The 72089-nt window shown below is 40.6% G+C and overlaps 1 protein-coding gene across 1 annotated transcript; it reads left to right on the top strand.

Annotated features, from left to right (window-relative positions):
* Positions 1-1430: 1430 nt before the first annotated feature.
* On the top strand, positions 1431-26317 carry SLC5A3 (solute carrier family 5 member 3). Its single transcript, NM_001195140.1, has 2 exons — positions 1431-1569; positions 23602-26317. The coding sequence occupies exon 2, from the start codon at positions 23940-23942 to the stop codon at positions 26094-26096; it is 2157 nt and encodes a 718-aa protein (NP_001182069.1). The 5' UTR covers positions 1431-1569; positions 23602-23939; the 3' UTR covers positions 26097-26317.
* Positions 26318-72089: the final 45772 nt, after the last annotated feature.

Below are 72089 nucleotides of genomic sequence, written 5' to 3' on the forward strand. Positions count from 1 at the left end.
CCTTAAAGTGGGGGGTTAATAATAGTATGTGCCTCACAAAGTAAGAATTTTAGGAGGGGCATGTGAAAACCTTAGTGCAGTGCCTGATACACAAGTCTAAGTGCTCAGTAAGTTTTACCTATTAGCATCAAAGCACTTTAAATACAGACATTTCACCTACAGCCCTTTCTAATGGGGGCAAGCACAGTATTCGGGGGCGACAGCTGCAAGGGGCTCAGTCTCTAAGCAGTGGAACTGGGGGAAGAAAAAATGCATTTTGTTCAACGCCTGCCAGGAAAAGTAGAGCCAATGGCTGGAGGGAAAGGTGAGCCCTGTGTGCCTCTTTGGGGGGTAAAGGGAACGTACCACGAGACTCTCCTCCCTCCAGGGCACGCTCAAGCTCCCAGACGGTTACTAAAAGGGCTTTCCAAGTTCGCAGCTGGTCCTCTAAATGAACGCTGAGCAAACATTTAAAGAATATCGGTTTGAGCCAAAGTATTAGCCTGCCCTTGGCAACTACACGTGGGGCAGGCCGGGCTCACACAACAACAGATGCCTGTGTCGCGCCCGGGTCTGTGCAGGCATCGTTCTCCGCAGCTTACGTGCATCAGCTCACTCAAAGGCATCGCGGCCCTGGGAAGTAGGTGCCCTTCACCTCCCCTTTCTGCAGGAGCCCGCCAAGGTCAGGCGGCCGGCGAGCGACGGGGGCTGACCCGACCTCGCGCCCTGCGCCCGCCTCGCCGGGGAAGGGGCCCCGGGAATCCGCGTCTGCGGCCGCCCGTGCACGGCGGTGGGCAGGGGGCGCGGAGGGGCAAGGTAGCCCGGAGCATCCCTCCGCGCGCGGAAGCGCAGTCCCCGGCCGGAACGTTCTGGAACTCCCCTGCGCAACGGCGGGCGGGGAGAGCCCAGGCCCGGCCGCGACCCCGCCCGGAGCAGCGGCGGCCGCCTTCCAGGGTCCCCCCGCGCGGGGAAGCCGCGGGCGAGGGGCGCGCGCACGGACCAGACCGCACCGTTCGGCGCACGCGCACACGCACACGCACACGCACACGAGGGCGCCCGCTAGCCCGCCGCCCGGGAGGAGACGGAAGGCGTGGAAAGTTCCAGCTGGTTCGAGAACCGTAGGTAGCTGGAACGGCGGCGGCGGCAGGGTCGGAGGCGGAGTGCGGCCCGCGCTGGCCCCCTCCCGGCCGAGCCCGCGGCGCCGCCGCCGCCCCGCCCGCGCCCGCGCCCGCGCCCGCGCCCGCGCGGCGGCTGCGGGGCCAGGGGTGCCCCCCGCGGAGGGGGAAGCGGACTGCCGAGGGGGCGCGGCGCGGCCGCCTTAAGGAGGGGGCGGGGCGCGGCGCGAGGGGGCGGGGCGCGCAGGGGGGCGTGGCCGGGCGTCTGCGCAGCTGCCAGAGCCTTAAAGCCCGGGCTCGCTCGGCCGGAGCGTGCTTTCGCCGCCCGGGAGCCTTCCGGCCCAGCAGCGCGTCAGGCCCCCCGCGGTCCCCGCCCCTCCTGCGTCCCGGGAGCCGGCTCGGTCCGGAGCCGCGCGCCGAGCCTCCGGGCATGCCCCGCTACGAGCTGGCTTTGATCCTGAAAGCCATGCAGCGGGTAAGTGACCTTCCCCCCACACACAGCCCGCCTTCCCGCGCGGCCGCCGCCGCCCCCGCCCCCGCCCCCGCCCTCAGCCGCTAGGCCGTCGCCCCCCGCTCTCCCCGCGCGGCCGGGCGGGGGGCGGCCGGGGCCGCGGGCGGGCGGCGGGCGGCGGGCGGCGGGCGTCCGCGCTGAGGGGGGCGCGCGTGGGCCGGCCGGCGCGCGAGGCCGCGTGCGCGCGGGAGGCGGGGGTGTGCCCGCGCGGGAGCGCGGCCGCGGGAGGGTGTGCCTCGCACGCGGCCGGCCGGCGGGGCGGGCGGGGGGCGGGGCGGCCGCGGGAGCCCCTGAAGGTCCGCGGGAGGACACGCGCGAGCGCCCGGCCCCGCTCCCGCCGTCGCGAAGCTGCCTCGTCGCCGGCCCCGCCGCCGCCGCCGCCACCGCCACCGCCGCCGCCGCCGCCGCTCCGCCCGCTCCGCCTCCACTCTAGCGCCCGCCGGCCGCCCCGGAGCCGTCCGCGCTCAATAAAACGTGTTCTCCACAGCGTGTTTGTGCAGTTTTCTGGACCACGGGCGCTTATAACCGACCTCACGTTTTTTTTTTTTTTTTTGAAAAAAAAAAAAAAAAAGAAAAAGAAAAAAAAAAAAAAAAGAATCTTTGACTTCTCTTTTTCTGACTAGAGCGAAAATCCTGCTCCGGGTGCCCTTAGCCCAGTTTCATTCATCCAAGTTGTGGCCTTTTTTTGCGCCTTCCGGAAGAAACTTTGGCTCCCCCTGCTTTTTGATTGATCTTGAGGTAGGGGACTTCAGGTTTTGGAGGGATGCTAAGCGAACCTGCGAGCCCGTTCGTTGCAAGTGATGGTGAGGCCGAGGACAGGGCCCCGCGGCCCGGAGGCGGCTCTTCGTCCTCTGTTCTGGGTCAGGTACTCCACAAGCCTTCGCCGAAATCCCCATCCTTCCCGTGAATTCGGTAACGTAGAGTGTGGTCTGTGCTCCACCCCCACCCCCTCTATTCCCCCGCTCCCCCTCCCCACTCCCGTATAATAAAAAATAATAATAATAAAAACTCTCTCACGTCTCAACTTGGGAAGCAGAGCGTCCTCCAGCGCCAGAATCACGCACGCTTAGGGTCAATACCTATTCACTGAAGTTTGGTTGAACTTAAATTTAAGCCTTGGGATCACGGTCCGACCTTACAGAAAAACCGGTGATCACGGAGCTTGAGGCAACTGTTCTGTAGTCTCCGCACATTACAGAGTGGGAAAGGACACCAGTGCCTCTTGATCAGGGCTAGAGAGGCTGTGCCATTGTGTCCCGAGCTTGTGCTCCCAGAATCTGGGAGAAGAGAAGATTGTATTGTTTAGCCTCCGGAGGATTCCCCCTTTCTGGCTCTAAGCCCTCCACGCTAAGATATTATTGCGTAGGGAGAGTAGGGAACAAGGAAAAACCAGAAGCACATTATTAAAAAGGAAGCGTTTTTAATTATGTAGGAACTGGTTAAGCCCTCCCTTTAACCTGTGGCTTTTAGGCGATACCATAGAGCCTGGGAAACGTGGTTATTGAAATTTATTTTACCTTGTTTTGGGGACCAGACAGACTAGTAGTAGTAGAGTATAGGCGTGATAGTTGTTCCTTGCATAAACCTTTGAAATGAAAACTCCGCACTCTTTGTTTTTAGCATAACTGCCAAATACATAGGTTAGTTAACTGGCTTCAAGCAGATTAGTTTAACTGTACTTGCATTACCGTGTTACTTGTACTCCTTCGTATCCTGTTTTTGTTTGTTTGTTTGTTTTTTTTTTTTTGTATGCTCCTGTATGTGGTGCAAACATTTTTTATTCTAGTTCAGGTAAGACACGTAGCGTAGTTTGGTGAGGATAATTTGATAACTTGCCTTGAAATCCCGGGGGGGGGGGGGGGGGAATGTGGTGCAAGTCCATTAACAGATAATGAAGGTGAACTCTTCCCTGGAGGAGGTGGCCTCCGTGGGTACAGATAGGACATTGTAACAATGGTGAAGTTGTGTTACAGAGTTCTTGACCTGAATAAAGTCAGATTAAACAACTGCAGAAATTTCTCTTTTTTTTTTTTCTGTTAATAAAATAGTTTTGGAGTAGGTTGTAAATGTATAACAGACTTCAAGTTTTGGACAATTTTGCTTTCAACTTAGGAAAATTAGATTCTTAAGATAAGATCCATACTTGGGGGGGAATGAATGAAGAAGGTGTATGTGATGCAAAATGCCACTTGTGGGCTCCTAGACCTTTGGCAGGCCTGGGGAACCCTAGTTCTAGTCTCTGGCAGTTTGTTTCGGCTGCAGGAGGCCTGTAGTGACCCCTCAATTCCTAGTGGCATGTTTTTCATATTTTTAGATCCTGAGATGTATCCCCCTTCAGTGTGATGGCTTAACTCCAGCTTAGCCCCCAACCAATCATTAAGGGGTCTTGGAATTGAGGAAGTAGGCTTACGTTGACAACTAAACAACAGACTTGAAGTTGAGACTGATGTAGCTTAGTTTTTCCAGCATTTTTTGTTTGGAGCATTCCTGGTCTCTTTGGAGTGTGTTATTATTCCCCCTCCCCCAATTTTATTTCCTTTGACCCTTAGCTGGGGTCCTTAAAAATGAGCATATAAGAATTTTTAAGCTGAAAATGCAGAAACTGTTGAAGCTTTCAGCAGGTTTTGTATGGGATACCCCCTGTGTTGTAGCACAGTCACCTGTGGGGGTTCCCGTTGAAAGATTTAAGGGTGTAGTATACAGAATGAATCCTTGAACTGTACAATTTTGTGTTGATCCATCACTTAGAATTTCCAGTGCTGTGTTTTTCTCAGTTGCAACTGGGAGTTAAAGGAGTCTGCTTTTGTCACACTTGCAAGTTTATGCATTTATGAATGTAGTTACCAGTCTTCCCAAGAAGAAATTTATTTACAGGTGCCATTTAGCCGGAATTTTGCCTTAATGTATTGTGTTTTAAAAAATGCTTTATTTTTGTTTTTTCCCAACATTTAATTTAATATGAAAAGTAGGTAAAAGTGTGGCTAAATTCAGAAATTGGACATGGTAAATAAACGATATTGTGAAACCAGGCCTTCGAAGGTGATAACTACAGCCAGTTAAAAGGGTTGTTGCTTAGTCCAGTCTTTGATCATATTTGTAGAAGGGTCTCTAGGATAAAAAGGTTTTATTTGTGTTACACCTGTATCAGATAGCATGGGAGGAGTTTTCTAACAACTGAAAAAGACACAAACTTTCTGTGAGATGGAGAGTTCTTTTGTTCACCTCCACCTTGGCCTCTTGCAGTGGAAACATTCAAGTAGAGAGAGGAAGGGTCCTGCATTGGTGGGTAAGGTCTGACGCTGATTTTTGAGGACCCTTCTCTGGAGAGTCTGAGAAAGTGGCTGATGTGCTTTCATTTCACCTTGAAATTAGATTTTAAACATTGGTATTTAATTTCAGTTAGGCAGGAGACAGAATTGCCAATTCATGAATGATAAAGCCACATACTGTGTAGAGAAGCCCAGGAAAAGCTGTGTAAACTGTGTAAAATTTTTACTTTTAGGATGGGTTCAGGAAGAGGAATTTTGAGGTGAAAAAAAAGTTATACAGAACATTTATATTCTGTAGTTACTTAGTTTAGGAACTTTTTAAGATTAGGAACATTTTAATTATCATGTCTTAGTATGTTTGCCCAGAGTTAGCATATTTTAGAGTTGTGAAAGCCTTGGGCAAAAATGTTTTCCTGAATTTTCTCATTGGTACTCAGGAATTTTTACATGAGGAGTTAAAGATTAATGGTTAAAGTAATAACTAGCTTAATTACTAAATAAACTCAAGTGTATATGATAAAGTACCATTTATATATCTTATGTATACATCCATAATAGGAATAAAAGAACAGATGGCTACTTTGGAAATCTTGAGTTTTTCATTAAAACAGTTTACCAGTTATTTTATGTTTACTACTCTTCATTTTAAATTTTGTTGAAAAGCATATTCTGTTTTAAATTTTAAAATCACTCATTGAAATAGTTCTTTATAGGTATAGTTTTATGTTGTAATCTGAGTTTAATTTATAACCTAAGTTTAGAAATAAAAGTGTAGTGAGATTCCAGTTCTTGAAATGTAGAAATGTTTTCAGACTGTATGGTGAGGAGTCTTGTCTTTACTCAAGCCTTTTTGATTGGAAAAAGCTGGCAGTTTTGTATTCTAGAATTGTATCCAGGGTAGGATCTTCTGAAAGTAATACCTACAAAATGTTTACAGTTTAGATACCTTTTGGAGACATAGATGAACTCAAGTATTGGACTAGCCAGACCTAGGTCCATTGCAGCTTGGCTTGTTGGCAACATTTGATAATGAGGAAACAGTGACATTTCTGCGCTCAGGTGGTAGCCAACAAAAGTCCAAAAGGAAACCTCTTTGTTCTAGCTGTCAGATGGCTAAGTTAGTCCTTTTCTTCTCATGGGCCCTCCTTGAATGACTTAGCTTGTATCTTTAATAATCACCCTTTGTGTTTTGTCTGCTTGAAGCCAGACAACTTAAAATAGTTATCCAGTAATGAAAGACTTGAGCCTTGTGGGCAATGTTATACTCTCATTTGGTATTACAGTTTTTTTGGGTTACAGCTCATTGCCGCAGCAAGTGATTGAAGAAGGAGTCCTGTTCCTGCCCCTGAGCTACAGCTAAGGTACAAGGAGTGGCTTGGGGGTAAGGAGTCCTTCCTCACCAAACATGGTTTGTATTTATTAAGACTGCTTGTCAGAAGTTGACATTCTGCACTGATTTTTTTTCCCCTTTAATTGTTATTCATGACCCCTACGTTGATTACTGATGTTTATAGGTTTTATAAAATTTAGGAATTTATATGCAGACTGTTACTGAATCTTCTCATCTTTAGATTACAGTCACTTTAAAGAAAACTAAGAGTTTGAAAGCAGTGAGGGACAAACGCTAAGGTAATCATTTTCATCCAGTACCTTTGCTGTATTTGTAGTACAAGTGTATTTTTTTCCCGTTCAAGGTAATACCTCTTTTTAGTGGAAGGCAATATTCTTAACCAATGGGGATTATTGTCAACACATGTAGTTATCTCTTAGCAGAATCAAATTTAAGCAATTAGTCAAATTTAAGGAAATCATTCAAACTAATGAACATCTGGTAAGTTATTAATATATTTAAAGGAAAAACTGCCTTCAGAAGTTTGGAAAAGGACAGTTAATCCAGTTCTCTTACCGTTGTTCGATGTTACAGCAGGAGTTGACAAATGGTGGCTCACAGGCCAATTTAAACCTGCCACCTGTATTTTATGGCTTGTGAGCTAAGAAGGGATTTTACATTTTTAAGTAGTTGGAGAGAAAAATCAAAAGGATAATTTATGATGTGAAAATTCTAGGAAATTCAAGTTTCAGAGTCCATAAATGTAGGTGTATTGGAACATAACCCTGTTCATTTGTTTATATTTGTTCTCTTGTCCTTTGCAGAAGAAATTTGCTGACCCTTGATTTAGAATATGCAGACACATAATTTCATAGTTTCAGTATTTCTCTTAGTGTCTTATGGTGCTGTTTTCTGACATTTCTGCTTTGATTCTTTCCTTCCTTGTATTATTATACCTTTCACCATCATATGGATGATTTGCCTTTTTTTTTTTTTTTTTTTTTGTAAGCTAAGAACTCTTAGCTTTTGTACTCTTCTGTGTGCTGGTTATAGCCTCCTGGATATCCCCTTGGCACTGCAAACTCAGTATGGTTCAAACTTGAGTTGCCTGCCCTAAAACTTGATTCTGTTTATGGCTTTTCTGTCTTCTATCATTTGTGGCTGAACAAAATTCAACTCTTTATATTCCTGTACTCCCAATCCCATGTCGTCTTTTCTGCTCTAGTTGAACCACTAATATTTCTAGTTTGATTCTTGCAGTTTCTTCGCTGGTCTCTCTAACGCACTGCTGAGGGGAGGATAGTTAATGCCTGTAGTCAGTATGCTTCCTAGAGTGCAAAACTAGTTGTTCTTGAGATACTTAAAGACAAGTTAAGACAATTGAGATTCATTTTTAGCAAGGAAGTAATACAAAATTGTATAGTGACGGCTTTCTGATTGCTTTATTACCTTTCTGTAATAGTTGATCGTGTCAACATTGTTGCTAAATTCCAGCACACCTACTGTTTTCACAAAGACATTCCGAGTGAAGTCTGGCATCTTAGGCCACCTTTGATAGGACCCCAACTTTTTTTTAACTTCATCTCTCAATTTCTTTCATTCTCCTTTCCATGTACCCAGTAAACAAACTTGTTGCAGATCCCCATAAATAAATACCATTGCCTTTCATTTTCTTGGTGCCTGTGTCATACTGCTTTTCTTGGAATGCCCTCCTCTCATGTTACCCATGGTCTACATGAAAATTTGCCTCAAGTCTATCTCAGTATGCTAAAAAAAAGTGTTGAGCACCTACACTGTTAGGAGTAGAATATAATTTTTCCTTTGGATTTGCATGGTGTTTTCCTATGTCTTATCACATGGATCACTTTTGTATTGTAGTTAATTGGTGAATGTTCATCTCCTTTGCTAGATTACAAATTCTTGAGGGCTAAGCCTGTTTCATTTCTGAACTCTGCTCTGCATTGCACTTGTCCATGTTCACTTAGCTAATTTATGAGGGTTCCTACTCTCTAAAACAGTTATGGGTGATAAATACGCTGACCTCTTGTGTTAGTAAGTTGTTTCCAAGCCGGTGCACTTGGCTTGTACTGGGTGAGGTGTATGCTTACTAGAAGTTGTATTGGTTTCCTGTATTGGTTTACTATTTCATGGCAAGTAATCTTGATTTTATAATAATAATAATGTATCATGTACACTGATGAAATGAGTGCAAATCTTTTTTTCCCTGAAAACCAAGTTGGATTCTTTGGAAAGACTTGATAAAGGTGAGTTACTACAATAATGGTTGTAGCATTAGACATGGCTGCAATATCTACCAAGTTTGGGAGGAAGAGGAACATTAGTCATGAAGGATTCTGTATGTAGATGCTTTATAAGGATTTCATAAAGCTTTCCTCTTGTAATGAAACAAAATGGAAATTGTAGATGATGCATTTATAGGTGTGGTTTAGATCAAGCAGAAGAAACTTCAATCAGCAAGGAGCTCCTCCTCATCGATTCCATTCTCCAAAGTGCTTTCACCCCCTATTAAAATTGGCAAATGAATGTACATTTATGTGTTAAACTTAAATAAAATGTTTAAGGTACGTATTTTGATTTCCTACTTTAGCTTTAATCCATTTTTTACCTATTATTTTTGGATTTGATTGTTTAGGTTATGAAAGCTTCTGCTTTAGTAAGTGCTCTGATTTTTGTTTTCTAAATAAATAGAAGAACATAAGATCCTCAATGAAGATACTGGTTGTGTTATGTCGGAATAAACAAAACTGGCACTGGGAAACTAGAAAGAGCTAGAGACAGATCGACCTGCTTTTGGTTCCTGGCTCCTGCCTCCTAGGGATCTTAACCTTTTTGGATCTTCATTTCCTCGCTGTAAAATGGGAGTGATCCTTAAGTTGGAGAGTCTGAAGATAAAGTGGTAACATGACCTTGGATGCAATAGGTGTTCAGTGTGACACGAAAGTAGTTTTGTGTTATCAGGCAAGTTATTGAACTTTTATTGCCTAGTTTTCCATTATTACCGCTTTAATGATGAAGAGACTCCAAAAGGTAATTTTTTTTTTTATATGTAAGTTTTATCAAAATCTGAGGGTTAGTCAAACCTGGAATGTAGTAGTTGCTCAATAAGTTTTTGAATTTGTGAACATGAGTCATAGTACATAATAGCTTGCATGCTAATTAAGCAAGGGCAAACTTTTGCATCTACGAGATGTAATATGTATATGAGGGTTCCCATGGACTCCACCAGCTTAGAATGATCTCTTTGTGATGTCTGTCATTTAGTGACAGCTGCTGGCCTTTGCCAGGCCCTGCACTGAGACTCCTCATCAAGAACTAAATTTGCATCTTTGTATTTATCTCTCTCATCCAACCTTAATATAACTAATACTTTAGTAGTTAGACTCAACGTGTGTTTTAGGTGAAAAGTTGGGAAGAGTGAAGAATGGGAAACTCTCAAGAGAATAATTACTTTAGGCTGTTAATAAGGTGATTTGAGGCAAGTGTAGGGGGAAACTTAGTATTTTAATTTTATTTAGTAAATGTTTGATTGCTAATAGGCAAATTGCTAAAGCTGTAAGGATGACCTCTTTTCAGAAGGAAAAACAGAGCAGAGAGATGGTAGCCTAATTGATTTCTGCCACTACATGGTATTTTCAGTTAGTATTCTACTTTCTATTTTTGATACAGCAGCGTATTATAAAACCACATATTTTAATTGGTGATTTGAATAATTTGTTCATTCTTATTGGTACAGATTTTATTTTTATAAAGGAATTAAAATAGTATTTTATACCACATGTTGCTGGAATGTATATATTTCATTAATTTTTTTTTAGTAATTGTTATGAGCCAGAAATACTTGTAGTCTAACAAGTCCAAGATACGACCTTCTATGAGAGAATGTGCTTTTTAAAAATATTTACTTAATTATCAGTCTTCTAAATCCATCTTTATTTCAGACTTAATTTGTGACTTTGTACCTGATTTTTTTATTTTACTCTGAAGTTGTGTAATGGGGATGCTATAAGGTATTGGGCACCTCTGGAAGCAGACTTGAGAAAAGTGTGTGTGTGTGTGTGTGTGTGTGTGTGAGAGAGAGAGAGAGAGAGAGTATATAAAGGAAGAAACAATCTGACCAAGAGGAATAGTAATGCTGGTAACTGAAGTCCTTTTCATTCTGTTTGGGAGATGGTGATATAAATTGTAAATGTATTCATGAGTTAATAAAAGCTATCTAACAAAGTTGCCTGAAGAATAGCCAGGATGTGTGCTGAATTCTTTTTTAACTACTATATTTTAAAACTAGGTAAGTATAAATGGTTGTCCTCAGTGGAGGTTATACTTTGTCATAGTTTGGAGTGTTTTAATTCATGACTGCAAAGGGGTGGGTGGGCTGATGGCGAGATGAAAGAGCCATTGGGTGGGGAGCATGTGTGTGCTGGTGGTGCTGGTGCTGACTAACCCAGTCTGTTGCCTGGGAGTGTGGGCCTGGTTTTACCCCCTCGTCCTTTTCTTTCCTACTGTTAGTAGCCAGAGATCCAGATTTTTCAGGAAATCCAATTTTTAAGATGTTGGCAACTCACTCAAAAGTATTTAAGCATATAGACCAAATGAAATCTGTTGGTCAGATACGCTACCACCTGATTTCTGACTTAGATAATTGGCTTTAGACATTTTTTAAAGATGTCCATGATAGCTTTTAGACCTTTTTTTAGCACTTCGGTTTCAGAAATTGCTGCTCACATGTTGATAAAACCCATTTTGTTAATTGGCCATTGGTTTACAATAGGACTGATAGTTAATGGCAAACACATTCCATTCTTAAAAGTAATAGTGGTTTTTAGTTTTGGACTGCTGGGTTATTTATGCATGTCCATGTAGGCTAAAGTGCATGTACAGACTTAAGAGAATAGCATGAGGACTGAAGTATGACTTACTGTAAACTGTCAGAAATTAGTATTCATAGTCCACTTTTTTTTTTTTAATGTCTGGGTGATGCTTATTTTAAGCATGCATTAGTGCAATTTGCTTTATACCCATAGTACTAGCCTCTTAAGAGTTTGAAATACTGTTCTGAGCAAGAGTACTTGTCTAGAAAATGAAATTTTTTGAAGTTCACATTAGCTTATATGACCCATGATCCTTGGAACAGATCCATGAAAAAATGTAGGTGCTCTTTAGTCAGAGTATAGAACAAGGGGGATGATACAATGTTTTTGTTTTTGATCAAGCTTCATGTTTCCATAGAGTGGAAACCCAGCTATTAATTACCATGACTTTTCTTTTTTGTCTTTCTCATTTCCCCATTCTCACTTCATATACATAACAGCAAATCACCAATTAAAAAAAAATGCATATATATATCTCAGGTTCAATTTGTTCTTTCCTACCTTTCAAGTCCAGGGTATAATTGATTTGTGTTGCTTCCCCCACCCTCTGCTCCCAATCATTTTAACTGTGATTGCAGCATTCTGATAAAGGGAATCCGTATCCACGTTTGGAACACTTAAGGAGTGGTGGTTATGAGTGAAAACTTAAAAAAGGAATTGCAAGTGAAAGTTTGGACTTAACAAAATCTTAAACCTCAACCTGGAGCCCTCAGTACTTGTAAACTGGCATTTGCTTGCTTCTTCTGCCCTACAGCCAAGAAATAAATGTTGGTATTGTTTGTTTGGACTTTAGTTTTATAACATTCTTGTTGACAACTACCCTTACCGTTAAAATGCTTGAATTTTGTCAAGTGAGGAAAGCTAAGTGCAGCTATCATAGCCAGATTGCTGTGGATGTAGTCCAGTATGGGAAATTTCTCACTTTTCACACAGTAAGGTCTCACTCAAGACCTTAGCAGCACTTGGATTTCAGGTACTGGGAAGGTCCTTGTGGGAACCCATGTGCAGTCTGCTTCAGTTAGGCAAATTATGAATATAAAACCTCATGCAGTTCTGGGTCTGATTCAGAGACCAGGTGAGTTTCTGTTGCTGAATGAAAGACTAAATTTGAGAGTAGGATCTGCCAGGTATCTGTTACATATAGAAAAGGTGTACTTAAGTGTTGTTTTAAAATTTGGTTGAAGCTCTTAAGTAAATATATGACCCACTGGTATGTTGTTTTGATTTTCATTCTTTTACTGGCATAGTATTTGCCTTCTGTTTTGTTAGCAATTATATGAGAAAGCAATTTTGTTTTGAAACCAGATTTCCATCAGGGATGGTCTTGAGTCTGTAGTAGCACTATACCACTCTCAGAAAAACCATTCCTGTTGTGTGGACTGAGGGCCAGGAGGTTTTGCAGATTCAGTTTAAGAAGGTTGAGGTGAAGAAAAACGTCTTTCTGACAAAAATATTTTTTTATTATTTTATCTGATTAGAATGAAATAATTGAAAGCTGCAACATCAGGATCTTCCAATCTTCTAACATTCACGGAAAACAGTTGTGATCCTGTTTTCTATGGAGTTTTAGACTATTTGTCCTATCTTTGAAATATTAGAGAAAAGTCTAGCTGCATTGGTAACCTGTAACCCCATACCTCAGTTTTATGTTTACTTTTTATGTTCAATTCAGGCCATAATTTCTGCCAGTTCTTCCAAATACAGATCAAGTTTTCCTGTTTGTGGTCTTATTTTTTGCTTCTTGGAAATCTTATATTCCCTAAACCTTGAGGAAAATTAGAAAGTTTAAAAGTTTTCCAACCACGTACATCTGCTTGAGGAAACATCTGACTTTCAGGATCTTCTATTTATGACTTGGCCTCCTGGGAGAATTAGAATCTGGTCTGCAAGAAGGCTGGTGTTTACATTTTCTGGCCCCAGTCACATGGAAAAACAAAAAACTTTTTGGCATCTGTTCTTCTAGGAATGATTTTTCCAGGAACATAAGACTGGAACCAAGTAGGATGAACACAGGAAACATGAAGGTGAACCACAAAGTTGACATGGTTGGATGTTCTACATTTAAACCTTGTTTTATACTACTTAATTCTTAGTAGTTTAAGCAGTGTGTGTGTGTGTGTGTGTATGTGTGTATGTATTTTCCCTTTGAATACTTAGTCATCTTAAGGGTTAGGTGGTGTGATCTCCATTTTACAAGTGGAAAAACTGAAGCAGAAAGGTGTCCAGGGTCCCACAGCTCAGTAAATGGCTGGGCCAGCATTCTAAGGGCAGTCTCAACCTGGAAACTCTGCTTTTCATCACTTTATCTGTAAAAAGAGTGTACAACATACTGGTAGTGTGGTTAAACTCCCTTTAGTTTAAAGGAAATATTTCACATCTATTTTGAGTGCCTACAGGGTACTAACATTATCATGTTCTATGGGAATATAGTGCTAAACTGTAAGACAAAGCTCCAGTTTTCCTGGAGCTTGCTTACATTCTAGTAAGGGAGACAAAACGAGCAAACGCTGAAGAAAGTGTGATGAGAGACAAATGTGGCAAATTTCATTTTTGTTAGAGTGCTCAGGTGAGGCAGAGACTTAAGTGAAGGACTTAAGTGAGGCCATTGCCATTAACCTGGGACAGAACAGCAGGAAAAAGTGCAGGGATCTTGGAGTCAGTGTTAGCTTGAGTTCAGTTCAGCAGGCTTTGGTTTGTTTTATAGGTCATCTTCAATTGAGCCTTTCCTGAAAGAATTGACAGTGGATAACAATTGTTTAATGCTTAATTTTTTTCCCATGGAGCTTTTTTATTTAGTAATATAGATGTTGCCTTGAGGTAACCTGTTTTCCCCCATTTTCTAGAAGTGAGAATTAAGATGCAGACTTGGGCACACGTAAAAGGAAATAGTTTAATGAATCTCCATACTGTGCCCATCACCCAGCTTCAACAACCAATCAACATTTACCAATCTTGCCTCATCTACACTCCACCTGCCTTCCCACCCCTGCCCTTCGTTTTTTCTTTTATAAAGTATTTTATATTTTCTTTAGAAAAGTTACAAGACCAGTTCAGTTAACCCCTGCATGCTTTTTCACCTAGATCATTGATTGTTAGAACTTACCATATTTGCTCTTTTTTTTTTTTTCAATCTGCATCATTTGAGAGACGCAAACATCTTGACATGCCATTTTTAGGAATAAGGGCAGTTTTCTTCACAACCACAACATAACCATTACTCAGTTCTGACATTGATACAGTGCTATTATAAAATATTCAATACATACATGTTCAGATTTATTCTGTTACTCCGTTAATATCCTTTAGCTTTTTAATACAGTATTCAGTCAAGGATCATGCATTTGTTTGTTTAGTCTCCTTGATCTAGAACAATTCTCAGGTCTTTGTCATTAACAACAGTAGCACTTTGAAGAGTCCAGGCCCAGTGGTCTGCAGAATCCCTCAATTGGATTTGTCTAGTTGATTTTCTCATGATTTGAGATAGGCTAAACATTGTTGACATTGTTATTAACTAGGGATGGCCGTGTATTGAATGATGAGAAAGCGTAACTGTTTGTCTCACTATTGATGTTAAGTAGTCATTTGGTTTAGGTGTTATCTACCAGATTGTTCCATTGTAAACATACCTTTTCTCTTTTTGTAATTGGTGATTTATAGAGTGACAAAGTTGAGACTGAGTGTTCTTTTCTTGTCTTCCACTGGCTTTAGCATCTGTTGATGATTCTGAATCTGTTATTGCTGGAGTGCTTTAAAGCAAAGTGCAGATAATAAAATTTTACCTGTGAATATTTGGTACATATCCAAAAGGTAAGGGCTTTAAAGAAAAACAAAACTCAACCACAGTGCCTTTATGATACCAGATGAATTCCTTAACATCCCCATGTTCAAATTCTGAATTGTCTCAAATGTTTCTCCCTAGTTGAGCTATTTGATCTGAATCCAGACAAGATCCACAGGCTGCATTTACTTGATGGCCCCTTGAGTCTTAAATGTAACTGATTCCCCACCCTTCCTTACTTTCTGAATTTGGTTTATCTTTTCCTAGTGTCTTATGTGTTTATCTAATCCGGATATTTTCTGTAAACTGGCGGGTAGAAATTTGATTAGTTTTCAGGTTTTGTTTTACAAGAGCACATAAGTATTCAGGGTGTAGCATCACATCAGGATGCACGTATGTCTGTCTTTTAGAGACGATTCATTCTTGGTGGGTGCAGATACTGTCAGTCTCATCCATCCATTTTAAAGTTCTCCATCAGCCTGTCACCTGAGGATTCTAGCATCCATTGTAGTCATTGCCTGGATTTGTGTAGTTACTTTCTCATGACTAGAGATAAGGTTCAACTTTGATGATTCATTAGGGACCACATAGGGTAGTTTTCTAATTGCGTTATTTCTTCTTTATCAATGAGATTTTTTTTTCTGACTTGTATTTTTTTCCTACATTTTTATGTGTATCTTGGGGAGTGTTGTAAAAGAATATATTTTTCATCTTCACAGAGGATATTTCTGGACTTTCTTAGTGATCAAGTCCTCAATTTAGAAAGGACAAAAATGTCCTCAATTTTCTCATTTATAAATTAGGGATTATTATTATGCTTATCTCTTGGGGTTTTGTGAAGATTGGATGAGCTGGTACATGTAGTGTAGAAATGGTGCCTGGTGTTGGTAAATGGTAGTTCTTAAAGTATCTTGCTCAGTATTGTGGAACATTTAATGCTTCAAGTGTAATGGGAGGTAGAGGTGGGATATATAGTCTTCATAAGCGGAGATCAGCAAGAGGGTTGGGCTTGTAGAGAAGAGTAGGCTGAAGGAAAATTCTCCTTCCCCACACTGACCTGCCTTTTGTATGGAAACAACCATAGTAGAAGAAGCACTTGGGAATCATTGCACACTATGAGGTGGATATTGATATTGCAGGGGTAGTATCTAGAGGACTTCTGCAGTGGAGTTAGTACAGTGAAATAAGTAGACCACTCTTATGATGAGTGGGTAGGATGAGATAGTGGCTCCAGATAACAATTTTTTACTACATCATGGCCCATTGAGATTTCTGTCTGAACAAAGGGCTTCTTGCCTTGTTTGATTTGCCTTGTCATTCCATACACTCTCCAAACTGTTTGTGATAGCTGATCTGATCTCTTTGGTAGGGGAGGAAGTGCTGTACTCCCTTTTGGCCTTTTACTCTGTCATCACTTACTGCTTAAAAACAAAAACAAAACCTACTCTTGAGGATTATGTAGGATATTGAAAGTTTAACACTTTTGGTTAGGTACTTTATCATTAACATTTTATTTAACAAACATTTGCCTACCTGTGGTGTGCCAGGCTGCTCTGGACACAGTTTACATCACTGAACAGCACAGACAAGAATCTCTGCCCTTATGGAGGTTACATTCTGGTGGTGAGGAAATAATAAACATAAATAAGTTCTTTGGTATCTTAGAAGGTATTGAGTGCTATGGAAAAAAAAATAAAGCAGAATGGAATGCCTGGCTGGATCATTTGGTGGACCATCTGACTCTTGATCTCGAGGGTCATGAGTTCAAGCCCCCTGTTGGGTGTAGAGATTACTTTTAAAATAAAGTAAATAAAAGTAAAGCAGGTTGAAGGACTGAGGTGGTTAGTGGAGTTACTTTTGAGTAAAGCTGTAAATGAGAGGAGAGCAAGTTGTGAAAATCTGGGAGTTGCTAAGTGTACCTTGCATAGGGAACAGCAAATGTCAAGGGCCAGAGGTATGTTTGGTGTGTCGTGAACTGTAAATAAAAGGATGACTGCTTGCTGTGTTAATTAATGCCCTGCAGTAGACCAAGGGCCAAAGCTTGGAGACAGGTTAAGGTAAGGGCAGTTGGTAAACTAGATCAGATGGGATGGTGATTTCAACCAGAGTTCTAGCAGTTGAAATGACAAATGGTCCGAGTATAGATACATGTTTTGAGATAGATCCAGCAGACTAATCGATTGATTGTGTGTGGCTTGAGAGAGACAATGAGCAAGTTGTCAGGAATGCCTTATAGTACTGATATGATGAGACCTGAGCAGTAGTGAGAGTGGAGTTGGCCTTTCCTTGAGATGGGCAAGACTGAGAGTGAGACAGGTTTAAGGAATATGAGCCAAGTTATTCACACTCCCAAGCAACGATAGGTGGTCACAAACACTTCATTCAAGCAGAACCGTGGTCCACAGATTTTACTATGAAAACTCTTTTATCTGTAGATTGCTGATTCTTTTAGCCTAATGTCTTGAGGATGGAGGAGTTAGCAAGTGAAGGAAGACTGGCTTGGGTAGATTCATGTGGCCCATGGTAACAAAGTCAGGTGTAGAAGGGATAGATTTTTTTATTCTCTGGTGAAAGAACAATTAACACTGCAGAGAATGAAGGCATAAGCCTTGGGTTTGGACTGTGAGAACCAGGATAAGCCCTGGTCTTACAAAACTGATTCATCAAGGCTTCTCTGCTGTTTGTTTACTTACTTAAGAAGCCTATGCCAGGGACCTCTTTTTGTTTTGAATCTTTAGTTTTTCCTTAATATATCCATTCACACATGATCATACATAAATACTTCAGTTGCATTTTATCCTGTGTGCTCTTGTAGTCTGTTTTGTAAAAGTTTGTTATATAAAAATCTCAAGTATTTTCTCTATAAGCACAGATTTTTAAACATGGATGATACAGGATTTTTTTAATTGTTATTATTTATATTTCTTTCTATTAGTAAAGACATGTTCTTGTCATTGAAGATAGTATTGCCTAGTGATTATAAGGGCAGAAACCATTTAGACCGATAGATGCAAGTGCAGATGCTGAAGTAAATATGAGTAACTGTCCTGGGGCAAGTTACATTACTTCCTTGGTTTCCTTTTCTCATCTGTAAAATGATCGTAGTAATTGTACTTATTCCATAATTACTCTAAGGAGTATCTTAATGCACACAGTGCTCCTATTATAGTATCTATAAGGTGTTAGGACTTAGGTCAGTAAGTGTCAGGCCTTTTTTTTTTTTTAATCTTTATATATAATTTATAACTCACTTATCTTTGACACCCAGTCTCCTATAAACAAACATAGACACTGCTGCTCTCTCTTCATATTTTCATTTCTCTCAAAAAGGTTATTGGAGTTTTTCCATGTACATGATCTAGTATAATCCACATAAAACTTGAAAACAGTGGTAGTTTGAAAGTTATCCTCATACTTAAAAGGTTTTCATTCTCTGAGACTTCTTTAAAAAAACAACACGAAACATTGTGAGCCAGACTTTGATATTGATAGAAACAGATTAAAATGAATGGGATGTGTGTATATGTGTGAAATGATAAATTTGGTAGTTCATTTTTCTTAGGTGAATAACATTTTATTTGAAGAAATGGTTTACTTACATGGGAAACCATTCTCCTAAACCCCATCTCTCCCCAGTACTTTGCTAAAAATAGAGCTGGTCTGGTTGGTAGAGAGATGCTGGAGGGGGGCTCAGATCCCTGCCTACCCTGCCTTGCCTCCCACCCTGGTGGTTTAAATGCCATTTAGTTCAATCAGGGTTTCATGCATTTCTTACATACTTTCAGAAATTTGAATAGCTGAGGTTGTAGGTACAATAGAAACATTTTGCAAGAAAGTTTTAAGAGCAAACTCCTTACATGTTTTAGGGACTGTTGTATCATGATTACATGTAGTGTTATCTTTAGCTCCACTTGTGATTTACAACTGACTGGAATTCATATGAGTTGTATTAGAAACCCTTGTTTCACTTTTATGTGCCACTGATAAACTACTACCATTATTGGTATATGTTCAATTTGCCAACATATAGAATAACACCCAGTGCTCATCCCATCAAATGCCCCCCTCAGTGCCCGTCACCCAGTCACCCCCACCCCCCACCCACCTCCCCTTCCACCACCCCTAGTTCATTTCCCAGAGTTAGGAGTTTCTCATGTCTCCCTTTCTGATATTTCCCACTCTATTTCTACATTTTTAAAGTAAGCCTGGATTGAGGATGGTCACATATATATGCACCATTAATCTACTCTGTTAGTGGCATTTGCTTTACTGAACCTTGAGTCAAGATGACGAAAGTGAAAATGCGTATGAAAAGTCTGTAAGTAGAATTTTGTCTATGTTTAGGGTTTTCTTTTTGGTATTTTACTTGAAGTGATGTAAATTAGGAGCTAATTGTTCATGAGATGGTTGAGAGTCTCCTTAAGATACTTGTGAGAGAACTGAATATTTAATATTTTATTTAGTTCTTTTATCTATATATAGTTTTTGTGAGAAACCTAACAAGTTTGGGATATAGTTGACAGTTTAATTTGAAAGGAGGTGATAATCATAACTTTTAATTCATACAAGTTGTAGAAGGTAAAGCAACATGTGCTAAGTACCTGGTCTATGCACTGGACAATTTTATGTGGCTCCAGCCCTTCAAAACTTGTCTGCTTTCTCGATGGTGCCACCCATACATGTAAGTTTTCAAAGGTGCCCATGTGTTCCATAATTCGTAGGTTACTAGCTGGTACAGTGAACATTTTTCATTGGATCAGAATATAAGCAAGACCTTGGAAGCCTACTATTGATAGTGCTGGGCTGGCCTGTTCAGATTGTCCTTTGAGTGTGTGGTTTTAAAAGTGACTCCAAGCTAAAAAGGTTGTTGTTGGGCCACTTTTGTATTGCTGTTTTCTGTCCTTTGTCAGTCCCCTTGCCTCATTGAAGTTGTTATGACTTGGGGCCCTGCTGGCTTTAGGAATTGTTTCTCTTGTTCCCTGGTGGGTTTTTATTGGTGACTCCCTTTCTAGAGTGACTCTATGTCCTTGAGTTTACAGATTGTCCCAGAGTAATTTCCTAGTTTGGAAGATAAATTATATGCTCATCCTAGATAATAGAAAAGAGATGTTGGATTTGGTTACTATAACTAATTATATTTTGATTTTAATACCTAAACGGGCATTCATAGGTAATATAATTTGGTGTTACCTATTTTCCTCTTTCTAGTTCAAACACAGCAAATACTTAGGTATACTTCTCTATTTGGATTACTTCTTCAGTTGTCATTTAATTCATTCTGGTACATGAGACAGTACCAAAATTTTATTCTAATTTTGTGCAAAACTGTCAACAAAACACTTTCTGAAAAGGAAGCCTGCCCTCTCTTGGGGTTGGGGGAGCTTCTGCTCTGTTTCACAGTAAATGCCTTTGTTTTGCAATTTGGAAAAATTTATTATACTGCCCATCACCACTAGGGGACCACTTTATACATTCCACAAAAAATACTCTTATTATAGAAATATTTGTTTTCTTAAAAAAATATACTACCAAGAAACCAACCCATATATTTATCATTCCTGTACCTGTTTTACTTGTCTCACATTTCTCACTTACAGGATTTTATCTGACCTGTGTAACAGCTTATCCTAGTAATACAGAAACATAAATTAAGAAGTTTCATTTTAGCTGATGAAAAAATTTTTTCAGGTATATTTGTTCTGAAATAAAGACATTCTGGTTAGTGTTCATTGTATTTTTGTAGAAATATTTACTTCTTTAAAGGAAAGAAAAAATGTGCAGAACTTATATTGTGTATTTTATTTGGAACCATTTTTAAGGAATGCATAATTTATCTAAAGGCTGTGACAATCTCTGTTCATGGCTAGAATGTGAAATTTAGCTGCGTTGTATTATAGTATTTTATATCTTTCTATAAACTAAATTGACCTATTTTTGGTTTTGTTTTTCCTTTTCCAGTCTTTACCAGGTGCTGGTCTCTGGATGGTTTTTGTTTAAATTGGAAAAATCTTAAACCTGCCCACAAATTGGTATGGTATCCAGTGAGATGGGGACTGTTGGCAGTGGCTTCTGAATGGTCTGAGGAAGCACAGGCAGACAGAATGGAGAAAGTCAGCCTTGAGCTAGTGTTTGGCCACTCCCTGCTACCTCTCCTGTGGGCATGTCTTTTCTCTGTAGCTGACCTGCTGTTCTAGAGAAGTTAGGGTTTAGACCAGTCTGAAGGTTCATTCATCAGGAAACAAAATATGGCTCAGAGATCTGGCTTGTATAGATCCAATTTGACAAGAAGAACAATGTTACTGATACTAGCAATGCTTGCTAGTGATTTAAGAAGGTGCTTGTTTTCTTTTTGAGCACTTGGTTCTCTGAACAAAGAAGCTGCTGGTAGGGGCTGTTGCTGCACAGATTCCTCGTCCTTCTCCCCCCCTCCCAACAAAAGCACCGAGTGTTTTGTTGGTCTCTTCTTGGGAGAAACATATTTTTGGTTAGCAGCTGCCATAAAGAAGAGTAACACCTGAAAGGGCTGTCTTGCCCGGTGAATTAGGCTTTTCTGTGGAAGTTGAAACAAGTGGCTTGGATGATGAATGGCAGGGAGAGAGCTACTTCAATGGCTGGATTTCATAACTGCCAACAGCTATTTTCTTTTTAATTAAGGACTTGCCCCCTTATACTGAAACATTAAAGATACCTTTTAGGTAATTGATGTATATTAGTTATCTGATTATATTTTATTAAAAATTTAGGGGATCCTTCTAGATAATGTCCAAGTGTTTCTTTAGAAAGTTTTAGGGGTGGGGATAGTGGTCACAGAAATATGACCAGCTTTGAAGATTTGGCAAGTAGGAAGTGATACAAATCCCAACTGTTCGTATATTTTATACTTTTGTGTGGGAGTTTTATTCATGTCACTCATTATAGACTCTTAGGAGGAAAGATAGTAATCAGTTTTCTTAGTATAATTATTATAGTGCAGTATGCTTTAAAAAAAAAAGGCATAAAGATGGGTTTAAGACATTTCTATCTAGGCAGCATTATGAGTTAGACCTAATAACCTAATTCAATAGAACGTTTATCTTTAGCCATTGTTTCCAGATCCTTTCCTGGCCAGTGAGAGGTGTATTTTTAAGTTTCTAATACAGGGCACTTGGGTGGCTCAGTGGTTGAATGTCTGCCTTTGGCTCAGGTCGTGATCCCAGGGTTCTGGGATTGAGTCCTGCATTGGGTTCCCTGTGAAGAGCCTGCCTCTAACTTGGCCTGTATTTCTGACACTCTCTCTGTGTTTCTCATGAATAAATAAAAATTTTTTAAAAAAGTTTTTAATACTGTGGTCTATTTTGAACAGTTTTGGAAAGCGGTGCCTTTAGTATCATTTATAGGACTTAAGTTTGGTACTGATTTTTAAAGGAAAATGCAGAGATTCATCAAAAAGTTATCTACTTTGTCAAATGTAGAAAAAAATTCACTTTGAGGTTGCTTTATCACAAAAGGACTCACATTAGAAGTTGATGTGTGGAAGGCATTAGGATGAATAACAAATGTTCTTCATTTTGATCTCAACTATAATTATAATTAACTTTGTAGAGTTAGAATTTGTCTGTTTTTTCAGGAGAAAACCCATCTGATCCATAAATTTGATTTTAGGTGGATTTAAATGTCTGTTTTGCAGAGTGATTTTTTTTTCCTTAATCCAGGACTGAAAAATATGTGATTGACTTAATTGAAGAGAACTTATTATCTAATGGTTGATAAATGTTTGTTTCATGAAGTTTGGAAGATATTTTTCGGTCTTTGAGAAATTCTTTTCTCCTCCTCCCTATTCTTGCTTTCTATACCCTTCAACAAGAAAGCAGTATTAAAAGGGAAAAATATTCAACAAAATCAAACCTTGTGCCCGTGTGCCTTTATTCGCTCAGAGATTCTCTTGGAATTATTGCTGGATGAAAGGAATGGAAAGAAATTTTTGAACATTTTTCAAAAATCTTGTGATGTCTTCTAGCTAGGAGAAACAATAAAATTTTAGGGTTTTATAAGTTGTGTGTTCCTAGTTTTGTGTGTGTGTGTGTGTGTGTGTGTGTGTGGAATGTTTTGTTTTCCTTTAGGGCAGGAGTCCTCTCACAATTTCTACACTACTGGGTGATAACTACCACATACACATTTGTAGTAGGAATTTAGGAGAATTTTATAATAATTTTGCATAGAGTAAGTAATACTTGATTTTGTGTTTGGGTGTAGATGGTAACATTTTCAGTCTGCCTGCCTGTTCCATCCAGGACCCTAACTGGCTATAAAGTTCATTATTCAGGATTCATAGCATTTGAAGATTCATTGTGGTGTCCTTATAAAAAATTAGTGTCCCTTCCACCTCTTCCCTTAAGGTGCTTTAGGATCTTGGTGTCTGTTCCAATCTGAGACGACAACAGTAAGATGAAAAAAGGGCAACGTCATGGTAGGCAGCTCTTAGTTGCTAGAGAAGTTAGGTCACTTAGTTATGAGATCAATGAATTTTTGTTCTTAGTTCAAAATGATAAATATTCTCATGACTTTACATATCAGATGTGCTAGTATAGATTGCTCTTTCCTGTGGAACTGAAGTATATTTTAAAAGTTTTTTTTTTTTCTTTTTATAAAGAATGTCTTATTGCGCCGTTTTGCTAGACTGAAAGTTTCCTCATCACTTGGTGAGACCCTCCTCTAATTCAATCTTTGTCTTTTGTCTTTGCTGCCTTGCAGGGTTGGTACAGTAGGCTTCACTAACTTAGCTGCAACTCAGAATTTCTCCTCCAGCACCTGAGTAAATGCTGATGGTCTTGTGGAGAGTGGATTAAGAGTACGAGCTAAGTTCTCAATCCCAATTAAGAAGCGGAGGAAAATTTAAACTGTCTCCTTCAAAGTTTATCACAACCACCACCATCAAGACAGCAAACCAAAGGACAAAGACTTTGACCTGCTGTGTTGCTCTGTGTAGTCCAGTTCACGTATGGTTTACAGACTTGGCTGGGGTTACTAATGAGTAAATAAAAAGTCGGACACTTCTGTCATTGGACACTTTTATTCACAAAGTTACCAAAATGAGGGCTGTACTGGAGACAGCAGACATTGCCATAGTGGCCCTGTATTTTATCCTGGTCATGTGCATTGGTTTTTTTGCCATGTGGAAATCTAATAGAAGCACCGTGAGTGGATACTTCCTGGCGGGGCGCTCTATGACCTGGGTAGCAATTGGTGCCTCTCTGTTTGTGAGCAATATTGGGAGTGAGCACTTCATTGGGCTGGCAGGATCTGGAGCTGCAAGTGGATTTGCAGTGGGCGCATGGGAATTCAATGCCTTACTGCTTTTGCAACTTCTGGGATGGGTTTTCATCCCGATTTACATCCGGTCAGGGGTATACACCATGCCTGAATACTTGTCCAAGCGATTTGGTGGCCATAGGATTCAGGTCTATTTTGCAGCCTTGTCTCTGATTCTCTATATCTTCACCAAGCTCTCAGTGGATCTGTATTCGGGTGCCCTCTTTATCCAGGAGTCTTTGGGTTGGAACCTCTATGTGTCTGTCATCCTGCTCATTGGCATGACTGCTTTGCTGACTGTCACCGGAGGCCTTGTTGCAGTGATCTACACAGACACTCTACAGGCTCTGCTTATGATCGTTGGGGCACTCACACTTATGATAATTAGCATGATGGAGATTGGCGGGTTTGAGGAAGTTAAGAGAAGGTACATGTTGGCCTCACCCAATGTTACTTCCATCTTGTTGACATACAACCTTTCCAACACAAATTCTTGTAATGTCCACCCTAAGAAAGATGCACTGAAAATGTTGCGGAATCCAACAGATGAAGATGTTCCTTGGCCTGGATTTGTTCTTGGGCAGACCCCAGCTTCAGTATGGTACTGGTGTGCTGACCAAGTCATCGTGCAGAGAGTCTTAGCAGCTAAAAACATTGCTCATGCCAAAGGCTCTACTCTTATGGCTGGCTTCTTGAAGCTGCTGCCAATGTTTATCATAGTTGTCCCAGGAATGATTTCCAGAATACTGTTTGCTGATGATATAGCTTGCATCAACCCAGAGCACTGCATGCAAGTATGTGGAAGCAGAGCTGGGTGCTCTAATATTGCTTACCCACGCCTGGTGATGAAGCTGGTTCCTGTGGGCCTCCGTGGCTTAATGATGGCGGTGATGATTGCAGCTCTGATGAGCGACTTGGACTCTATCTTTAACAGTGCCAGTACCATATTTACCCTTGACGTGTACAAACTCATCCGCCGGAGCGCGAGCTCCCGGGAACTAATGATTGTGGGGAGGATATTTGTGGCTTTTATGGTGGTGATCAGCATTGCATGGGTGCCAATCATCGTGGAGATGCAAGGAGGCCAGATGTACCTTTACATTCAGGAGGTAGCTGATTACCTGACACCCCCAGTTGCGGCCCTTTTCCTTCTGGCAATTTTCTGGAAGCGCTGTAATGAGCAAGGGGCTTTCTATGGTGGAATGGCTGGCTTTGTTCTTGGAGCAGTCCGTTTGACACTGGCCTTTGCATACCGTGCCCCAGAATGTGACCAACCTGATAACAGGCCAGGCTTCATCAAAGACATCCATTACATGTATGTGGCCACAGCATTGTTTTGGGTCACAGGACTCATTACAGTAATTGTTAGCCTTCTGACACCACCTCCCACAAAGGAACAGATTCGTACCACCACCTTTTGGTCTAAGAAGAGCCTGGTGGTGAAGGAAAGCTGCTCCCCGAAAGATGAACCCTACAAAATGCAAGAGAAGAGCATTCTGAGGTGCAGTGAGAACAGTGAGGCCACCAACCACATCATTCCCAATGGGAAGTCGGAAGATAGCATCAAGGGCCTTCAGCCAGAAGATGTTAATCTGTTGGTGACCTGCAGAGAAGAGGGCAATCCAGTGGCTTCGTTAGGGCATTCAGAGGCAGAAACACCAGTAGATGCTTATTCCAATGGGCAAGCAGCTCTTATGGGTGAGAAAGAGAGAAAGAAGGAAACAGAGGATGGAGGCCGGTACTGGAAGTTCATAGATTGGTTCTGTGGCTTTAAAAGTAAGAGCCTCAGCAAGAGGAGTCTCAGAGACCTGATGGAGGAGGAGGCTGTTTGTTTACAAATGTTGGAAGAGCCTCCACAAGTTAAACTAATACTAAATATCGGACTTTTTGCTGTGTGTTCACTTGGAATTTTCATGTTTGTTTATTTCTCCTTATGAACTTTTTAAGGATATGATGAGACACTAACTTAAGAAAATACTGGTCTTTGGAAAACAAAACAAAACTTATGTAACTGTTGCATCTCTCAGGCATTGTTTACGCTATAGGTTTTAGCCAAATTTTACTTAGCAGAAAAATCATCTATTTGCAAGACTTTATTTTCCCAGAGATGGACGAAAGTAAATTTTCAACCTAAATGAAGTAAAACTTGTTTAACAGACTGAATTGTGCAAATGTGGTTTAAAATTTTCCATACCAAAGTAAGGAGAGACCAATTATTCTCATAGAACATGTAGAGCAGAATATATGCTAAGATATTATGAATAAGGTATACTGTCTGCACTGCCAAATCTTGGTAGGCCTTCTTATCCTGAAGTAGAAGACTTGCTCATTTCAAAGTTTTTTCTCTGTCTCTGTAATCCCTCCTACCATTTAAAACTGAATTTGTAGACATTGTGTAATCAGTTGTGTAATGAAAATCTAATGTGCTTACGGGGTACTTGTGTCAGGACAAGTTAGTTCGTTTGCCAGGTTCATTTTGCTAGCATGAGCCTATGGATTCTGATTGCCAAAAGAAAGGAAGAAGAATGTTTTTTTTTCTGTAGCTATTCTTGTACCACCAATATATGGACTGTTGGTAAAAAGTTTGTTCTAGTTACTTTTTTTTCTTTTTTTTTTTCTAATTTTGACCGGAGTTTAAGTGAACGATACTCAAATGACCACCAAGTCTGTCTTGATAAAGTTATGTCATGATTGTATTGTCAGATGGTTAGGGGAGAAAATGAAGTAAACATTGCTGATGATCCCCAGATTAATTGACCAAGTTAAGGTTATTTATATAGTTTGGGAATTAGCAGTCCTCAAGCAGTGTTTGATGAGCTTATGCTAAACAGGTGACTACTCATACTCCACTAATTCTCTAGCTTTGTTCTTTGTTTTTGTCATTTGGTAGCATTTTTTATTAGCCACATGCTTTTCCAAGTGGATTCAGTTGGAAGATATGTCTAGAAATTTGAAGAAAATTGTCACTGCCTTTTGTGCTGGGTTGCCCTGCTTGATTAGATCATGCAATGTTGAAGTTAAGCTTTTGGAGGGAAAATTTAATTCTGAGATCATATCGTATCCTTGATGGTTTTTTTTTTTCCTGATTTACTTTTTTCTTTTTTTTGAAAGACTTGCCATCTGTACACAGCCTCTACATTCTTAAAAAGTTACGTTGACTTAGAGCATGAGGAGGTTCCAGTGCAAACTGGACATTAGTAACAGAAAACTCAGAGTGCATGCCTTGCCATTGGTAGATTGTCAGTATAGTCTTTCTGTAGAATGGATAGCATGTTAAAGAGGTGTCTGTCATGAATAAGAACTTCTGGGTTTAGTAGTATGTCTTGTGGAGGATATCGTAGGACTTGTGTACTTAGAGGATTCTGTCTTCACATGGCATGGCACTGTGTTGTAACCTTCACGGATGGGAATCTTTTTCACAGGCTGATTCCCCTTCTTGAGGACAGGATGCAAAAGATATTAGAGAAAAGCTCTACAGATTACAAATTTCTGTGTCTGTGTGCTCAACATGGTCCTTTTTCCTCCATAACATATGAAGGAAACTTAATTGTGTATCTACTTTCTTTGACTTTCCTGTAATCTCTGATACTTTTTAAATTGCATGAATTTATTAAGCTTGTATTCTTTAGGGAAAAGTATTACTTTTTTAGATACTTTTGTAGATTTTGAATCAAAACTCAGTCCTAATGACTTCACAAATTTTTTGTATTCTATAAATGAGTTTCATTATGATGGGCTTGATTAGTCCAAAGTTGATTTTAGAAATAATCAGGTACCATAATGTCTTCCCATCTCCAGGAGGCTTTCTGATAGACTGAGTCTGTAGATGAAAAAATAATTCATGTATGAATAGCATGATTTCTGAGAGCTTAGAGTGCCTTGTAGAATTTATTTCTCAGTTTCATTCTTAAGGTTTATAAGCTGGGGGCCAAATAAATAGGGACCATCCTTTTCTTGTATGGAGGAGGCTGTGGTTGTGACATGTCCCAAGGTTATAAAAAGTCTATTGGGAAGAACAGAAAACCGTGTATCCAAAGCTGGACTCATGGTTTGTCCTCTTCTCAAAGGAACTATTTTTCCTTTGAGACAACCTTTCGGTATTTGGGAAAATAATAGGACCTTAGATTTTTCAAATTGGCATTAAGTTGTAAGAATTAAAATTTTCTTTGACTTTGAACACATTGCTGTATAACTGAGCAAAGAAAATTGACACATTGGCTGGGCAGCCTTCTTAATCCCTTCTTTTTTACAGCATAAATTAATAGGTGGTGTTTATGTGGATTTTTCTCCCTTTTATTTAATGTTGAGTCCTAATAGTTTGGAGTATTAGGATCCCTCACCTCCACCCCCCCCTTTGCTGCTGTCTCAGTACGATACATGAAATACATCATCTTGTGTCTGTTTGTGTGTATATAGCAGTAGGTCAAGTTTAGAGTACTCATGTCTGTAAATAAGGAATGACTATTAGCATATCCATTAGGATGTTTATTCTTGCCAGTATAAACATCAGTCTGTTGAGACTCAAGTCCCTGAAGCTTACCCTTCTTATTGCTTTCCAGTAATAGATAATGTGCTTGAATAAGTATGTGAATTGCTGATTGCAACTTCATTCAGGGGACCACTGTTCAGTATGTTTCGTTAGAATGATTGTTCATGGAGTGATACATGGTCTGTATTAAGCTAGCAAAATGTTCATACTTTACACTAACTAAATGAGTCCTAAGTGATGACATTTTGTCTGTAGACATTAATATGTATATATTTTTGTATTGGCTCAAGCTAAGGTTCAGAATTGAATAAGAGTGGTATTGACTAAAATAGTTACCTAAGAGTCAAAATGAAGTGAAGACACTAGTCTTCAAAGGTAGGGAAAAAGTATTGTCTGATCTGCTGTTAATGGTATCCCCAGTTCTTAGATTTTTGTCCTTTTAAGCAGTCTCAGTCTTAAGATCTGATGAGCAGAGCTTATTAATAACTCTGGCATGTAGAAGAACTATTGGCTCCAAAAATATTATGTCCTTTTGCCCCAAGATAGTAAGTGGCTTTTGAAATAGCTGAGCCAGTCTTCTTCCATAGCCATTCTTTTCCTGGTTGAGGTTATTACTCTTATCTTTAGATTAGGGAAACATCAAGCAATAGTGGTGGTACTGTGTCCTTTGGCCTAAATTGAGCAGATCTCCTCTCCCAAGGCTTCCTTTTCACTTGGCTCAAAGGATCCATTGTGTTTTTGTACAAAGAGGCTGGCCAGGGTCATAGTCTTAGCACATCAAGTAATTAGCAGAGACCTATCACATGTGAAATTTCACATTTTAAGAATTGATTAGGAGGTTGTCACTCAGTCTTTAACCCGAGGCTGATTGTGAGTGGGGGGACTGAAAGGTCTTGTCTAGGGCACTGAGAATCTCTCAGTGTCTCCATTTCTCAGTCCATTGCTTGCTTTCTTCTGGTACTGAAAGGGTGCATGGATCTTCCCCTCTCCAAATATCATTTAGTGCAACCTATGGGTTATTCTTATTCTTCACCATCCTACAGACTGGCTATATCAGTAGCTTTTAAAAGTTTAGACTGGTCAGTTATTCCCAGTTGGCAGTATTTGGCCAGTTACTTTCCATATATTTTTTACTCTGCTGTGTCATTTTCATCTGAGGTATGATGGCTGGAAAGGACCATGTGGATATGGAATAGTGACACCTCACCACCATTCCCCAGGTTTAGATGAGCAATGTATGTAGACCATTCCTGTTACGTCATGTGACCAAAGAGACTTGCCAGGACAAAATTTTTCCAAGAAGTCAGAAAAACTATTAAATGAGATGCTGAGAAATACCTGGGTGATACAAACTTAACAAGTTAGGCAAAGGACAAACATTAGCTTAAAATGTGCAGATGTAGAATTCTGTTCAGAGAATTCTAGAACTTGAAGCATTTTGGCTACAAGCTAGTTTAAACTTTTCCCCATATAGATTAGGACACTAGTAAATAAGATCTAGCCTGTTAAACCCTAGTTTGACATTACATATTGTGAAGTATGAGTTTTTAAACATTTTTGAGGTTAAAGTGACTGATATTTGATAGCAATACTTTAGTAGAAAAATCTGCTTTTAAGCTTGTATTCATACAGTATCTCATTAACAAAGTGTTAAGTTGCATTAAGTCATTTTGATGTTGACATTAGCTTGAGCAGACTTTACAAATAGGGTATATTCCTATATGTGTGTATACTCACCTACCATTCAGAGAGACTGGTCTTTCCCTCTATTTGTCTTCCCTTACATTGCTTTAATTCTTTATCTGTTCTTTTAACACTTCTCAAATTCCTCTTTTGATATTTTATCAGCTTAACTCACTTTCAGGCTTATTGCTATGATGTGCAAAAGTGTTGCTTTGCCCCAGTTTTGAAAACTTGGATCCAAATAATGATTCATTAACTATGGTTGTGTTTAAATATACTAAATTTCTATTAGCTTAAACTGTTAATTCTCAAGAATGATTTTCTCAGACTAATGTTCACTAATAATAAAAGCCCTAATAATACATCATTATTGTATTCTAAAAACCCCTTTCTTCAAAAATTAGTGAGGCAGTGATAGTTAAAATTCACACCAGTCCCTTTGAAATGGTGGTGTCATAATGCAGAGAGGAATGGAGTTGGTTTTAATGCCAAAAAGCCTGTTCGTGCAGTAGTTAAGGGTAAAAAGTTGGAATTAGTTGGCATATAGAGAAACCCTTTTGTACTAGTTAGGTATGAAACTGGATCATATAAGAAGTTTTGATTACTTATACTTGGTTAGACTTGGTTGGCTTACCTCAGGGCTGCAAATCCCTTTTCCTCCACTAAAGTCACTTCTCTTAATTTGGTATGCTTTTTATCAGACTCTCCCCCCTCTGTTAGAAGACTAGGTATGCAACTTCTTTCACTCCTAGAATTGAACTTAGCTAAGGTTCAAACTACTTAATAGGCTTTGCCAGCACTGAGTCCCACACCATTAGTCACAGTCCTATAAATATTTTTATTTAAGCTTCTTTCCAATGCTGGGAAATAAGGCTTTTAACTACTGATTCACCTTTAAAGAAATGTTGTGAAAATTGATATAATTTATGTTTCTGTTTTCCATCTCAAATCCTGTATAAAAGATAGGATTTAGTTTTTTGTTTTGGGTTAAGCACCCTGTTTATCTTGGTAACTTAACAGCCTTAGCCATGGATATGTTTGTCTTTTACTCAGAAATAAAGCTTTGATGTATCTGTACTGTTACTTAATTTCAGGTACTTTACCTTTTAGGGGAGGACCATAATCTGAAGCTGTTGATTTAAACCAATAATTTTATGTAACAACTTTCCAGTGTGGTTTGGTTACCTGGATTCATACTATGTTTGAAGAGAGGGATGCTAGAACAAATAAGCAAATGAAGAGCGAGTCAGGACAAAAGCACAGTGGTCTTAGATTTTTCGTAGTGTAGGAACAGTAGCTTTGCTCTCAGAAAAGCACTAGATCTTAATTGTTGCCCATGATAACGAAGCCACTCCATCCTCTCCTACCCCTATCCCAAGTTTAAGATAGTTTACAATCAGTGAACTCTGTCAATAAGGGAAATACATATTTCAGTCATTTCTTCAACAGCACAAGTTGACGGTAGATAACCACAACCTTATTGGAGACTTATATTTATCTTGGTAAATTCACCTTGTACCCCAGTGCTGCTGGAGGAAGGAGTGTTTACTTTTTTTATTGCCTTTGGACAAACTAGTCTGGATAATTTTTCAATATATCATTGTAGCCTAGACTTCTATAAGTGGAATGAATGTTCCTTAATAACTCACTCTTGGTTATAATAGTTGGAAACTGAAATTAAGCTCATTGCTGTTATTGAAATCCCAAATTGGCAAAGGCCAGTATATAGGGTATTTCATAATATAATCAGCTTCTGAAATTTACGTGTTTTGATTAGTGCCTTCTGTTTGCCAATATTGACTCTGCTAGTTTACACATTTCCCTTTCTTGATAGAATATACTTATTTGTTACAGTTCCTCTTTTTAAATTTTGTTATAACTAGTCAAGGAAATACAAAAAAATACATTTATATTTACGTACTTTATATACGCAGCCTTTATTTAGGTTCAAGGAAACCAGGTAGCTCTAATTCCTGTTGCAGTTTAAATGTTATTTATTCATCTATATTTGTTTTATATCCTTAATTAAAACTATAAGGTTACTTATTAATTCTGTGTGTATATTTTAACTATTGTTTTTTTGATGTAGGTTTGATAGGCATATTTGAGAACATACATGTGACAAGAGCTTCACATTCCATGATAGGTAAAAAGCTTAAAGTAAAAGTCCATAGAAAGCACAAATCATGTTCAAACATGCAGGTGTGTATCTCCACATGTAGAAAGCACAAGACTAACAGTATTTCTCAGTATCCCACAAGTGCCAGTCGTACAGCCCTCGGGAGTTGTGGAGGACTATAGTACGGAAAGCCCTAGACAGTGAGGTATCTTGAGTTGTGGTCCTAAATGATAAGTGGTTCAAACGTAATAATCTGAGTAAGTTTGTACTACTTTGGTTGAGGGAGAGAAGAACAAGAACAAGAACATTGCAATTATATTTGGGGCTTATTAGTGAAAATGGGGGTCTATGGGTTCTTTCCTACAATCTGGAACTAAAGCAGAGACAGACTTTTAGGCTTTTGGTGGGTGGAACAGTTTGACAAACTTTTGCTTTAAGCTGTAGAGCCATTGATGTTGTTATTATTACTATTTTTTATTTTAAATCTTTAGTAGGAAATTTTACCGGCTGTCAGTAGTACCCTGAAAACATGAAGAAATTTTACATTTTTAACAGGGCAAATACTACTTGTCTTTAATCTTTGCGTAGGTTTGTAAGAGGTGAACATATCTTACTAACTTTTTCATGTGCTTTACTGCACTTCATTTTAATAGAGCAGAATTTGATCCAAGTGTTCTGAGCATCAAACTAAATCTGAGGCAGATCTGCCAAATGAGCTACTTTGCTTTTCACAGTGGTTCTAAGAGTCTAAAGGATTCTTTTACCTGTCCCATTCCCTGCTTCATGACTAGATTAGATGAAATCTGAATGTGTTTTCTTGCACTCAGTATTGTCTTTGTCTTATCCCTTGCTTTCTTTACCTGAATAGTCCCAGTTTATCAAGAATGAATAAATAGTCTTTGTCTTGGATTTTGCCCATAGGTCAAAAGCTGTAACTCTCAGAATGGGAGAGAAGTGACTACTTAGGTTCCCACTCTCCTCTATTTTGTGTATTTATCTTCTTAAGGAAAGACTTGGTCAGCTCTGATAATATATGGAATGAAGATTAAAGCTGGTGTAGACCAATGTCACATGTTTTAGAAGGGTTAAGCGGAATGCCTTGAGGGAAAGATTGCCCCTCCAGCAAAAAACAGGTGTTTTCCCTCGGTATTTTAGAATGTGAAACCTCAGGCTTCAGGGGGATGAGGGCAGAGGAGTGCCAGAAATGCAGGAAAAAACAAAACAAAACTGAGGAACGTCTTTGGCTTAGCAATGTGTGATAAGGCAAAGCAGTTATAACTTGTTAGTCCTATATAGTATGTGTCTGTACTTTTAAATGTTGCTTTTAAATTTAAAATCGTTTGCAAAAACTTAATGCTTTTGAAGATTCCTTTGGCAGAATTTCTTTCATTTATAATTCCATGGAAAATTGCTTTAATTAGTCTAGGTGAAAGTAGTCCTAGCAGTGTAAATATGTATAATTAGAATTTTCTAATTTCACTTTGAGATCTCTAACTTTTGAGTGGCAAAAACAGATCAACGAGTCTTTTGCTCATGGACTTTTCTGTGGCGTTGTTGAAATGCAAAAGCTTTATTTTTGTTAATAATGGCATATTACATTAGTGTCAGATGATGATATGGAATCTGTTCCCTGCTTTCCCCCACCAATATTGCTTTGGTTTATAGATTGCCAGCAGAGTTCAGAAATACAGCAGGGATCTACCCATTCTTTGCTTGGACATCCCATTTTCTGTTGCCCAGACCTATGTTGGCAATCACATATGAACTATGTTATGCTTCTCAGTGCTTTTTTTTTTTTTTTTTTGATAAGGTGGATATCAAAAATAGTTGCTGTGCAAAAGTTAGTAGTCTTCTTCAAGAAGAAAACCAATTCCTTTTCTAATACCTGTGAAATTGCTTCATTCATTTCTTTATTTTTAAGCCAAATGTCAGCAGAATACTGCTGCTTTTATCTAGTACTTTTGATATGTAAGTATTGCATTTTAAGGAGATGTCGTCTACGTTGAAAATCGTTTTTTTCCAGTGTCCTCCCTATTATGCTTTGTTCTTATTTTCTTTAAGAGACCAGTCTGTGCACTGGGGGTGTGTATTGTGTACATGTTATCATTTTGTCAGTTATGCATTGTAGACCAAATGTGATTATAAATGAAGCTGTTGAGTTATTGGTGAGTTTTTGGAAGTGTAAACTGATTTTCGGTGTACCCTTTATTGTCCACAGGTTTTTTTTTTTTTTTTTTTAAAGATTTGATGGATGGGGTCCATCTTCACATTGTACAATATTTTAGTTGCAAGCAGAAAGTAGAATTTGGTATAAACCAGGTTATTTCTGTATTGAAAGGAATACAATTGAAATTGTAGATTTAGGATTGTTAACCATACATGACAATTCTAACTTGACTATTATTCTAACTTACTGTATACAATCTGATTTTTAAAATTGTAGACATGTATGATCTTGGTTTAATGTGTTTTTTAAAAGTGTTATTGTTGAAAAAATGGAAAAACAATGAAGCAAATCTGCTAAAGAGCTGTCAGTTTTCATTACTGACTCTGTAAAATACACTGTTCTTTGTGTACTGTGTGTTATTTTGCCAGCTGCTGCATTAGCCTTCAAAAAGTATTTGGAAACTTCAGATGAACCTACATTTCTTGCAAAGTATATTCCTTTCTGTGGTATCTTGTCCTGTAACTGAAGTATAGTAATTATTTTATGGAAATGTTATTAGCACTTCTGTACCAACTTTGAATAAAATGAAAAATTTACATTTCTGTGACTGAGTATTTTCAGTTTTGAATATGTCTGCTCTAAAAAGTTTATAAGGTTTTGTGCTAGAGGTGAAGGGGCTGTCCTTCACTGACTTTTCTCTTTTCTCTGATCACTTCTATTTTGAAATAATTTCAAACACACAAGAAAGTTGTGAGAATAGTATGAAGAATTCCAGAAACATTTTCATCCAGATTCACCAGTAGTTCACATTTTGCCACATTTGCTTTGTCATTCTCTCTCATCATACACACTTTTCTGAACCATTTGAGTGTTAAGTTGCAGACCTCATTCCCCTCTGTGCCTTAAGTCCTTGAAGTCTATTAGACAAGCACAGTCACTCATGCAATCATAATATAATTATCAAAATCTGGGAAGTAACAATGATACAGTATTTTAATCTGAAGCCTTGCTTCAAATGTTGCTGTTCCCGTAATACCTTTTTATAGGAATTCTTTTTTAAGTTCAGAAGCTTTTTGGTCTCCCCCCTTTAATTAGCAGCAGTGCTTTCCTCAGTTTTTCTTTGTCTTTCATTGAATTGACATTATTGAAGGTTAGAGGCCATTTTCTGAATGCCCGTACTCAAATCTGGGTTTCTTTCCTTGTGATTGGATTCACACTATGCGTTTTTGGTGGGAATACAGCATAAGCAGTAATATGTCCTCAGAGATTCACATTGGGAGGTGTGTGATGTTGTGTTTGTGTTGTCCCATTATTGTTGACACTAACTTTGATACTTGGTTAAGATCATGTCAGCCAGGTTTCTCCACTGTCAAGGTGTACTGGTTTTCCTTTCACTAATAAGTAATTTGTGGGGAGATAATTGGAGATTATGTAAATAACTTATTCTTCATCAAGCTTGAACCCCTGATTTCAGCATCCATAGGTATTTCTTGCCTGAGCAGTTATTACTATGATTATGCAAAACTGTTTTGTTTTTGTTTTGCTATACTGAAATAAAGAGTTGTCCCTCTTTCCCCATTTATCAGTATGAACTCATTTAGTGGATTATAATCCATTACTATCATTAATTTGCTCAAATGTTTCCAGATTTAGCCAGTGACATTCTGCAGGCCAGTTTGTGTCCTTCATGACACATTTCCATCATGCACACTTTCTTATTTCCCAAAACAGTGAGATGTTTTCATAGTTAGCTTGTACCTCCCCTGCCCTCATCAGGATGAGGCATTTAGTAGGGAATAGGATTTAGAAACCAGAGCTAGGTGTGCCCATTCTTCAAGGTGCTTTTCAGTAAACAGGTAGGAAATTCATACATACCTACTGATGCCTCCAAATTCTAAATGAGTGTGCTAGAGAGTTCATTTTAGCTTTCTCCTATTATATGCATCTCCCTTCCAGCTGCAAGAAATTGGATGATATTGACACATTAACTTTTTTTTTCAATTCTCCAACTCCTTAGAATTAAAGTTTTTGCATGTCCATAAATACCTTTTAAAAGTTTTGCCAAATATGGAATTGTAGATTGGAAAGTTTTTCTTCAGAGATTTGTAAGCATAAGACCATTTCTTTCCTAGCTTTTAGTCTCAAGTGTTCTGAAATTTCATTATTACAGGCCTTGAAAGTTTTCCTTTCATTGTCCTGGCCCTCAGTGGGCTCTTTCAATTTGGCAAACCTGTATCTTTCATTTCTAGGATGATGACTCTCCCTGTTTTCTCCTTTCTGGAACCCCTTTTGTTCAACTTCTAGACCACATGGTTTGGGTCAGTTAATTTCATACAGCTTTTGTTTTTTAGTTTTCTTAATTGTCTTTGTCTGTTTTGCACTTTCTGCAGGTGTTTCTAAACTTTATTGCCCAATCTTTCTGTTAGAAAAGAATTTCTCGGATACTTAATTTTTCAGTAATCCTTTGTTCCCTCAATCTTTCTTTTCTTATAGTCTCTTGTTTTATGACTGCTGTATCTTTTCATCTCTCAAGATAAACACTGCAGGAAGAGAAAACAGTTGTTTTACTCCAGTTTTTCCTGTGTTGGGCTCTCACAATAAAGGCTTTTCTCAAATGTATATTGATCTTTGGTTGTCAGCTTATATCTAACAGGATGGACTACTGAACGTGTGGGTGGAGCTTGTCAGCTTCATTGTTTGGCTGGCCTTCAATGGCTGTTTGTTGGATGACTCTGAGGTATCTTTTGAACAGGTCAGATTCCCCGAAGAATATTCTTTGAGTTTTTGACTGGAGAATAAAAGGGCTTGGATCATTATTCTGGGAACTAAGTAAGTGAAGAAGGAACACAAGGGTCTCATTCAGTATGCATTTTTTTCTTAATCTCTTTTTGGTGTGGAACCCTCACTTAAGGCTGTGTGTTTGTCCTTCAGTCCCTAGGTTTCTATCCGTTTTGTCCACTCCAGAGGATAAACTTCTAAACTCACATCTAGGAATCCAGTTTTCCTTGTACTTTTGACAAACCTTATTCTGGTTCTCACTTCACCCCCACTTTCAGAGGTGTACCCAGTGTTGCCAGTTCTCAGATCTTTTGAGGAATTCTCCAGTGTAAGTATGGTTGATTCTCGGTTTTCCATATTGCTTCTTTCTTCCATCTGCTTGCTTGCTTCTAAAATTGAATTGCTGTTTTCTCTCATCTTACTCAGACTTGTACCTTTAAAAAAAAAAATTCTTTACTAGTAGGTTTTTAGGAGGTTTTTAGGAGGGAGCATGATTAGATGCTTGTGTTGAATCTTCCAACATCTGGAAAGTCCTGATAACCCCTCTTCACTTAAAATTTGAAAGTTGAAATTCAGAGCTTAGAGCCCATTATTTCTGCCCTTCCCTGAAGGAGCATGTTGACAGCCAGAAGCACAGTTGAGTTTTAAAATTCTGCTTATCTCTGTAAGTGCAAAGCTAGTGTTTGTTAACATTTCGAAAGGGACCTTAGAAATTGCATATTTTATCTTCTGTATAATACATGAAGCTTACTTATCAAAACTTTTTTTGCATGTGAAATTTAACATCCATGAAGCATGAACAGGTGTGCAGCATAGTGAAAGTGGTATTATTAGTTACTGTTATTTCTGGTAGTTACATTACATTCTGTAAAGTTGCCTCTAACACTGAATTAGTGAATATGGAGTCATTGCCCCTTGAGGAAGAAGTACATGGTTAGGTTTCTGTGAACCTCTGGCTGGTCTCACCACATTTTAATTAATTGACTGATACATAACTTCATGTTATGTGTGTTTCTCATAAAGACATCATATTTAATATGTATTTTTGATTCGTAATCATTGAGCTCAAAGCCTATAATAGCATCCTAACTCCTGCCCTGAATGAAGCTTATCTAATACGTTTGTAAGTGCAAGTAGGACACATCACATCCTACTTGCACTTAGGAACACTAAGACGGTGCTTCACCTCACTCGAGGGCATTTTATACACTCAAAAAACACAAAAGTTCAAAAACATTGCTCTATCTAGGCTGCAAAAAAGGCACCTGCTTTATCATGGGAGATCTGAAACAAGGCAGATCCTTGGCTGTTGGACCTCAGCTGGGAATGTGTGTATGGGGTGGCACATTTTCTACCATGTCTATACATTCATGTCCTCAGATGACCGCAGAAGTGGTGGGGAGTGTCATTTGGGGGTTACAAACAAACTTAGTAGGTGAGCTGGCATATATGTGTTCCACAAATGATAGAAATCAGCTGTACATGTGAAGCCAACACCCATGTAACCACCACCCACAAGGAACTGGAACTATATCAGTCCCTTCTCCCAGAATGTGCATTTTGTTTTCAGGAAGTTCTGATTTTAAAGGGGTTTCTTACCTCCAGTCTGCCTCTGTAATTTGATAGTTCAGGTCTTGCCTCTGAAATGTTATCTTTCCTTCTCTTTGAGTATTTAAATACACACTTAAGTCTCAAAATCAGGCTTCATCTTCTCCATTCTCTTCAGTGTGCAGCCCAGGACCTGGGTTTCAGACCCTTTACCTGTCAGTCTTATTTTTTTCTGGACAACTTTGAGCCAGTTGATATCCCTTTATATGTGATCTCCAGGTTGATACAGTACTCCAGGGTACACACTGAGATTAGAGGGTAGGGGTGGGAAATAAACATGACAAAATGAGGACTACCATTTCTTTGCTTGCACTCTCCTTCCAGTTGTACTATGAAATTTCATTGGCCTCCCCCCTGGCAGACTGCGTATAATCCTTTTGTCTCTACATAGTACATAGAGACGGTATGACTTGCTGACTCAGTCTCTAGAAATTCTCAAAGCTTTTCAAAGTCTGAGTTTGGATATATAATATTCCCTGTACACTAGGAGTAGAATGTCCATTGATTCTTGATTATGTCCCAAGAATCGAGAAGTTTAGAAGTGCCTTGATGAGTCTGGCTGTCTTTGTTTTGTTTCTTTTTACCTGTTTATTCCTAGTTCCTTGACTGTGCATCTGTTTTTAACCAACAGGATGTGCCTCAGCTTTATTATGCATCTTTGTCTTTTGAAAACAAAATGGTGCTGTCTTCCTCTTTGCAGTTGAAGATCTTATTTCTCCTTGAATTTTATGACTTGGGTTAATCTTTCTTCCTTTTCAGTGAATTAAGTTGAGTTAGCAATTCTCATCTCTCATTTTTCCATTTGTTCTTTGACTTACGTATTCATCAAACATTTATTGAGCACATTCTGTGTGCCAGGTTCTTTGCATCTCTAGCACCTAGTAAAGATGAGTAAGATGAGACCTTGAAGAAGCTTAGTTAGGGAAGGGGATGCACTCCTTAAGTAATTACACTCAAAAGATGTGTGTGGAATGAGAGGGTTAGACCTGGGATTGCAAGGAAAGGTGCACTTCTCCCAGGAAGTAGCTGAATCTTGAAGGATGTTTTTATTCCTTTAATTCCACTGTGCTTTTATACTTTGCTCCTCCCTGCTTTTCAGAGGAGTGCAATCCCTCAAGTGCCTTCCTGTCACCACTTGAATTAAGTACCACTGCAATGGCCTGGTTGCTGGACACGCTATTGGTCTGTTGTTTAGTAGGGTATGCAAATCTGACTCTTGCCAAAGCCCAAGTTTCTGAGTGTATTGATACATATTTTGAAAACTATTCCTTTTTAGCCAATGAACATGTTTCTTAAAAAAAAAAAAAAAAAAAAAAAAACCCATACAGTGATGTTTAGAAGGTTCACAGGACGTAAATAGGATTTAAAAAAAAAAAAAAATAACCCCTTTGCTTCTACTCACTAAATCTTTGGCCAGTTCTTACCTCCCCTGGTCTCTGTGTCATGGTAGTGTGCCCCCCCCCCCCCCCCCCCCCCCAGCCTCCTCCTTTCTAAAGAGGCTGAACTGCATGTAAGGCGAAGGCAGGGAACTGAATCGTGCATGAAGGAGGGCAGTCAGCAAGACAGGTAGCTCGAAGATGTATACCTGATTCCTGCTCTCACTATCAGTTTCATGAGCTTTGGCATTTCATTTACTTGCTGCTATAGTAACCAGGACTCTTGCCAATCTTCCTGTTTCCCATCTTTAATTCATCTGTATGTGCATCTGGAGGGGGGATGGGCAAGATAGAAGTGGAAATCTCCCAGTAAGAGTGTGGATTTTGAAGTGTCTAAAGAATAGCAAGCACGAATGTCTTAATTTTGGCATTGTTTCCAGCTGTTGAAGTAGTAGTAACCACAAGTAGTCACCTATTGGGGTTGTCATTTCTCCATTTCACATTCAGGGAGAGCTCCATTATCACTGTGAAAAAAAGCAGAGCTTTTATGTTTATTGGAGTTGTAGGAGATCATTGCTGAAAATCCTTTATAAACTTCAGTTCAGCTCAAATCACTCATTTTTGAGATGATGAGAAGCCAGCCAACTTCATACTAGAATGTGATTCTCACCTTTGTCTGCACCTGGAGGGCTTTAAAAAAACGCTAGTGCCCAGGATTCTTAAATTCCCAGGCCAATTGAATCAGAGTATCTGAGGTGAGACTGAGGCATCTCGTTTTTAAAGTTCCTCAGATGATTCCAGTGTGCTGTAGAGGATGTCTTGGTGATGCTGCCCTTCTCCTTTGGTTTACCCAAATCATGGAAGAAATGGTTGTATACAATGAAGCCTCTAGATTTGGCCCTAAATAAATACCTACCTGATACTCTTTGACTTGAGACCTGGGAAGCAAGTGAATTGGTTAAGGAACAAAACTGCATTACAGTTGAACTACACAGAATTCCTGTTAACGTGGACTCATAAGTAACTGACAACTAGTAAATTCATACAAAGCTGTGTCTCAGGTTATCATGACTTTTCTTCTTGCTCTGTGAGTTCTTTAAATTTATTCATTTATAACCTTTTGATACTGAGGCTCGTATCAGTGTCTCACTGTGGGCTAGCTGCAGGGGTCCTTTGGATGCCTACTGCATTTTGCAGCTGAAGTTGACTGGTCATCCTGCTGCCTTTACAATGGCAAATTCAGCTATGCTATGAAATTTGACTCTTTGCTATATTATTTGCCCTTTGTTATTGGCACACATTAATCTGTGCTGAACTCCGTGGTCATTGGACTCTTTCTCATCTGATTTTTTTTTTTTTTCTTCTTCAGTCCTTCCCTGGGTTCTTTTTATTTTCATCACATGCCCCCAAGAATACATTTTTTTTTTTTTTCATTAAGAATACATTTTTGTGTTTGATTTCCCAGGTCTCAAGAATCTCAGTCTTGGCTCCGTGGCCATAGAACGTGGCCAAGCTCCTCTTATTCTTCTCATAACCTTGATTTATTGGCCAGTGTGTTCTCAGGGCCAGACTTGGTCCTGTCCTGTTACATCTCCTAGGTTGGCTCTGATTCTAGAACCAGTGATCTCAAGGCTCCTGACACAGATTTCTGGTTTTTCTGATTACCAAGGAATAGAGTAGCCAATGTAACAGCTCATGATGCTAGAAGTACAACTGGTGAGGCTGTTCACTAACACTGAAAGCTATCCATTGATACCTGTCTGATTATTATATTATTAAAAATCTGTATGGATATGGAGCAAATTAGTTCTAAATGTTTGAGGCATGGGTTTAGGACTTCTGCACAAAATTCGCAAATTATGGCATCCATAGTAAGACAGCAAGCAGTTGGCATAGACTTAGGGGAAGAAATCCTTTTTAAATAAATCAAAACTGAATTTTCCCGAACAGAAGTTTGTTTCTCAAACACCTTTTTATTGCTCATTGTAAAATAAAATAATAAAATAAAATAAAATATCAGATAATAAAGCACAGTATAAAAAAACAAAAGAGTAGTCCTCTCATCTTACCGCTAGAGAAAAGCAGTAACAATTTGCTGTATGTTCATCCAAACCTTTTCTCCATGTATGTGTATATAAGTACTTCTTTTTGTTTTTGTTTTTGGTCTTTCAAAAAAGAAATAGGGATTGGCCTTACATGCTGATTTTTAATTTTATTAAAATGTTTTTATGTCTTATATAAGGATCAACATCCTTTTTCCTAAACGGCTGTATCATACTGGTTTATTCAGGGAAAATAATTTAGTGAGCCAGTCTTCTCTTAAGGGACAACTACATTTCTGTTCACTGTCCTAATAACTTTATGGTGAGATTTTTTCATAGCTAAGTTCTTGTGCATGGGTATGGCAGTTTTCTCAGAGTAAATTCTTAGGAGTGGCTGTGGGATTGAAGATATACACATTTGAAACAAATACATCCTGCCATTTGTCCTCCAGAAAGTTCACATTTTTGCCAGTAGTATATATATAGTTGAGGGTTTGAGGAAACTGAACTCTTAACGTGCTAAGCAAAAAAAGTCGCCTTGAATGGACACCAGCGATGGCTTCTGTGTGTACCACACACAGTGCCCATTGATTGTGCCCCGAATATAAACTCCATCCGAATCTTCTGTTCTTCTTCCCTGCTGTTAGTCCAGACCTGCTGGTGAGCTGAAGCCTGGAGGGGATGAGCCCTCCCAGAGACCCTGAGCTGGAGAGCAGGGAGTGGAGGGGGAGAGAGGGTCCTGACAAAGAATCCGGTCAGATCTGGAAGATAAGACCCACAGGGACAGAGTTGGAGGGTCGGAGTCCGCTGAGGTGCACTGAGCCACAGAAGCACAGGAGGTAGCCTGTTGCCCCAGCTGGGGCGGTAATCCGCCCTTTCTAGCCTCCTGGTCACAAGTAGCTGCTCTTTGGAGTTCTTGTAACATTGATGCTTTTTGCTTCAGTCTTGTCTGTGTGTTGACTTCCTTTTTAATTAGTTTATATACACATATCTGTGTTCAGGTTTATATCTCAGACTTTTAAAGGGCCGGGGCTTTGTGGCATCTCTGTGGCTGCCCTTTTGGAGGTGCATTTCACCAGAAGCAGCCAAGAAATACTTGGCTCGAAGATGCCTTTGGGAAGAATGTTTACAGATAAAAAATTAGGTGGAGCCTTAAGACATGGTCTGTATATGACTATACTTGATCCCCTCAAATGGCAGTTTCATCAGGTTCAGCCTGTATTTCTGATGCCCATAGAATATGGTATGTACATTGTTTGCTCTCCCTCCTTTTCCAGACATCAGGGAATATGCTTCCTCTTTTACAACTGATTTGTGTCATTAAAACTATTTTAAAATTGTTTCCCACTAAAGATTTCTAGGTGATTTCATAAAGATGATCATGTAAATTGAATATCCTATTCGTGGGTGCTTTTCACTTGCTCTACGTTTTAGCCACTCTTAGGGCTCTAACTTTCAGTGGTCATGTGACCGTTCTAAACTGTGAATGTACAGTTTTTAATCTAAAATTCTTATAAAAATTTGAGGTACTTTGTGCAGATCACATGACCGTTGCTTATAAAAAAAGTTGTTCAATGCATTCTACTATTTGTTACTTTCATAGTACACTGTATGGATATTGGTTCCCTTCTCTTTTTCCCTCTTCCCCACTTTTGAGAGCCTGTTAAGGCTTTGTTCAGCAGTTAATCCCTATTTATTATAAATGATCTTCTAAATATGATGGACAAAGTAGTAGAGCAGTGCAGTTCTGCTTCTAGAAGCATTTTCTACCTTGGACCTTTGAAAAGCCTATAAAATTTACTGTTCTGGTCACTTAACCCAAAGTTATACAGTATACAACAGTATATACTATGTAGTCATTTTTGAATATGCATTTATGTAGCTTTACTTTGTTTTTTTAGTGTTCTGGATTTGTCTTCACTGAATCTTAACTAATTTTTAAAAGAGCTTTTGTGCTTAGTAATTTTTAACCCTGGAGTAATTAGTAATTACCTGGAGGACTGCAATTCCTGATTCAAAATGTGGGCCAGAAGGGTTTCTCCAAACATAAAAATATTTTATAAACCAGTTCCCTTGGAACCATTTTCAGAGTTGGACTTTGCAGATGTTGTTAGGCAGGGCTGCTGGCACTTTACATGTTTTGAGAGATAGGTTGGTTGTTCATTCTGTTCTTCCAAGGTCTATTAGTGACAGACTTTCCTTAAAGCCTGTTCTGCTGTTGAAAGGTGGTCACATATTTTCTTTTTCAATTGCTGTCAGAATCTTAGTGCCGAATTTCCAGGGACATTCTATTTGAAGATGCAAATGTCAAAGAAAAAATTTTAGGGAGATAAATTCTGGAATTAGGTTGTGGCAGAGAAGGACGAAGGCTTTCACATTTACATTATCCCAGGTCTTGACAGTTTTCTGACCTGGCTCTGCCTTCCCTCACTCCTCATTGCTCCTGGGGGGTTACACACACACACCTCCTGTGAAATGAAAAAGGTGAGGTGTAGGTAGGTGCTGCATGCTGTTCTGTGTGTGTTCTGTGTGACTCTTAATTGCTGGACTGTGCAGGTGTTGTAGCGATAGTTGAGTGCATCTGAGGGCCACAGGCTTTAAAATTTTCAGTGTTGCCGGAGTCTAATTTACAAGAAAATTTTGTTGACAAGCTTCTCTTCTGGGATGTATGTTTAATTAGATAAAATGTTGGTTATTGACCAGTGGTGGTGTTTATAGTACTCCCATGACTTCTTAGCGTAAGTAACCTTACTGCAGGGGGATTTTATTTTGCAGGCAAGTAGAGATGTCCTTCCTTTTATCTTTCCTATCCTTTTGCTCTTGTCTCTAGTATAGGAACTGTCCATTAGAATCTCTAGAACTGCAGTTTTCAGAATGTAGTCTGAGGAGCCTGGGCTTCCTAGGGACCCTGTCAGAGAATTGTTGCAGGAGCAGTCATGGGCTAAAGAGCTGGTACCTTAAGATAAATCCAGGCAACAGCACTGAGCCTTGCCTGGCAACAGCACCGAGCCTCATCAGTGTATTTCTCACCACCACGCAATTGTAGTTTTTCTAAAAACCCAATTTCACTTCAGAATGTCCTTCAGAATGATGAGTGGTGCCAGAATAGTATTGGAATTTAATCTTGCCAAGGAATTTAGAAGTTAGCCAGTCCAGCTTCCCACCCAATGCACTGGTTCCATGGTCCTCCTTTATCTTTGCACTTCTAGTACTGGGAGGGAGGCTCGCTTCTTCACGTGGCAGCCCATCTCACTCATTCACTCATTCATATAGCTGGAATTTTCAGAAATGTGCAGCTTACACATTGAGGCTCTGTTTCTCCATAACTTTTACCCTTTGATTCCTGTCTCAATCTCAAGGTCTGATCAAAATATGACGTACCTATTTTTTCAGAGTAGTCCTGCAAATATATGAAGTTCGCTGTTCGATTTTCCCTGAGTCGTCTTTAGCATCCTGAATATCAGTAGTTTCAGTAATTAATAATAAGACCAAGATTGGTAGTTTTATTCAGTGTGAATTTTTTTCAAGTATATTTAGTGTAAAATTTTTTGGATAGTACTTTATCGTATCAGCAAATAATTAGAACAATCTAAGTTTAATATTTATATTTGTATATATGTTTGAACTTGCTATCTGAAATACATGAATATTTAGTTTCACTTCTGTGAGATGAATTCTGGAGTTTTTAAAACTACAGTATTAGTATAAATAGCATTTTGACACTAATAGGAAATAAATAGGAAAACACTGGTATTGTCCTTTTGCTTGCTTTAGTGTTACAGTTACTAAGTGGCAGTGAGCTACATTTAGTATGAAAGGCGCTTCAAATTGTAGAGATCCTAGGAGATTTAAGATTCCTCAAGAAAAGCAATAAGCAAGCAAGGGAGGTGGAATTGATACATTAATTTATTTAACTACTCTTTTTAGTGCCTGCCTCCCTGATATGTGGAGTGTTTTAGACTTTGGGAATATAGTTGAGTCTGTGATGGACAAAAGTCCTTGCTCTTTTGCAACTTACATTCTAGTGATGAAAGAGTATTTACAGATTGCCATGAATACTGTATAGAAAGAAACAGAATGACAAGAGTACCTGGGTGGTCTAAGCACTTCTGGGTGATGAAGACAATAGGATGAGGGGTGCAGAAGAGAAAAGAGGGAGATTTTTCCAAACTTTGTGTGCCCCTAGGATATTTTGAGAATTACATATAAATGTTATCTATGCGAAGTTTGTAAAGGCAGAAAATTTGTTGGGAACCAATGATATTGCACACAAGAAAACAGCAGCACAGGTTTAAGAGTGTACATATTAACAATTCATCCAGGGTTGTAGCTCGTTTGTGAATGAGCTGGGACTGGAACCCAGCTTTCCTATTCCTGTTCACATTCATTCATTGTTTCTTCCATAGTTTTTCCAAGTAAACGTTTTCAGTCCCTCCGTCTGTGCCTTGCCAAGATTGTGTTTCCTTGCCATATGGTGGATTGGAGGAAAGTCTTAGGGAACTGCTTTCAGATGAGACAGGAGAAGCCTGAGAAGAACACACAACCTTTCTTAGAATAGTTGGGACTGAATGGTTCAGAGACCTTGTGAATGGGAGTTATGACAGCCAGATCATGTACTTCCGTAGACCATATATTCTTATGAATTGAACATTGTGCTGGTTTGATTGAGGAGAACGTCTTATTTTGTTTTGAAGCCTAAGAATTTTATTTTAATAGAGCTGTAGGTTTCACCAGATTAGAGTTGAAGTTGGCACCTTGGATTGATTAGGAGATTAGGAGCTTGTGGTTGGAATAGTGAATCTGTTGTCACTTCTGTGAATCCGTTGTCCCTTCTGTGAATCCTGTGGCGATTTGAACAACCAGGCTGATGTTGTTCACTTAGGTTGGTGCCATGTGTGTCTACCTGCTGACCCATCCCAGGAAGGCATTCTCTGTCTGCAGACCTCAGTTGCCCAGACTCATGGTTTTATTCGTGGTGCATTTTACAGTTAGTGGATTGAAGCCTTACCAGTCTCCCTTAATCCATGACAATGGAGAGCAGAGGTTGGCTGGACAGTAAATAACTTAGACTTTGCAGGACATACAGTTTCTGATATAGATCTGCCTTTAACATGAAAGCAGCTATGGGCACTATGTAAATGCATGAGCTGGCTCTGTTCACATAAAACTTTATTTGCAAAAACAGGTGTTGAGGCAGATGGCTCACGAGCCCTTATTTGCTAGACCCATGCTGTAGAGTGATGAGGTAAGGTATATGGGACAAGTTAAGCTTCCCTAATAAACAAGAAATATATCTGCTCCTCCATCTTTTAAAACTTTTGGGTTCTGTGAAATTACAGTGAAATGAATGTGGCCCTTGCAGCCGTCTACAATTTGATCTTGACCTTTAAAGTCAAGCAAAATGTAGTTTGATATTTTCCTAGAGTTACATTCTTGTTAGGTGGCTTTACCCATTTTTTGGAAAGAAGGAAAGTTTTTACTTCAGAAGCTCTTCAGAGGGGGGTCACACCATTTTTCAAACTGTAAGCACTTTAGTTGGAATTTAAACAAAGACAAGAGTTATTGAGATACATTCTTTTTTAATCTGGAAAAACTGAAATTAAAATTTATGGTTTGGATAGCTAATCAGAAGACTGTAATCCATCAAAGTTTGGGTTTTTTAAAAAACCTTCCCCACATCTTCATTTGGAAAGACAGTTTGTCTGCTTTACCACAAGTTAATTAGTGCAACACCAGGTCAAGAAATGGCATTATTAATGAAATGAAATATTACCCTGCTGTTAGTAATGAGGCTTCTGCAGAAATACGGAAATGTCTGTGAACTAATGAAATGTGATATGAATTTAGTCTCCATGTTGATTAGAACTATATAAAAAGACATTTGTATACAGTTGTAAGGAGAATTACCATAAACTTTTTATCTGGTTAGTGTTGATGTGAAGTGATTTGGGCCCCTATTTTTATTGTTGGCAGGAAATTTCTATTTTATCATAAAGTTGGTTAAATACATAAAGATAATTTTCAGTAGGAATCTAAAAAATCCCTAGTGGGCTACAGTGTGAGATGAAAGTAAAACTTTTATTTATAAACCGTAAACTAATAGTGCATTCATAGCATTTTGACAGAATTCACTGGAAAGAAAATTTATAGGAATGGTATATTTTCTTTGATTACTGGAGTGCACACTTCACATGATTCTCCAGTATTCTTTTTACTAGATCTGAAATGAGCCACTGGAAGGTAACTTTAAGTTTACTCAAGCACTCCGTGATCTCTTTGCATGCATCCCTCCAGTTCTGTTTTTGAGAAGTGTCCCATTTCCTTGCTGAGGGGTCCTCTGGCAACTTCTACCCTCCCCTCTCACCCCCACCCCTACCCCCCACCCCTGGTTTTTCCCTCCGTGTTCCTTCCCTTGCATCAGGCTCTTCTGCGTACTAGCTGCCCCGCCCCTGTCCTCTCAAAGTCATGGCATGTCCCAGAGGCCCCAATTTCCAAATCTGTAAACCTTTGCTCTTTTTTTTCCCCAGTGAAGATTAAATGTGTAACAATAAAACACTAGACCAGTACCAGGCTCGCAGCAGTTACACAGTAAATCAGACTTGCCATTGTTGTTACTTAAAACATCTTACATTATATCCCCTTGCCTGGGTCATTCCTCTTTAACTACCAACTTGCTCCTGTCCTCTGCCTCCTAAGACATCCTGCTCAAATTAGTTTGCCCCTCAGGCCTTGGTGCTTTTTCTTTCTCTTCATTGCTGTCCCACCTCTACCCTGGAAACTTGCCTGGAAACTTGCCATCTAGTTTCTACCCCGTCCTGTGTGACCGTGCAACCACCATACTGTGACATTTGCTTTCTTTTCATCCTCCACCCTGTCTTTCTGGAGTCTTCAGTCTTCTAGTTTCTGGGATGAGCTGGGCCTGATTTTCCTTGTGCTGCTGGACTGTCTTTGCCGTTTGCTTCTCTGACTTGGAACTCCCTTGTCAGCCCCCACACAGTCGTGCTCGCCAAGGTTCTGTTTATGTCTTCTGCCCCTGCACCCTCCCTCCATGGTCCCCCTACTCCTGGGGTAGGAGTAGGGGGGGCTTCGGACAGCCTCCTGTGCAGATGATTCTTAAATGGGCAGTTTTAACCCACACTGCTGTTTTGAACTTAAGGTTTACATCTTGAGAGGTCAACCTTGAGGAGCTCTGGGCAGCTCAGAACCAGCATGTGAAGTTCATCCTTTAAAATTGTCCCCAGCCAGCTCCTGCATATTTCCCTTTAGCTGTTAGTAACCATACCATTTTCTCAGCCACTGGATTTTGGGGCCCCTCCTTGGCCACATCTCCGCCTCGTTTGCCACATAATCTAACTTGCTGCTTTCAGGTTTACCCTGTAAAGTATCTTTGTGTGCATATGTAAAGAGAGACATCTGGAAAGGAATTCACCAAAGTTCAAACTTTTCTATCTCTGCGTGGTGGGATTTTATACTGTTCTTTTTTTTTTTTAAACAAGTATTTAGTCTTTATATGCTTGCACCCAACCTTTTGCCTCTCAGCCCTCCTGTGTCCTGATCTTCATCCAGTCGAACTCCTTCTAGTCATTTCCTCCAGGCACTTGTACTAGTTCTTGCCTTTCCTCCTTTACTCAGATCCTGTTCCATTGGTTCTTTGCATCTCCTGTTGTCACTCATCAGAGGGCTCCTCTCAAACTTCTCTTTAATGCAGTCATTTTCCCAGCTGAGTGTGCTGCCTTTCACAAGCTCTCTAGTCCCTCTGTCACTCCTGTGTTCTGCCCTCTGGTCTTCTGATGTGACTTTTTGTGTTAATCCCTTTATTAGATTGTAAGCTCCAAGAGAGCAGAGATTGGGTCTTAGTCATCCTTTTCCCCTTTTGGTTATAATCTCCCTGTTTTTCTTTGGGGACAACCCCTTTTCGCACTGGCTATGGTTCTGGTGGGATGGTCAATCAAAGTATCCTGCCAAAAGGATGGGATGCTCTTGCCCTGGAATTTGGATTTTGAGTCATGGGATACAAGGACTGACAATGATTGGCGTGGATTCATCCTGGCCAAGGTGCTCTGAAGAAGCCATTTATTAGTTCCTGCCTCCCAGATCCCTGGAGCTGCTCTGGTTCCTGAACTCTCCGAGTCCTGGTTCTTCAGATTTTCCTTCGTATCTGTGAGCTATCTCATATCCTTACACTAAATGTCTCTCTCTTTAAATTTTAAGTTAGCAAAACAGTTATTTTGTTGCTTTTTTTCCCTACCAGTAGAGCTGTTATGATTGGAACTGACCAGACTTAATCGTTCTAGTTCATATAGTGATTCTGTTTTTTTCTTCTCTTTAAAAATGAAAACAAAAAAACAGCCAGAGACTGCTGCTGCTTTGAAACGTACCTTAGAAGCCCTGATGGACAGAGGGGCGATAGTGAGGCACTTGGAAAACCTTGGCGACCGAGCTCTGCCTTACAGGATTTCTGCCCACAATCAGCGGCACGTTAGAGGAGGGTAAGTTACTTCATAAATCTTGAAAAATGTCTTTGGTTAGTTTATCTTAGAAATTATTGTAATTTCTCAGGAGATCTCTGTTGTGCCTCACGGTGTGCAGGGACATCCTCTAGGGGCGTTGTCATTTAAGTGAGCTACGGTAAAGCTGGCTGGTAATGAACCATAATCAGAGTATGAGGACAAATCACGAAAGGAGCAACAGGTTTATAAGCTTCTGAGCGTGGCAAACTTTTCTTGTCAACCTAAGCACTGTTTTCCCCTGACATCTCTAGCTTTGCCTTTAAAATGCCTCAGTGAGCAATGCACTGTCCACATACTCAGTGCATCCTTTGTCAATAATGTGGGTCGCAGGTAACAAGCAAAAGGTACTTCTTTTGAGCAAAGAGTATAACCAGCGCCTGACCCACAATCAAGAAATGGTTTTATGAGATCCAAACAATAATCACAATAATCTGCTCTGAGATTTCTTTCTCAAGAAGTATATATAGCAACTTCCTCAAACACATCAAAGATTTGACTCTGTAGTGATTGATCACTATCCTAATAGAAATTCTTTGATATCTGTTTGCTTGTTGAATTGACCTGAACGTCACCTGACCTCTGGTGATGTTATTTTTTACACTCAGGGTTTCGGGTTTGGAGGAGAGATCTGCTATTGAGTTTCCTAGAGGTAGTGATAGAGAAGATGGAAGTCAGTTATTAGTATAGTGGAAAAGCCCCAGAGTGGAAGACTCTGCTCTCCCTCTGGTGCTTGCCAGCTGTGTGGTTTTCAACAGGTCTTTAGCCTCTCTGATTGACGCTTCCTTGGATACTGAACTCAGGTGGTCGTTCTCCCTCTACGTTGTCGTGGGGATCAAATGAGATCATCTTGATGTGCTCTGTGGACGGCACAGAGCATTGGATGGTGCTGCTTTTATCCACGTGGGACTGGTGGTCTTGTGCAAGTGCAGTCCACAGGAGAGGTCTGCATGCAGTCATGCCTCACACCGAGGTTTTCTTACTGCATTGAAACCTCTGCCAAGGGGTGGCACATACTGCAGATCTCATCTTTTGATTGCTTCCCCTTGTTTTGTGCTAGTGTTCAGCTTCTTGAGAACACCTCTGAAGAGAGTGCCTGCGGTGTTGCTAGGCAACGTGAAATGCACAGTGGCGATTCCTCTTCCACAGTCATCACAGAGAGGGATGGAGATGGTGTGTGTAACATTTTGTTTTTTTAGCTTAACCACAAAGGGGCTTCATTCTAACGGCAGGGCTATGAATGCTTTTGCCTTTTTGTTTAGAGTGGAGCATATAAAATTTAGCTAAGAATTACTAGTGGGGTTCTCAGTTGGAAAGCACTGAGCAGGGAGAGAAGCCCATTCCCTCATGCCTGTGCTTTCAGGGATGTGCACTAAGGGTGCTTTCTTCTGCCCCCTTTCCAAGCAGGATTTACTGAGGGTTGGTGTGACCAGCATTCTAGAGTTGGCACTTCTCGCAAGTGCTTGGGTAGTACTAATGCCGCTGTCTGAGGACCATGTTCTGAGGACCACTGTACAAACTAATTTAGTTGTCAGGCGTCTGTGTGTGGTGCTGGGGTTGGGTGGTGCTGTTTTTCTCTTGTGGATGGCATACATTCAGATTGTGGAGGAACTCCTTTGGAACTAAGCCACAACTTCTGACAACTCTTAGCCCTACATTCTGATTCCTGACAAGGTGCATGTGCCCCACCAAGGACTCTTGCTGTCACTTAGTTCATTTACATTTAACAATTTTATTTCTGGCTCTTTTACTTTCAGACTCCTCAGCAAAGGAGGAGGAGTATTCATAAAGTGTACTATATTCGTGTGTTGTACATAGATACGGAACCTCCCTCCCAGTTGGGGAGGCTCATGGTTTAAGCTTGCTTTTCTGGGATTAATCAATGTCTGGTATGTATTTGTCTAAGGTAGTGTTTTCCAAAGTGCAGTCTCTGAAATACTAGTTATACAGATATGCTCCATCAAAAAATGTTGTGTATATGTGAGCGAGAGCAAGTGAGCGAGCATTTACATGTGAAGTCCCTTACACAATCTGATCCCTTCTAGAGATGTGCAGCATACATTAGTGTGCTAATGGGAAGAGCCCTTTAGTAAGAAGTTGGCTTCGCTTATCAACTTTTTATGACCCTTAACTTATTTTTGTATCACTCGTTAATATTCTTCACAGTGTCTTTTGGTAAAAGGAGAGGCGGGGCTGATGTATTTTGGCATTACCTGGGTAAAGATTAAAAATTGAGTGGTATGAGGCAGCCCAGGTGGCTCAGTGGTCTAGCGCCTCCTTCAGCCCGGGGTGTGATCCTGGAGACCCCGGATCGAGTCCCACATCAGGCTACCTGCATGGAGCCTGCTTCTCTCTCTGCCTGTGTCTCTGCCTCTCTCTCTCTCCTCTCTGTGTTTCTCATGAATAAATAAAATCTTAAAAAAAAAATTGAGTGGTATGTCAGTTGTCTGTAGTGTGGAGCTGAAGTGTAGTCTGATACTCTCTTGACTTCAGCCAGTCTTGCCCTCAGGTCACTACCCTCAGTGATGTTTGTACCAGGCTTTTGTTCATTTGGTTAGGTCTGTGTGTGCGTCACATGTAACCACATAAGGTGTTACAAACATGTATTAAGTGGATATGTGCTTGGCCCTGGAAAGGCTCAATTTTTCGAACTGATTAAAAAGAAACTGTAGAATTGTTTGTTATGAATTTAGCATTCAAAAGTTTTTAACTCTTGGGACATCCCTGGAGGCATGGCCTGTATCTGTAATTTTGGTGAGGTGCTGATTTGAATCCGGAGGTTGGTACGTGAAAGCCAATTTTTTTAGCTGGCTAACGAGTGAACTCGATGCCCTCCAAGAACCCATATCGCATTGTGGTACTGTTGGTATTATGTATTTGTTGCTCTTACATTAAATAGGGAGGAAATGTATATCCTGGTAGTATTCCTAGATATCAGGATGGTTCTGGTGATTATTGTGGTCTTGGTCACAAGGAGTTTTCAGTTGAATCAGGGACTTGACTGCATGTTGCTCACGTAGGAACCAGCCAAAGAGGTATAAGAGCCTAGCACAGCTGGGCTTACCTGGCCTGGCTGATAAGCGTCTGTGGCAGTTACTTCCCATCTTGTTGGGTGATTGCCTTTATCACTCTGCATCCTCACCACCTTCCTCCAAATGCATGCTAAGGGGGCCCAAAATAAAGATGTGTAGAAAAGTGGATAGATAGGAGAGATACTGCTGCCTCACAGTTATCTGGGGAGCCTCCCCAGAGGGAGTGTTAGGACCTGGTATTTATTATTATATCAATCTCTGACCAGTCTATGCCAAAAAATCAAGTACACTTGTTATATTCCAAATACTTGTTAAGGTGTACCCCAGGTGATGTGAAATTAGACCAAAAAGGAATTAACCAGATGCCCCTGTTGCTCCTTGGGCCATGCTGGGGTGGTTAGGAAGTTTGGGTCTTCTGGACCAGATTTCTAGATGGAGGCTCTGGCCTCACTCACCACCTGTTGTTTCCAGGCAGTGTCTGGAAGCGGTTGAAGCATGACTCAGAGTTGGGGAAGAAGGGGGTGGGGGCAGGTTTTAAAAGTTCCGAAATTCATTCTCAGCTCTGGATTTGCTTTGGTTTCCTGGGGGCCCATAGATTTTTCTCTACTTTGTACCTTCAGATGTTCACCTTCATTCTTTCATCAGCTCTGAGAAAGGGAAGGTTGGTGTTGTAGAAGATTCCTACTGTATTTCTCAGTCTAAAAGGTGATGGTGTCACATATGCAGAGGGGAGCAGTAGGAGTAGATGCTCCTTTAAACCCTTGCTAGAAAGGGATGGGTATTTTGAGTCGTGGTGTCAGTCACCCTCTGCCAGAACCATTCCAGTGTCAGACTTCAGGGCTGCAATTACTAGTATAAGGCTCTCTTTCCACTAGATGGGGCTGGATTGAGACTGAATGGGCTTTCTGCTGGAGGAGAGAGAACTGTAGAAGAGACTGTGGTCCATATTTCAGCGTTGGGCTTGTGTGTGTTTGTAAAACAATGCCCCTGTTGGGCTTTGACCGTTGTTACAAGGTCTGATTTTGCTGCTCTGAGATAGGACTTACCCCAGAAGGCGTGCCTAAAGGAATTCTTAGGAAGTGAAGGAGGCTTTTCTTGACTGTCGTCCCTTCTTTCTCCATTCTCATCTGTATTAAAATGTAAATAGGTGCTTATAAGATCTGCTGGCCTACATATAAGATACCCGTCTATTTACGGGTAAGCAGAATGATAAAAATAACTGACTCTATGGTGAATCAGTGGAATTTTACTGACTCTCTCCCCAAATGTGTCTGCAGCTTACTCCAAGAGACCTGGCACCCTCTCTAGAGGAGATTGATTCTTCTCTGTAGTTTTCCTGTTAGCTAACATTTCCATGTTCTCGTGCTTTCCTGCCAGCATTAAGTCCAGGCCAGCATCCTGACCCCATTCTTGTGTGAAGGTGCTGCACAACCGGGTTTCAAGGCAGAGCTGCTGCGGCCTTGGGGGTTTCTTTTTTAGTGGCAGCTTCCTGAGATTTGTAAGGATTCTTCACTAGGTTTAGTGGTTTTAAAAATGCATGAGCCCCAACAGATATAAAAAGAAATAGGGCTTTTCCATGCAGAGGGTTCCTTGGTTTTTAGGTAAAGAATTCACTCTCAGTGAAGCCTGAATCGAGCAAGGTTTAACTGATCAAGCAAGGTTTAACAGTCTAGAAACTGGCATTCAGATAGATCTGTTTCCTATCCTCTGAGAGAGGCTTGAAGATGCTTCTTGGTTTCAAATCCCTCCCATCCCCCTTCTCCACCCCCCACCCACCGTGAGCCACTGAGCGTTTCAGTGGAAATTTCCACTTGTCTGCTAGGGGGAAGGGGAGGCTGTGAGTGTGCGACTGTGTCTGAGAGAAACAGAGACAAAGAATATAACTCAAATTCAGGCAAGCGCTTTTGCGGTAAACTTGTAAATAGCAGGGCTAAGACAAAAGTGAAATAAAAACCAATCACGACCTTTAAGCACTGCAAGAAGACACATATCTTCCCTCAACAACCTGGGGGTGGGAGGGAGGGGGGTGGGAGGTAGGGGTGGTGACAGCCTTAGCGGAATTCGGAATTTGAGACTAAGGGGAGTGAGTCTAGGGGCAGGACCCCAGAGGAGGAGTGGAAGGCTAGTGAGAGCTGCTGGCTCCCTGGGGAAGCTACTGCTGTGGATGGAGTGTTCCCAGTGGCCTGGTTTCCCAGGATTGGGCTCAGTCTGTCCTGGGGAAGCCATTCTCTGGGTCTTCTCAGATCCCTGGGGTTTTAGTCATGCTCATGGGGAGATGTGTAGTGTTGAGTCTCTTAAGAAATGCAGAGAAGGGTAACTCATCACCTGGAATGCCACACGGGCAGGCTCTGCCTATGAAATAGTTCCCTCCACCTTTTGAACACTGGAATCTGCAATGAGAATGGCATTAGTATATTGAACATTTTTTTGTACTTTATCTCCTTGCTTGGTACCTGTCGTCCCTCTACTTGCACTTCTGCGGAGTTGGTTCTGCATCAGTGTGAAGTGCTGTTCTGTAGAAAAGAGAGATGGCTTGGGTAAGACTGATTTCTGCCTTGAAGACCAAGTGTGATTTTGTAATTAGAACCACACAAGGGAAAACACACCTTTAAATGTAAACACTGCTGGGCTTTGTGTTTAAGGCGGTGGTGGTGCTGACATGGGCCTTGGCTACCTGGTGCCACTGAGCAGCACAGGACTGAAGGTGCTGGGAATATATAGATCATTACACTTTAGATTGCTAAACTGGATTTTCCAATATGATTTGTCCATTTACTGATTTAATTGTTGATTAGAGAATGGAAAACTGTTTGGAGAAATTTTTTTTTCCTAATTGGAAGGCCAGCTTTGAGGTATGTCTAGGCACTTGGAATTGTAGTCATAATTCTCAACTACTCTAGCTTAAATTGTGAGGATGGAGATAAGAAAGTCCACATGTATTGTGACTATGGTCTTGTTTTTGGTTCTGCCTAGCTTGGTTAGGGGAAAAAGTAAAGATTGGTATTTAATTGTGGTTCTTGAATCCTCTTGATCCTCCCCTCTTAGGGCCAGACTGGTGGTGGGGCAGAGGGCTCTTGTATTCCTCTGGAGACACTGAGACTTTCCTCTTCGGGCTCCCTTCCCTTGAACAGCAGCTCATCTGGACTTCAGAATGGCTTCTCCGTGGCCGTCTTCAGGATGTAAGGAGTGGGTTATCAGGGGAGTTCAAGGTCATGTTTCCAACCTAACTCCCATTTTTATAAATCTTTTATGGACCTGTGTGGTCAGAGAAAGGGATTCTTGCAGGTATCAGGAATTGCCCAATCCACTACTCTAAGGTTGTTTTTAGGCCTCACTTTCTTCCTGGGCAAAAACGGAAATGCAGGGCTGTGCCCCATATGCTATCATGTCACTGTCACTCCTCGGGTCATCCTTCTGTAAATTAGAAAAGCCTAGCATCCAGGTGTCAGATGTCCATTACTATCATTTCCACAGTTCCTGCAGGCCTGGGGGACTTGTATGAAGAGTGGGAGCCTAGGTTTCTGCCAGCATACCAGCCTTGTGACCTCTCTCTCCAGCTGGACTATATGTTCTGGGAGGCCAAGGCCCTCTGTATCTCCTTTTTTAGCCTCCTTTTGAGGTCTGCCCATAACAGATGTTCACTGACCAGTTTAGTTTGCCCACTTATATGAACAAAAGATTACTGGCAACACCCAGGAATTGGTCATGGTCTTTTCTGTATGAGGAAGCCATAGTGGGCTATTGACCCGTGTGCTTGGGCCACTAAGGCAGATGGAGATTTGAGTTTGTCCTGGATTTCTGCTTGGTTCCCTCATGGTGGAAGTGCCCTAGGAAGGAAGTGGGAAGGTAAGAGCTTCAGCTTTCAACCAGGAGTGGTGAATACAGCAAGATCTCCCCATCTCTGAAACTACTTGCCCTCTTACTTATTTTGGGGATGTTTCATTTTTGTGGAAATTTCCATGGGAGCAGAAGCAGTCTTTGCCCACCCACCTTAGCCCTAGGCACAGATCAGCAGGGTGATAACATGAAATGACCATCACAGCTGTGGTCAGAAACCTATTTGCGTTTTGGCCATGTTCTTGTTTAGCTTTGGTTGCTTGAGGAGTGTCCATGACTGGTGGAGGGAAGGTAGACTAGGTAAAAAGTAAAGGCTAGAGGTGCTTTTATACTAACAGGGATCTTCCAGAAGCCAAGTTATAGCCTCATCTTGGACATCCAGGTCTTTTTTAGGTAGGACTTCTTGTCCTTGAGAAACCTAGAATGCTGTCTGCAGGTGTACCAAGAGATGTGGTTGACAGAGTGGGGAATGGAGGATTCTGGAGTTTGGAACCTGTGACCTGGAGCAGATCAGTTCCCCAGGTCCCTCATAAGCAACTCAAAGGGGTTGGACTGCATTGTCTTCATGGTCCTCTCCACCATGTACATTCTGTGATTCTGTAACCCTTTGGTCCCAAAGCTGTATGTGGCTGCTTGTATCCTGGAGTCAGAAGACCTGCTCTATTAGAATTCTGGTTGTGGCCACTTAGTAGCTGAGTGACCTGAGCTAATGACTTAATCCTTATAAAACTCAAAGGAGGCAGTGTGTAGGAGGACCACTTCAAAAACTACTAGAGCAGTAGTGTTGCTAGGAGAAAGCTTCTGGACCAAAACAATACCCAGCACCATTTCCTCTTCCACTTTCTGAATGACCATGTGGAATGGAGCTTCCATTTCTTGTTCATCTTCTTCCTCAGAAGCTGTTGATAAGATATGAAAGCACTTTGAAAATTAGAAAGTTCTGTGTAAGACACTTTCCTTTTAATTCCCGAAATAAGAGGTTTCTGATAATATCTGGCATCTAGCTTCTATCCTGAGATATTCTTTTTACCCATATCACAAAATGGTATCCAAAAGCATTGGGTGTCTTTCTTAGGATGATTTCATGAGTGCCAGTATGTGGACAGTGTTGTTTGGGAAGACTGCATGAGAGTTGATTTGTGGGTGTTTGGGTTGGTCATTGGCAACTGCGCACCCACTTCCTCTTAAAAATATTATTTAGACCCTGAGGCTAGCCCACAAAAATGCCTCTGGTACAGTTGAATAGAAAACGGAAAGAAACAGTGGTTGCTGAACCCCAGATGGGGTATTGAATAACTTGAATACTTGACTGCTAGGGCAGGCTTGACTGGAGAGCAGGGACCCCTACGGACTTTCTAGAGAGAGGGGACTACTTGGAATAAATATGGTGGGAATCGTGGTAAACAGAGGTTGGAGGTCATAACTTGCCTGTGGTAGTTTGGAAGGACATTTTGTTGAATACAGAATGAAAAATAAATGAATAAAATGGGAAGAAAGAAACGCTGGGGCTCTGCTAAGTGAGAGAGTTTCTTGCCCTGGCCACCAGCAGCCATAGTTATTGTGGACAGGGGGTTCAAAGAGAAGGTAATTTAAGATTGATCACACTAACTTTTTTATGCTCTATTGTAGAGCCTTACTCAAGGTAAGTAATCAATAGTTAAATGTTGAACAAATGAGCAGTTCTTAAGTTGGGGTGTGATTATCAATCTAGTGCCTTTTATGTGGAGTAGAAATAAACAAGTGGAATTACACCTTGGAAAATTTGACCAGGGTGGTGCATAATTTTCAGAGTAAGTCCAAATGGTGATCTTAATCAGTTAGCAAATGTACAAGTTACTTAATCAAGAAGTTTACTTGATGATGGAATTTATACCATTTCTTAAAAAATATTTTATTTATTTTTTTGAAAGAGGGTGAGCAAGATCAAGAAGGAACAGGAGGAGGGGCAGAGGAGAGGGAGAAAACAGACTCCCAGCTGAGCAGGGAGCCTGATCTGGGACTTGATCCCAGGACTCCAGGACTATGACCTGAGCCAAAGGCAAATGCTTAACCCCCTGAGCCACCCAGGCACCCCTACACCATTTTTTTAAAACGATGAATTTATTTATTTTAGAGCGAGAGGGTGAGTGGAGTGAGGGGCAGAAGGAGAGGGAGAAAGAGAATCCTCAAGCAGACTCCCTGCTGAGTGTAGAGCTCCTATGTGGGGATCCATCCCACGACCCTGAGATCATGACTTGAACTAAAATTAAGAGTTGGACACCTAACTGACTGAGCCACCCAGGTGCTCCAGTTCACACTATTTATTTCATTTCTTGATAAACTCTGAGAGCCTTCATTATCTTTAATTGCTCTCTCATCACTACCACTCATACCAAATCATTCACCAATGCCTGCCCATTCAGGTTTTTATGCACCATTATTAAATCAACAGTTTTATAGGGAAAATTGACAACACAGTAAATTACACATATGAAATATACACTTTAATAAGGTTTGACACATATATATATACCCGTGAATTCACTATAATCAAGATAATAAATTAGTCACCCCTCAGTTTCCCTCCTGCATCTTGTGATCCTTCTCTTCACTTGTTTGTATCTCTGATGACCACTGGTCTGCTTTCTCTCACTGTAGATTAGTTTATTTTTTCTAGAATCTTTCTTAGATAAAATCAGACAGCCTGTGGCCTTTTATACACTCGTTTCTTTCAATCAGCAAAAGTATTATGAGATTCATGTATATCAGCAGCTTATTCCTTTTTTATGGCTGAATAGTATGCCATTGATTATATGGACATACGATAGTTTATCAGTTTACATGTTGATGGATATTTGTGTTGTTTCCAGTTTTGGATTGTAAGTGGAGCCACTGTGAACATTCATATGCAAGTTGTTGTGATGACTAATGCTTTCATTTTCTTGGATAAATACCTATGCGTGGAATGGCTTGATCATAATGGCAAGTGTATGTTTAGCTTTTAAGAAAATGCCAAAAACAGTTAATGTCATATTGTATTCTCACTAACAGTGAGTTGAAAATGCCAGTTCCTCTGTATCCTAACACTCCGTATGGTCAGTCTTTTTAATTTTAGCCATTCTAGTAGGTGTCTCTTTGTGGTTTGAATTTGCATTTCTCTAATGACAAAGCATCGTTCTCATGTGCTTCTTTGCCATAATATATCTTTAGTGAAATGCCTATTCAAACTTTATGCCCTTTTCTAAAAAATGTTTTTTTAAAATAAATTTTTAAAAGTTTTTTATATTGTACATAAGTCCTTTATCAGATGTGTGATTTATAAATCCCAGCCTGTGGCTTGTCTTTTTATTAACAGTATCTTTCAAAGAATAGGGTTTAATTTTGATGAAGTCTAGTTTATCAAATATTTTTTTATGGATTTTGCTTTTAGTGTCATGTCTGAGGTGTATTTGCTTAACCCAAGGTCACAAGTTTTCTCCTGTATTTTCTTCTAGTTGTATAGCTTTATGTTTTATATTTAGATCTGTATTCCATTTTGAGTTAATTTTTGCATATGATACATGTATGGATCAAAATTCATTTTTTGTATACAGATTTGGAATTGTTCACCATTTGTTGAAAAGACTGTCCTTTCTCTATTGAATTGCCTTTGCATTTTTTTCAAAAATCAGTTGTGCATATATGTATATATGGATCTATTTCTGGACTCTATTCTATTGAACTATTTGTGTATCTTTATGCAAATACCATACTGCTGTGATTACCATAGCTTTATAATAAGTCTTGAAATCAGGTAATGTTAGTCCTTCAACTTTATTCCTAATAACAAAGTTGTTTTGGCCATTCTAGGTCCTTTGAATTTCCCTATGTACGTTAGAATCTGTTCATCAATTTCTAACAAAAATGTCTTTTAGGATTTTGATTGGGATCCTTAGGAATTTATAGATTAATTTTGGAGAATGGACATCTAAATAAGTTAGAATCTTTCTACCTATGAACAAGATATTTGTGTCGGTTTTATTTAACTTCTTTTAATAATGTTTTATGGTTTTTAGTGTACAAGTCTTGCACACCTTTTGTCAGATTTATCCTTCAACATTTCATATTTAATTTCAAGGTGTGATTATTTGTTGCTAGTATATAGAAGTACAGTTGATTTTTGTATACTGCAACCTTGCTAAACTCACATATTTCTTCTAGTATCTTTTTTGTAAATTTCTTAGAATCTTCTATATACACAGCCATTTCATCTGTAAATATAGATAATTATACTACTTATTAATCTGGATGCCTTTTCTTTTTTTTCTTGCCTTATTACACTGGCAAGAAACTCTAGCAAAATATTGAATAGAAATGATGAGAACATCACCCTTTGTTTATTCTCAATCTCAGGGGAAAGCATTCAGATTTTGACCAGTTGGTGTGATGTTAGTTGCAGGTTTTGCAAAGATATCCTTTGTAAGGTTAAAGAAGTTCCCTTGTAGCCCTGCTTTGCTGAGAGTTTATCAGGAATTGGATATGGTATTTTTTTAAATGGTTTTTGTTTGTTTTGCATCTGTTGGAATGATTACATGGTTTTTCTTTTTTCTTTTTTTTTCTTTTTTCTTTTTTTGGTTTTTCTTTTTTAATTTATTAATATGTGATTTACATTGATTACAGATGTTAAACCAGTCTTGCTTGCTGTGATCCTTGATCATGATATATTATTCTTTTCATATATATTTTAATGGTCAACTTGCTAAAATTTTTAGATTTTTTTTTTTCATTTATGTCCTAAGATATCAGTTTTTTATTTTCTTATATAATGTCTTTATCTGGTTTTGGCATCAGGGCAATGCTGGCCTGATGGAAAAAGTTTGGACGTATTTCTCTATTTTCTGGACCAGTTTGTGTCAAAATTGGTATGTTTTCCCTCAGCATTTGATAGAATTCACTGGTGAAGCCATCTGGGCCTTTGATTTTCTTTGTGGAAGGTTTTTAACTACACATTTAAATTCTTTAACAGATATAGGGCTATTCAGCTTATCTGTTTCTTTTGGAGTAAGTTTTGGTAGTTCGCATTTTTCAAGGAATTTCATCAAAGTTGTCAAATTTTTTGGAAAATTTGTTCATAATAGTCTTTTTCCATCTTTTTATTATCTGTAAAATTTGTAGTCATTTTACCTCTGTCATTCCTGAATATTAGTAATTTGTCTCCTCATTTTCTACTGATCAATCTGATTAGAAGTAAGTCAATTTTATTGATCTCAGTGAACTAGTTTTTGGTTTCATTGATGTTCTCTATTGTTTTTCTGTTTTCAGCTTCAGAAATTTTTGCTCTGATCTTTATTCTTTTCTTTTCTCTCTCTTTTATTTCCCTTGTCTTTGTATTTATAATTTTTTCTGGGTTTTTTTTTTTTAAGATTTTATTTATTTATTCATAAGAGACACAGAGAGAGAGAGAAGTGCAGAGACACAGGCAGAGGGAGAAGCAGGCTCCATGCAGGGAGCCTGACGTGGGACTCAATCCCGGGTCTCCAGGATCAGGCCCTGGGCTGAAGGCGGCCGCTGAGCCACCTGGGCTGCCCTTTTTTCTGGGTTCTTAATGTGGAAGCTTTGAGGCTTTTCCTCTTTTCTTTTTTAAAAAAGATATTATTTATTTATTTGAGACAATGAGATAGAGAGAATGGGGAGGGGCAGAAGGAGAAGGAGAAGCAGATTCTCCACTCAGCAGGGACCCTGATACAGGGCTCAATCCTGGGACTCCAGGGTCATGACCTGAGCCTAAGGCAGGCACTTAACCAACTGAGCCACCCGGGCATCAGGCTTTTCCTCTTTTCTTACATAGGTGTTTAGTGCTATAAAGTTCTTGCTTTAGTGGCATTCCCCAAACTTTGTTGTTTTCATTTTCATTCAATTCACATTCCCTTTTGACTTTTTCTTTGACTCATAGACTATTTAGATGTATGTGTAGTTTCCAAATTGTGGGGATTTTCCCAAGTGTCTTCTGTATGATTCGAATGCCTTTAGATTTATTGCAACTTATTTTATGGCCCAGGATATGGTTGGTTGACTTTGGTAAATGTTCTGTTTGCAACTGTGAACAATGTGTACCCTGCTCTTTTTGTGTGGAGGGTACTATAAATGTCAGATCCAGTTGGTTGATGGTGATGCTCACTTTTGCTGTATCCTTGCTGATTTCTGTTGACTAGTTTTACCGATTACTGAGAGGAAGTTAGAAGTCTCCAACCGTAATTGTGGATTTGTTTATTTCTCTTTTCAGTTCTGTTAGTTTTTACTTCCTGTATGATGAAGTTCTGTTGTCTGGTACATACACATTTAGGATTGTTGTGTCTTCTTGGTGAACTGATCATTCTATTCTATATTATCTTTTTTTATCTCTGGGAATTTTCTTTGCTCTGAAATCTACTTTGAATTTTTTTTTTTTTTTTTTTTTTTATGATAGTCACACAGAGAGAGAGAGAGAGAGGCAGAGGCACAGGCAGAGGGAGAAGCAGACTCCATGCACCGGGAGCCCGATGTGGGATTCGATCCTGGGTCTCCAGGATCCCACCCTGGGCCAAAGGCAGGCGCCAAACCACTGCGCCACCCAGGGATCCCTGAAATCTACTTTGATACTACTAAAACCACTTAAGCTTTCTTTTGGTTCATGTTTGTGCATGGTGTGTTTTTCTGTCCTTTCAGTTTTAATATTTACTTGAATAACTTTCCCACTAGGCTCAGCTAATTGTGGATGTTCACCTGGGAAGTTGTTTTATGAGTTTTGAACCCTCTTTGTATGGAATTACACAAAATGTCATCCTTTTACCCATAACTCCCTTTCTTATTGAATCTGTCCGTTTTCAGTTTGGTCTTTTCTGCTTTCTGTGAGAATTCATCTTTCACACCAACACAGCCACTGTCGGCTCTTTACTGTGGACCTACATATGTTAGCCTCTGTTCAGGGTGCTGGGGATGGAGTAAAGAAGTCCTTCTCATGGCAGTTATGTTTTAGTGGAGTGAGATAGACAGTAAACAAATTATGTCCTATATCTGCAGCGATAAGCACTCTGGGAAACAAGAAAGCACCGAGTAAGGCAGATGGAGTAATAAGCCTGGGTGGGCGGGCAGGGGAGGATGTTACTTTAGGAGCCGTGATCAAAGAGGACCTTTCTGACAAGGTGACATTTGGACAGAGACATGATGGAAGTGAGGGGTGAGCTCTGTGGAACTCAGGCAAACATTTCTGACAGAAGGAACAGTGAGTGCAAAGACCTAGGATGGGAATATGCTTGGGGAGGAGAGTGTGGCTAGAACAAAGTAAGCGATGTCAGAGGTCATCTTAGCCAGCTGGAACATTGCAGAATTCTGAACTACTGCCCTGAAAACTGTCCTTTCACAGCACTGTGGTTCAAACCAAACAGTACAAGGGAGGCTTATACTTTGAGAACTGAGAGGAGGGTGCAGGCAGGGAGGAGGGATGCTTCTTCCTTTGTAACATCATCCAGCTGAGCTGATGAAGTCGTTGATGTGGGCTGTAGATGCCCTTCTGGATTAGCCTTAGTCTACTCTGAGTGGAAGAATGTTAAGCTCTTTCTCTTTCCCAAGATTCATATGATTTTCTTTCTGTTGTCAGTTCTCGAACATGCATGATAGTCTTAGACAAGTCCCAGGCCTTTCAGAATCTTTTCCCTTGCTTGGGAAGTGTGGCTCATGGTATGCACTGTGCCTCTTAGGTGCACTAAGTTACTTGTAAACTCCTTTAGAAAATTAGAAGACTTACCTAATAGACGTTTTCTCAAAAATGGTTTGAAGAATTTAGCCTTGTTGAATAGTACATTCTGTTCCTTAGACCTGTAATCTTACTGTACTTTCTAGACTTTGCTGTATGTAATGTCACAATGCTTTGTGCTACCATAGAGTTTGTTTAATTTCAGATTTTCACAAGAATGTAATGGGACCAGCCATAGGAAGAGGGAGGTTGGGCCAGTACCACTGTTTAGCTGGTCAGCTGGTAGTTTCTATGTTTTGACAAAGGTGTGTGTGTGTGTGTGTGTGTGTGTGTGTGTGTGTGTGTGTATTTGTGTAATTGATCTTCTCTGGAGAGGAGTAAAGTGAAAACATTGACCAAAATAGTGAAATAGTGAAAGTGTTGTATTTCAGAATGCAGGAATTCACAAATTTTTATTTTATTGCAGGTATTTCTTGGTGGATTTTTATGCACCAGCCACAGCTGTTGAGAGCATAATGGAACATTTGTCTCGAGACGTTGATGTGATTAGACCGAATGTTATAAGACACCCTCTGACCCAGGAAGTAAAAGAGTGTGAAGGGATTGTCCCAGTCCCACTTGAAGAAAAACTATATTCCACGAAGAAGAGGAAATGAGAAGATTTACCAGATTTTAGCTTTGTATTTAATTCTCTCACTTTTGAGTACCATGGATTAATAATTTACAAACTTGACCCTTATATGAGTATTAGGTGCCATTTGTTTTTCTAAGGTATTTTTAGCTCTTGATCTCTCTTGCCGTGAGAGGTAGGGGAATGGTTTGCTTAGAGCCATTTTGTAATCTGTGGTACCAGCACATCATTCTTGATTTCATTTCATTAATGTAATTTCTTTGCCGTTGAGGACTTTGCCCAACAACAACACTAATACCATTTTGAAGAGCAAAGCTTATGAAAAATGCCTTGAATTGCAAGCTAATCATTCACTCTGTTATAACCATGCAAAATGAAAATTCAGGACTACTGTATCGGATGAGTAACTTCTGACCAGGATAATAAACACAATTTCAGAAAAACTCGGGGAGGTGTTTGTCTCTTCACCTACCCCAGCGCAGTGAACTGCCCTTTACTGCCTGAGGCCCTGCAGCTTCTGTCTGTCCAGAAAACCAGCAGTGTGTGGGCAGGGGTTCCCTGGTTCTCAGTGCAAATGCAGAGACTGGGGAGAAGTCAGGGATGAGGGTGGGGTGGGAATGTGTCCTTCAACTGCTGGCATTCTATTAAAGCCATAACTTTCCTTTACCTCACAGGTAGCTTGTGGTTGGGTGGGTGTTCTGTGTAGAGGGACACGTATGTTCTGTGGCTTGGGCTCTGGCACTGCTTTCTCTCATTCTTCCGCCCTCCCCTGTCCTGCCTCCTCCCCTGTTCCTCTGCCCCAGCGGGTCTCTTTGCAAAAGTAGCCACCTTTGAATTCTGCTCTTCCTCCCTTCTCCCCCTACCCCGATGAGTCGGGAGCCAGTCGCTTTTGGGGTGAGGGTTGCCCAAAGAACTAGCTGGTACCAGTGTCTATCGCCAGTGGCGTGCTGAGCTCTTAAATAGGGAGACTTAGAAGAAGATCCATCTCTTTTTTCTGTTTTTTTTTTTTTTTTAATTATTTTTTTTTATTAGATACTTACAGACCTACTTTTAAAAAACATGTCCTGGAAATAAAAAGGCAAGTTTTGTTTTGAGAGTTTTTTGTTTTGGCAGGGGGAGAGGTTGGTTTGGTGATGTTGTTACACTCTGAGACTAAGAACCAACTAGTCTTTGCTTGAAATGGGTGTAATTGAGGTACCATATTTAGCAAATAGAAATGCAAGGTGCCCAGTTAAATTGGAATTTCAGATAAACAATGAAGCATTTTTTCCCCATAAGTATGCTCCAAATACTGTGTGGAATGTACTTATAGCCAAAAACGATGTGTTGTTTATTTGAAATTGAAATTTACCTGGGTGTTCTGTACTTTATGTGGTAACCTTGGTGTAGTACCTTGCCAGAGACAGGGTCTGCTCTGCTCCACCAAGCTCCAGGGAAGTGAAGCCACCATCCTCTGGCATCCTGTAGTTTCAACTGACTGCATCGCACTGTGGCGAGTTTGAAGAGCATCGGGAGTTAATAGAAGAGAAAGCAGCTGGTGTGCTCCAGTTTGCCTCCAACTCTTATTCCCTCGGCCTGCCAGAGAACTGATCTAGAAACTGAAATTTCATTCCTGGTCAGTTCCAGATCATCTGTTCTGTGAGCTTTAGTTTACACTGCAGTCTTAGCATCAGTAAGTGCTACCAGCCTTAAATTTTTTTTTCCTTTAAAAAAAGTCCACTTGGGGCAGCCCCGGTGGCGCAGCAGTTTAGTGCCGCCTGCAGCCCGGGGCATGATCCTGGAGACCCTGGATCGAGTCCCGCGTTGGGCTCTCTGCATGGAGCCTGCTTCTCCCTCTGCCTGTGTCTCTGGCTCTCTCTCTCTCTCTCTCTCTCTGTGTCTCTATGAATAAATAAATAAAATCTTTAAGAACAAAAAAAATTAAAAATTTAAAAAATTTAAAAAGTCCACTTGGGGGCTCTGCCCCAGGCTGAGGACCCTGTGTCTCTGGCAGCCAAATGGCTTCTGAGGCGAGTAAGGAGGCAGCTTTTTCCTGGAACAGTTACTGGCACCTCCTCCTCATTTTCAGAGCTCGTGAATCGGGAGAAATTGAGCAACCTTCCCAAAGGGATGCTCTGCACGGGTGTCTCAGCAACCCAGTGACTGTTTCTGTGCGTATGTTGTTGGGGCCAGTACCAGCTACTAAGTAGAGTCTGGTTATACGAATTTATACAATCGGATCGTGTTAAAGCAGGAAGGGCCCCAGAGATGTGGCCTCTGCCTCTGAAATCACGATGAGACCGAGACACAGGTGTGCAAGACAGGTGCCCTGAGAAACAGGAGGAGCCAGGATCCTCCCTAATCCTGGGCCTCCTCCCTCCGACATGCTGCCCGTCTCTGCCTTGGGTGATCAGGTTTGTCACTTTGCTGAATTCTTCTGTTTGCTTTTAATTGACATGTAACTGACACACAACGTTCTGTTAGTTTCCAATATACAGCATCGTGTGTTGATATTTTTATACGTTACAAATGCACAATGTGATCACTCTGACGGATCTGGATAACTCACTGTCCCCATCCACGGGTACTACTGTATTAGTGACTGTGTTCCCTGTGCCGTACGTTATACCCCCACGACTGACTGATTTTATAACCGGAAGGTTGTACTCTTCATCCCCTTCAGCTGCCCGTCCCACACCCACCCTCCTCCTCTCTGACAACCACTGGTTTGTTCTCTGTGTTTATGAGTCTGTTTCTGATTTGTTCTGTTTTTTAGATTCCACACAGAAGTGAAATCGTACAGTGATTGTCTTTGAGTTACAGAGCCTAATATCCTCTAGGTCCATCCATGTTGTTGCAGATGGCAGGATTTCATTTTTTTTTTTTAAGATTTTATTTATTCATAAGAAACAGAGAGGCAGAGACACAGGCAGAGGGAGAAGCAGGCCCCATGTAGGGAGCCCGACGCGGGACTCTGTCCTGGGTCTCCAGGATCATGCCCTGGGTCGAAGGCAGACACTCAACCACTGAGCAATCCAGGCTGCCCTGGATTTCATTCTTTTTCTCCAGACCCCAGATAACACGGACCTTCCACTTCCTCCAGAGGCGAAATACTATAAAATAGTCTCTTGGGGCACCTGGTTGGCTCAGTCGGTTAGGCATCTGTCTTCAGCTCAGGTTATGACCCCGGGGTCCTGGGATCAAGTACTGCATCGAGCTCCCTGCTTCATGGGGATCCTGGTTCTCCCTCTCCCTCTGCCTGCTGCTCCAACCTGCTTGTTTTCTCTCTCTCTCTCTATCTCTCTCTCTCTCTCTGTCAAACTCTTTAAAAAAAGTCTCTTTGAAGAGCAGTTCAGTAAAGAGGGTCATTAAAACTGTAGACTGGAAATAAAAGGGATAAAGTGGAGGTTATCTGGGAAAATATGCTACTTCCTGCTTCATTAGGAATTTCCTGAAAGCACGGGCTTTCGGCCAGGGCAAGAGAATGCAGACTCCTCCCGAATGGTTTGCGTGCACTTTCACTCAGGTGCTCCCTAGGCTAAGTTTTTCCTTCTCCTTAAAGCTGCGTCCGTGCACCCTGCGTGCCATGTTTTGTGCTGCACACGTTTTTTCCAGGACCTCCTTTAGTCCTTTGAGCAGCCTTATGGGAAAGCATCGTCACCCCTGGTGTTTGGATGAGAAAACAGACTCAGGGTGATTGGACTTTGACCCCGCCACTACCAGATGACAGCTGGGATCTTGAACTGGAGACCCTGACACCACGTGGTCTCTTCCCTCCAGTCACAGCCAGCTTGTCCTTGTCCTCCCAGGTTAAACAAGACACCTGGATGTCTCGGGTGGTTCATTACCGCTCCAGTAGTAGCAGTTGTCCTCATGGCCTGAGTGTGGTGCTGGCACGTTCTTTTCCTGTGCTTGGTAGTCCTTGGGAAGTCGACTGACATTCTTAAGCATTCCAGGTCATGCTAGCGTTCAGAATCCTGTGGCACAGTTTAGAGAGTGTCAGGAAGGAGGCTGGCTAAGTAGGGCAGCCATGCAGCATGCCACTCGCCCTCCTTGGAAGCTCCAGAAGGAAGCCACGGTCTCTCCCCTCTGAGCTGCTGATTCACAGCTGGACCCTCAGCCACTCAGGGACCCCTGTCCCCTTTCAGAATACTGGGTGTTTGAGTGGGGCATGCGTGTAGGTCATTTCCAGGCTGTGTGTTTGCTGTCAGAGCCAAGAGTGGCAGGTCCTCCTACCCAGGCTGGTGTTGGTCTGCTCCTGCAGTGGCTTTCTATGGGCAAGATGCTGGAGGGAGAGCCATCAACAAAGGCAGCCCCCGTCTATGTGGGCTAGTAGGGGAGAAGGTGGTGCTTTCGGGACGGCGTGAGGTGGGCATGCTGCAGAGCAACTGCTGGTGAGCTGAAGCCTGGAGATGATGAGCCTTCCCTGAGACCCTGAGCTGGAGAGCAGGGAGTGGAGGGGAAGAGAGGGTCCTGACAAAGAATCTGGTCAGAGCTGGAAGTTAAGACCCGCAGGGATAGAGCTGGAAGGTCAGAGTCTGCCGAGGTGCACTGAGCCACAGAAGCACAAGAGGTCAGGTTCCAAGGTGAAGCAGTGATTCTGGAACGTTCCCTTGAAACGATGCATCTTCCTTGGATTTGTTACCTTGACTACTTGTGGTTCACTTTGGACAAGAATGAGCTTCCAGAAGCACTTTGTTTTTCACATGGGGTGGGCTCAGGAGGGAGATGGAGAGTGAGATGGAGGTTGGGGCTCCAAGAAGCTAGTCTCAGGTGTGTCTTGGAAGCCGTTTCCTGGAGACGTTGACAAGTCAAGGAAGCATTTGGCAAGTGTCTAAATCGGAAATGACTAAGCCCTGTACCGTGGAATGTCAGTAAGGAAGGACCGTTAAGCACAAGTGAGCTGCTTAGGTTTTTGCCAAAAAAACACATTCGTGTTGATTGAAGTGAAATATTTGATTGACGGGTTAGGAGGATTGAAAGCATGAACTGTGCTTCCCTACTTACAGTGGAGTCATTGTCTCCCCTGATGCAGCTGGGGGTACCTGCCAGTACACCAGAGAGACTTTCAGCAAGAGCTCGATAGAACCCGTATTACTTTACATTCCTTACAACTCCGTGAGGCAAGTATTATACCCATTCTGCAGATGGGACACCCAGGGCCTAGAGAAAATAAGTGACTTGGCCAAGGCTACAGTGGGAGGAATTAATTGGATTGGTGATTTGAATGAAAGTCCACTTTGGGCTCACAGCATCCTGCCACAGGTGGGTGCTTACAGTCCTTGAAGAATAGACCATTCTCCGATGGGCAGCTTCCAAGCGATGTACTGCCCTGGACCCTTCTTACACCACACCTGGACCACAGATCCAGGCTTCTTTATCATTGTAAGAAGGGAGAGCATGGATCTGGGACTTCTTGGAGCTGGGGGTAGTGTGTTTTTTAATCTCAGGTCTTCAAAGAGAAGTCATGCGAACGACAATAAAAACGTCCGTGTACCCTGGAGACCAGGCCTCCTTTCTGCACGTTTTTGCCTCTGCTCTGTATTTTCCTGAAGAGCTTTTTTTTTTCTCCGTACTCCAGGGGTATGTTTATAAAGTGCACACATGGCAGGATGCAAAGATGAATAGGCAGTGACCCTGACCCCAAGGCCCTCATAGATAGGAGAGGTGGAAATATTGTGCTATCTGAAAACAGGCTATGATAAACATAATCATTAGGATTCAAACTAAATGCTGTGGAAACAACTGGTTTCATCAGCGCTTGGAACTGGGTGGGGGCAGTTTTCCAGCAGAGAGAGTGTTTAAACAAGCATGGGAGTGAGTGTGGAGCATAGGTGGTAGGAGGTGGGAGAGGGCAAAACCACACAGCATGTTTCTGGAGCACCTGGGGTCAGGCAGGTACGGTCTGGTGGTGGCGCGGGCTTGGCGTGTACGAGAGATTGGGGGTTCAGGGAGGGTCCAAGTCCCTCTCTGCTGGTGATGAGACATTTCG

This window comes from Canis lupus, chromosome 31 (genome assembly GCF_011100685.1).
Source record: "Canis lupus familiaris isolate Mischka breed German Shepherd chromosome 31, alternate assembly UU_Cfam_GSD_1.0, whole genome shotgun sequence".
Lineage (NCBI taxonomy): Eukaryota > Metazoa > Chordata > Mammalia > Carnivora > Canidae > Canis > Canis lupus.

Coding starts and splice junctions, on each gene's coding strand:
- SLC5A3 (NM_001195140.1), top strand. CDS start 23,940: ATGAGGGCTGTACTGGAGACAGCAGACATTGCCATAGTGGCCCTGTAT.